This window comes from Aegilops tauschii, chromosome 3 (genome assembly GCF_002575655.3).
Source record: "Aegilops tauschii subsp. strangulata cultivar AL8/78 chromosome 3, Aet v6.0, whole genome shotgun sequence".
NCBI classification, from domain to species: Eukaryota; Viridiplantae; Streptophyta; class Magnoliopsida; order Poales; family Poaceae; genus Aegilops; species Aegilops tauschii.
Genome location: NC_053037.3, coordinates 616,766,392 through 616,837,768, shown reverse-complemented (window position 1 = coordinate 616,837,768; position 71,377 = coordinate 616,766,392). Strand labels below are relative to the sequence as shown.

The 71,377-nt window shown below is 45.9% G+C and overlaps 4 protein-coding genes, 2 long non-coding RNA genes and 1 other non-coding gene across 7 annotated transcripts; 3 read left to right on the top strand and 4 right to left on the bottom strand.

Annotated features, from left to right (window-relative positions):
• The first annotated feature begins 22,075 nt into the window (after positions 1–22,075).
• On the top strand, positions 22,076–22,698 carry LOC109783441 (uncharacterized). The gene is made up of 2 exons (XR_012205786.1): positions 22,076–22,265; positions 22,371–22,698. It is a non-coding gene; the product is annotated as an uncharacterized protein (transcript).
• A 4,890-nt stretch (positions 22,699–27,588) lies between these two features.
• On the bottom strand, positions 27,589–30,718 carry LOC120962115 (uncharacterized). The gene is made up of 6 exons (XR_005752943.3): positions 30,452–30,718; positions 29,340–29,498; positions 29,111–29,253; positions 28,791–29,001; positions 28,538–28,672; positions 27,589–28,203 (listed from the first exon to the last, which is right to left on the bottom strand). It is a non-coding gene; the product is annotated as an uncharacterized lncRNA (long non-coding RNA).
• Positions 30,719–30,737: 19 nt separating this feature from the next.
• LOC109783449 (DNA-directed RNA polymerase V subunit 1) lies at positions 30,738–34,771 on the top strand. The gene has a single exon (XM_073511355.1). It carries the CDS (start codon positions 31,322–31,324, stop codon positions 32,966–32,968), a length of 1,647 nt encoding a protein of 548 aa, XP_073367456.1. The 5' UTR covers positions 30,738–31,321; the 3' UTR covers positions 32,969–34,771.
• On the top strand, positions 33,963–36,839 carry LOC120962114 (uncharacterized). Its single transcript, XM_073495789.1, has 6 exons — positions 33,963–34,008; positions 34,128–34,402; positions 34,514–34,687; positions 34,778–36,006; positions 36,232–36,340; positions 36,430–36,839. The coding sequence occupies exons 1-6, from the start codon at positions 33,963–33,965 to the stop codon at positions 36,586–36,588; spliced, it is 1,992 nt and encodes a 663-aa protein (XP_073351890.1). The 3' UTR covers positions 36,589–36,839.
• A 270-nt stretch (positions 36,840–37,109) lies between these two features.
• LOC109783447 (protein MITOFERRINLIKE 1, chloroplastic) lies at positions 37,110–38,576 on the bottom strand. The gene has a single exon (XM_020342054.4). The coding sequence runs from the start codon at positions 38,425–38,427 to the stop codon at positions 37,306–37,308; it is 1,122 nt and encodes a 373-aa protein (XP_020197643.1). The 5' UTR covers positions 38,428–38,576; the 3' UTR covers positions 37,110–37,305.
• An 883-nt stretch (positions 38,577–39,459) lies between these two features.
• On the bottom strand, positions 39,460–44,647 carry LOC109783446 (PH, RCC1 and FYVE domains-containing protein 1). The gene is made up of 5 exons (XM_020342053.4): positions 44,276–44,647; positions 41,414–43,438; positions 41,181–41,327; positions 40,317–40,852; positions 39,460–39,969 (listed from the first exon to the last, which is right to left on the bottom strand). The coding sequence occupies exons 2-5, from the start codon at positions 43,334–43,336 to the stop codon at positions 39,840–39,842; spliced, it is 2,736 nt and encodes a 911-aa protein (XP_020197642.1). The 5' UTR covers positions 43,337–43,438; positions 44,276–44,647; the 3' UTR covers positions 39,460–39,839.
• Positions 44,648–54,645: 9,998 nt separating this feature from the next.
• On the bottom strand, positions 54,646–55,007 carry LOC141021101 (uncharacterized). The gene is made up of 2 exons (XR_012181109.1): positions 54,926–55,007; positions 54,646–54,838 (listed from the first exon to the last, which is right to left on the bottom strand). It is a non-coding gene; the product is annotated as an uncharacterized lncRNA (long non-coding RNA).
• Between the last annotated feature and the right edge of the window lie 16,370 nt (positions 55,008–71,377).

Here is a 71,377-nt window from a genome sequence, read left to right as displayed (position 1 = left end):
CAACAGCAGCACTAAAAGAACTGCCGCAGACACACACTGAACATGATGCGTCATACTCCATTAACATTCCTTGTTTGTTTATTTCCCAGGTGATGCGTCGTGTGGTTGTCACAGTGATCAATAGAAACTAATCAAGTCTATGAGTGCGTGCGCGCGTGTGTGTAGGTTGTTCATGGAGTGCAACCACCCTAATGAGATCCTAGGCCAGGCCACGAGATTAGCACAGAGGCACGGAAAATTATATTCTGGTTCTAGGATTTCCGTACCCATATGAAGGTATCGACTAAATCTCCCTGATTTCTCTAGGAAGATTCCATTCCTTTACATCACCCAGGAAATGATCGAAAGCCATACATAGAAAATTAGGACCTTTGAAGAAATCAAGGAGATTCCGTCCATAACTTCATCATGATATGACGGTTCTAGAACCAGCACTTGATTTGACGTGCTTCTAGGCCAAGCTCGCAAATATCACGCTGGATCTGATTTGCGAGGGCCCACTTCAGGAACACTCTGCACATATGATTTATTCTATCAATCACCATGAAGATCAGACATCACATCACATGAAAAATTAACAAAATAAGGAAGATCTTAATGAAGTTTGATTACAGCACATACCTTGCGCTTCTTAATCCGGTTCGGTGGGTGGCAGTGGTAGCGCTTCCGGCAATGCCGCTGCTGCTGAAGAGTGTTCAGTTTGTACACGAAGTGCCTCCAGTTTTTCTCGTAATACTCTTAAACTTTTATCACACCATATAGGGGGCATACGATGAACCCATGGCAAGTTTCAACCTTTTCTAAGCTCATTTGCATGTTATTTTGAAAGGAAGACCATTTTTCCCGTTTTATTCTCCAGAAAATCAATTAATGCATTAAAAATAGCAAACCGACTCAAAAGGTGGCCAAATTTGGGATGAGACTTTTAATGGTTTGTACTAAACATAGAAAACATTTGAACTTAAAAAATGTTAACATATTGAAATCGATGTGGAGGCCAAGGTTTTGGTTTGAAACGCTGATACTTCGTCGGACAGTGTTCAGTTTGTAGACGATGCCCATCAAGTTTTTACCATAACGCTCTCAAAAATTTTACCACACACTATAGGAGTCATACGATGAACCTGTGCCAAGTTTCATCTGTTTATGAGCTCGGTTGCATGTTATTTTGAACCGAAGAGCATTTTTTCCTTTTTAGTGGATAGAAAATCAATTAATGCTTTAAATAACAAACTAGCTGAAAAAGTGGCCAAATTTGAGCATGATAGGTACTAAGAAGTTACTTTAAACCTCACAATTAAATGGGAATAAAACTAGTGGTCGTAAGGGATCCAATACATCGTATGGCGCCGGACGTGGGGGAGCCAGGCCCCTCGTCTGGGTGAAGGAAGAGGACGTCCTCTCTGGCGACCAGGGGCGGCGCCAGCGTGGGGTCGTGTAGGGGCGGCCGCCCCGGGTAAATTTTGGGACCTAGGGTAGCTCCTCTACTACTTTGGCTAGTGGCCGCCATGGAAGATGAGACGAGTTCCCTGTAACCTGTGTGTTCGGTCGTGGGATCAGCCGAGGAGGAAGACGAGGAGCGAAATAACGATTCGCTTTTGAGATGGGCCAGCTAGTACGTCTTATAACTTGGTAGTAAAGGCCCAATTAAGCAGGAGCCCATTTTTATGTACAGCTTCAAGCCTTGACGTTCCCCAATTTCTCTAACTTCCCATCACGATCGACCGAGTAAACAAATCTGGGCATTAGGCCATCACGTCTTCCGCCGCCGGCTCGCCGCCTCACCGTGGTGCTGCCCAATCCGATAGATGGTGCCTGGTCGTCGCCTCGCCGTTCCCAATTTCTGGCAACATCGCCACTGGAATAGCCATGCGCCGCGCTTACAAGTACAAGCAAGCAGCCATGGAGGACACAAGCAGCAGGTTCTTCTGCTCTCCCCCAATCTTCTTTTCTTATCTTTTGTTGGAATAAGTGTCATATTATGCTAAAATTTATATTTTATTTTTTGTGCTTTTTTTTTTTGAACAATCTGTGCATGTTTTAGGTACCTGGACTTGAAGATTGGACATTTTGGGATGAAGAACGAAAGATTCAATCAGCGGGAACCCAAGTTAGGCCTTATAATTGTTTTGGTTCTTGTTTTTAATGCTTTTTTACCTAGTTCTTGAGATTGAAACTACTTTGAACAATTGTTTGTGTTGATTGTCTTATCTGTATGCATACTACTTGCTAAATTTATTGTGTTGATTGTCTTGTTTGATAACATCATGGATTCGGATTTTGTTTACTTTAAAAGTCTGCCCCGGGTAACTTCAAATCCTGGATCCGCCACAGTGGCGACCCAATCGACCCCCTCCCCCCTCGCCTGGGTGAACGACGATATCCTAGTCACGGCCCAGCCAAAGCCGGAGCCCAAGGAATCGATTCATGTCGTACTCCAGCTCACCGCCGTTGAAGCTCGCAACGAGGCGCGGATCATCCATGAGTATGGCCCGCACTCAGCAATGAGGAGGACCATCAGCAGCTCGCGGCTGCCACTAGTGAGCCCGATACCTACGGCTGGATGGAGGCTATCTCGTCTAGGGAGGAGGAGGAGAGGAGTAAGAGGAGGACGATCATGTGGTCGCCAATGTGGGGGACGACAACTAGAAGGCACTGGGCACCGAATAGTGTAGGTAGTCTAGGTAGAAATATTGCTCGAATGGCGGCATTGATTATTTTGAGAATGTTATTATGCAGAATTTGTACTCGCTAATCATAAGTAATGCCACGGATTTTTGGAAGTATTGGTTCAATTGTAGTTTCTATTTATTTATCGTGTTCAAGCATGCATTTGCTATGTCTAATTTGAGTATAAATTACCCTTGCAGTTTTGTGTGAGATAACAAAAAATCAAATAAAATAAAAAGGATATGAAGTCTGCATAAGTAGGATGATTCTGTGTTTGCGCATGTCTGTCGCGATCTCCGTATCCATGGCGAATGGGATGGCACATACGAGGAATCTGCTACAGCTGCTGATTCCGTCCAATCCGGTTGCCATCGAACGCACCGTGCAACTTCGCGGTGGCCGGAGACGAAAATGAGCTTGGCAAGGAAGGTTGCGGTGGTTTCCACACCAGCCCCCAGGACACGTCTCAGGTCCGTGCACGCGGCAAGACTAAGATGAATAGTCTGTTCTTCACCTCCCCCTCTTCTAGAGTCTACTAGACGACGAGTAGTAAGAGGCAGCGGTGAGTTGGGGCTCTGAGCTGGTGGACAGCGTCCATCGGCGTGCATGAACAGAAGGTCAACTTCCCCGCCGTGGTACTTGCCCCCCGTCTTGTGCTCTCCTGGTCTATGCCCGTTTGTGGTGTCGGTCTGAGTTGAGCTCCCTAGCGTGGCTATGTCTGGCAGATCGATGCCGATGGCCACTGGCATGTTGGCGTTCGAGCTCCATGATTGCAGTCCACATAGCGATGGTGGTGGGCTCTGGGTAGCCTTGCCGGTGAAGGAGCTACCTGTCGGTGGCTCGGCCTGGCTCTCTATCGTTGGTAGTGACGACTGACGACGCCCATGTCTCGATCTGGAGGCTTGTGCTCGTCATGGTTGTCCTGGTATATATCTCATGGCGACACAGATGAGCTGCCAAGCGAAAGCTTTGCGCTTTGGCACCGACAGCCGCGACACCTGAGGGTGCCTTATTTCTGTTGACAACGTCATTGTGGTTCTTCGCTCCATTACAGGGTTCCGGGTGAAGACTGAAGACCCAACTCCGTCTCAAACTCGACAGTAGCGACGCTTAGCGCCACCCCCCCCCCCCCCCCCCTCCCCCCTTGAGGATATTGTTGTGGAGCTTAGATGTCTTAGGGTGTGTTCTAGCGTAATTTTCGAGCCTACCTGAGTTATCTTCCGGTAATGTAGTCGTGTGCCTTTATGTTGATCGGTTATCCCGGGATCTACTTTGTAAAAGGGCATTCTCAGTTTCTCACCACTTTGTATTGTTCGGCCCTATACTGTGGTTTGTCATTTATCAATAAAACGGGACGAGGGTCTGTTTTGAGAGCGGAAAAGTGTGGCTACACCCGTGTGACGCCCCCGATTCAATCGTACACTAATCGTGCACGCAAACGTGTACGATCAAGATCAGGGACTCACGGGAAGATATCACAACACAACTCTAAAAACATAAATAAGTCATACAAGCATCATAATACAAACCAGGGGCCTCGAGGGCTCGAATACAAGTGCTCGATCATAGACGAGTCAGCGGAAGCAACAATATCTGAGTACAGACACAAGTAAACAAGTTGCCATAAGATGGCTAGCACAAACTGGGATACAGATCGAAAGAGGCGCATGCCTCCTGCCTGGGATCCTCCTAAACTACTCCTGGTCGTCGGCAGCGGCCTGCACGTAGTAATAGGCACCTCCGGTGTAGTAGGAGTCGTCGTCGACGGTGACGTATGGCTCCTGGGCTCCAACATCTGGTTGCGACAACCAAGTAGAAGGGAAAGGGGGAAAAGAGGGAGAAAAGCAACCGTGAGTACTCATCCAAACTACTCGCAAGCAAGGATCTACACTACATATGCATGGGTATATGTGTAAAGGGGCCATATCGGTGGATTGAACTGTAGAATGCCAGAATAAGAGGGGGATAGCTAGTCCTGTCGAAGACTACGCTTCTGGAAGCCTCCATCTTGCAGCATCGCATAGCATAATCCTACCCGGCGATCCTCCCCTCGCCGCCCTGTGTGAGAGCGATCACCGAGTTATATCTGGCACTTGGAAGGGTGTGTTTTATTAAGTATCTGGTTCTAGTTGTCATAAGGTCAAAGTGCAACTCTGGGTCGTCCTTTTACCGAGGGACACGGCTATTCGAATAGATAAACTTCCCTGCAGGGGTGCACCACATAACCCAACATGCTCGATCCCATTTGGCCGGACACACTTTCCTGGGTCATGCCCGGCCTCGGAAAATCAACACGTCGCAGCACCACCTAAGCACAACAGAGAGGTCAGCACGCCGGTCTAAATCCTATGGCGCAGGGGTCTGGGCCCATCGCCCATTGCACACCTGCACGTTGCGAGGGCGGCCGGAAGCAGAACTAGCCCCCTTAATACAAGAGCAGGCTTACGTTCCAATCCGGCGCGCGCCGCTCAGTCGCTGACGTCAAGAAGGCTTAGGCTGATACCACGACGTCGAGTGCCCATAACTATTCCCGCGTAGTTGGTTAGTGCGTATAGGCTAGTGGCCAGACTCAGATCAAATACCAAGAACTCGTTAAGCGTGTTATTTTTAAGTAAGCGCGAACGCCGACCAGGGCCAGGCCCACCTCTCACCTAGGTAGTCTCAACCTGCTCTGTCGCTCCGCCACAAAGATCCACCCAGAGGGCCGTCGGGACAAAGGTCCTTTCAGCCCCCAATCCGTGAATCACTCGCGGGTACTCCTCGAGCCGACCCGACTTTAGTCACCACATGTCTCATGTATAAAGTATATAGTATATACCCGTGATCACCTCCCGAGTGATCACAGCCCGATAGTATAGCACAGCAGACGGACAAGAAGATAGGGCCACTGATGGAATACTAGCATCCTATACTAAGCATGTAGGATTGCAGGTAACGGTAACAACAGTAGTAGCAAGGACAGGCTATGCATCAGGATAGGATTAACGGAAAGCAATAACATGCTACACTACTCTAATGCAAGCAGTAGAGAGAAGAATAGGCGATATCTGGTGATCAAGGGGGGGCTTGCCTGGTTGCTCTGGCAAGGAGGGGTCGTCAACACCGTAGTCGTACTGGGTAGCAGCGGTGTCGGTCTCGGTGTCTAGCGAGAGAAGCAAGGAAAGAAACAATGAATACAATGCAAACAGATGCATATCGATGCATGACACGACAAGTAATGGTGCTAGGAGTGCCCTAACGCAGTAGGAGGTGATACCGGCGAAGAGAGGAAACATCCGGGAAAGTATCCCCGGTGTTTGACGTTTTCGGGCAGATGAAACGGAGGCGGATTGTTGCATGTTCGTTATGCTAGGGACGTGCGGCGGACGAACGGATTGCGTATTCGGATTTGTCTCGAAATTCTGAGCGACCTTCATGTACAAAACATTTTCATCCGAGTTACAGATTATTTTATATTCATTTTTCAAAGTTTTATTAATATTCTGGAATTATTTATTATTCCACATTAAATTAGAAAAAGCTATGTGTACCCAAGTGTGTACCCAGCAAAGGCTTACAGGTGGGTCCAATGGGTAGTTGACTGTTTGACCAGTCAAAGTTTGACTGGTCAACAGGGTGTGGGGGACCCACATGTCATTGGAACAGATCTTTCTTTTTTAAAAATATTTTTATATTACACTAGGTTTAGTTTATCTTTCTTCTAGGGGGTTTTCTGCTAAAATGGGGTTAGGATAATTAACCATGGGGTTTTATTGCTAATGGGGGGGTTAGCCCAAGATCTAACAGGGCCGGCCTATCTAGCAGAGAGCCCACCGGCTGGGCTCGCAGAGACGGCGACCAGGAGCTGCGCAGCCGACGGCAGGCGTGCGTGGGCGTGGCACGAGAGCGGGCCTCCCGGGCGGGGCGGCCAGGATTCGGTGAGGGCAGCAGCGACAGGAAGCAGCAGCAGAAGGCTGGGCGGACAGCAGCAGTTCAGTAAGCAGCCGCAAGCAGCGCAGGAGAAGGAGCAGTGCCGCGGTGCGGCAACAGCGGCGGCAGCAGCAGAAGGGGCAGCAGGGGCGTGGCCAGGAGTGGTGGGGGAGCGAACGGGGCGGCCGGGAGGCGCGGGAGCGCGGCCACGGGTGGTGAGCGCGCCGGGAGCAGAGCTCCGACTATGGCGAACACGGACGAGCACGGGACCGGCGGTAAAACGATACAGATCGAAGGGATAAGCACGAGAATCGGTCGAGGGGCTCACCCCGGTGCTGGTGTTCGAGGTAGGGAGGTCGGGGAAGCTCGGGAGGCGGCGAATCCGACGACGAACGGTGGCGGCCGTGGCAGGGAAGACGGCTTGATCCACGCGTACGGTGCGGCTCCGGTTGAACTGATGCACGCGGATGACGGAGTCGACGACGAGGAAGTCCCTGGATGACCTCCCGCTCGCCGGGGAGGCCAGTGGCCGCAGGGACGGCGACGGCACGTTGACGACAGCTCAGACACGAGGTTCACACGAGAAGCGCGAGTGGGAGAGGGGAATTTCGGGGCTAGGGTTCCAGAGGGGTCGCGGGGTTCCTCTTGTCGGCGTCCAGGGGGGAGCTGGATGCTCAGCACGTGCAGATCCCCGGCCATGGACGTGCTCAGATCGTCCACGGGGTGTGCTGTGAACAGGAAGTGGGAGGAGGGTGGCTGGGCTGGGCCTCCCCAGCCACATGGGCCAAAGCGCCCAGCAGTTTAGGTCTTTCTCTTGTGTGTGTGTGTGTTTACTGTTTTTCTTTTTATACACTGCTTTGTATTTAGTTTTAGGTACTAAATGATTTTAACTAAATGTGCAAGTATCACATAAATTCCAGGCAACACCTTGGGCTAGTCCAACAAGTTCAAATATTTTTGAATTGTTTACATATTTATTTAAATTGAGATGGTCTAGTTAAAAGCTTTATGGGTCAGTTACAAATAGCTTAGGGGCATTTTATTATTCTGAAAAATGTTGATCCTTTCATCACAAATTGTTAGCGAATATTTGCAACCAAACCAACATTTTTATTTTGCCATTTGAAAACTTTAATTATTTGACTTTAAGTTAAATTTGAATTTGAATCGGGTTTGGATCAAAGTGAGGTTAACAACAGTAATCGTGGTGACGTGGCATTGTTGGTAGAGGGTTACTATAGCTTTAATTATTTGGGCGTTACAATTCTCCTCCACTACAAGAAATCTCGTCCCGAGATTTAAGAGGGGAAGTGAGGGGGAAGGGATTTGGTTACGATATTCTAACGGATCTTCTCGAAGAAGTTAATCCCTTTCGTTGATGTCTTCAATTCTGTATTCCAATGCATCATGATGAAGTTGTCTTCCTTTCTTGGGAACTCCACCGTACGTACGAAGGTCAAGGGGTAACTTCGGAAGAAAGGACCGCTACAATGTTGCTTATCTGGTAGTTACCATCAGGAAAGGTGGAAAGTAACTCTCGAATTGATACTTAACAAATTATCAAGAGAAAAGTAAGGAGGTGCAAAATGGAAGTTTCAAGCGCATAGGCAATCGTTTGTTGTCTGAAACGAAGTGTGAAAGGGGTTTAGAGCAATGGGAATAAGCATTGCGCCTGATACCAGAATAGATCACTAGGCAGGTGGCCCGTGAATTACATATGAAGTCAAGCGCGAGGAATAACTTTGACAACAGGGTGTACAGGAGAGTCAGGTTTCGATCCTGTGGAACTGTGGGTTATGGGCCCACCATGTGGATTAAAAGTAGGAGGAGCGGTGACATCTTGCACGGTCATGATACCAAGGCATGTCAGAGGGTAGCCTGTCAGTTATGTCAGCAACAACGTCGGTACCAAGGGCGAGGACGAAGTGTAACACCCACGATGCGGCTATATCTCCCACATGTCGAGGCACAACTTAGAGGCATAACCGCATTGTGGTTCTGTCACAAGAAGGGTCATCTTCACACAATCCCATGTAATGAACAAGAATGGGATAAAGAGTTGGCTTACAATCGCCACTTCACACAATACATAAATAAATTCATACATCATTCAAGATACACACATAGACCGACTACGGTCAAATCCAGATAAAAAGAAGATAACCCCAAATGCTAGATCCCTGATCGTCCCAACTGGGCTCCACTACTGATCAACAGGAAACAAAACATAGTAACGACCAAGGTCTTCGTCGAACTCCCGTTAGAGCTCGGTAGCATCACCTGCACTGGTATCATCGGCACCTGCAACTGTTTGGAAGTATCTGTGAGTCACGAGGACTCAGCAATCTCACACCCGCGAGATCAAGACTATTTAAGCTTATGAGTAGGAAAGGGTAAGGTGGAGCTGCAGCAAGCACTAGCATGTATGGTGGCTAACATACGCAAATAAGAGCGAGAAGAGGAGCAACGGAACGGTCGTCAACTAGTAATGATCAAGAAGTGATCCTGAACTCCTACTTACATCAAACATAACCCAAAAACCGTGTTCTCTTCCCGGACTCCGCCGAAAAGAGACCATCACGGCTAAACACGCGGTTGATGCGTTTTAATTAAGTCGAGTGTCAAGTTCTCTACAACCGGATATTAACAAATTCCCATCTGCCACATAACCGCGGGCACGGCTTTCGAAAGATAATACCCTGCAGGGGTGTCCCAACTTAGCCCATTATAAGCTCTCACGGTCAACGAAGGATAAACCTTCTCCCGGGAAGACCCGATCAGTCTCGGAATCCCGGTTTACAAGACATTTCGACAATGGTAAAACAAGACCAGCAAAGCCGCCCGATGTACCGACAATCCCGATAGGAGCTGCACATATCTCGTTCTCAGGGCACACCGGATTGTCCAAGCTTCCGATAGGCGAGCCCAGAGTTGCCCCTGGTGGCCACCGGTGACTGACAGGTTGGACCAACACTCAGAGGAGCACTGGCCCGGGGGTTTAAAATAAAGATGACCCTTGAGTCTGCAGAACCCAAGGTAAAAAGGCTTAGGTAGGCAAATGGTAAAACCAAGGTTGGGCCTTGCTGGAGGAGTTTTATTCAAAGCGAACTGTCAAGGGGGTCCCATAAATCACCCGACCGCGTAAGGAACGCAAAATCAAGGAACATAACACCGGTATGACGGAAACTAAGGCGGCAAGAGTGGAACAAAACACCAGACATAAGGCCGAGCCTTCCACCCTTTACCAAGTATATAGATGCATTAATTAAATAAGAGATATTGTGATATCCCAACATATCCATGTTCCAACATGGAACAAACTTCAACTTTACCTGCAACTAACAACGCTATAAGAGGGGCTGAGCAAAAGCGGTAACATAGCCAAACAACGGTTTGCTAGGAAAGGATGGTTAGAGGCTTGATATGGCAATATGGGAGGCATGATATAACAAGTGGTAGGTAGCGCAACAGAGCGATAGAGCGAACAACTAGCAAGCAAAGATAGAAGTGATTTCGAGGGTTTGGTCATCTTGCCTGAGATCACGCTAGGAAGAAGAACGAGTCCATAAAGAAGAAAAACGGACGTAGTCGAACGAATCCTCACAACTCCGGAACGAAACCGAAGCTAACGAGAGATGTAAACTGGAAAGAAGCAAACAACATGGTAAACAACCAACACATAAGCATGGCATGATGCACAATCAAGTATGATGCATGTCCAGTTTAATGACGCATGGCATGGCAAGGTGCACAAACAATACTACAAATTAAGTGAAGCTCAATATGCAACGAGTCGCATATTGAAGAAACACCACATCAATTATTTAGTTCTCTCTCGTTTATGTACCCAACAATTTTATATGTTGTTAAACATGGCAAGAGGTGAAGCATAAGTAAACTAACTAATTAAGCAAGTTAAATGAGGCCGGAAATAACAAACAACAATTTCGGAAAATCCTCATGTCCATATTTTAGATTTGGTACTGTTCTGCCCCAAACACAATTTTAATGTTGTTAAACAGCAAAATGAAGTGCACCATGTTAAACTAGGCATTTTTCCACCCCATTTACATATAAATTTTATTAAATTTGGAGCTACGGTTATTTAGTTATGAAATAAATCATTTTAACATGGCAATCGAGCAAATTTAAACAAACAGCATTTTAAACATTTGAAACAAGGATGAAAATGGCATAATGTGAAACTAGATAAAATTCTAAGCATTTTACATATATAAATCATTTTAATCCGATGCACGGTTAATTAGTTATTACATGCATGAACATGAGGGGTTTTTCTGCAAAACTGGAATACTCTGGATAATGGACAAAATCGCAGATCTGGGAAAAAACTACACGGGCCGAAACTGAACAGGAAGCCCAACAGAGGAAAAAAACAAGAGGAGGGGCGCTGGGGTGTGGCCTCACCCAGTGGGCCTTGGCCCGTTCGGAGTAGAGGCTGGAGGAGGCCGGATCTGGAGGGGAAGCAGGTTGGGCCTTGGCAGCGGCCAAGCTAGGCGCTGGACGAGCGTGCGGCTGCGGTCAACGGGGATGAGCGGGCGAGCTGCTGCTGATCGTTTCTGAAGAACAGAAGCAGCAGCAGGCGATGCAGAAGACGGCGGCAGGGGTCCTGGCGACGGGGTCGGCGGGAACCGGGCGGAACGGAGCGCGGGGAGGCGGAGTTTGGCGCGGATCCATGGCGACGAGGAGGGGCGCGGTCAACACGCTCGAGGCAGGACTTGGCGCTGGTCGTCGTCCTTGCGTGCTCGCATGATAGAAGCAGGGGACGAACGGGCTCCGTGGCTCCAGGAACATGGCGGGCCGGCGAGATCCGACGGGCCCCGGCCGAATCTGACGAGGAAGGGCGGCGACGGTTGACTCGGAGCAGAGCATGGGCGTCCATGGTGTCAGTTCCCTGTGAAGAGGAGCGAGAGAGGGATGAGATGAGGAAGAGGTGAGAGAAGGGGAGAAACGAGAAGAAGAGGAGGACAGGGAGAAGGAGTGCGCAGCCTGGTGGATGCTCGTCGGCGGAGGGACCTCCAGTGGTGCTGCTGCTTGCGGCGGCGCGCGGGAAGCAGCAGCAGGAGGGCGATGGGGGTCGGCGTGGAGTGGATCGAGGAGCTGCTCTGGTTGGCCGGGCGAGCAAATCGGGGAGGAGCAGTGGAGAGCGCTGGTTGGTGGGTGGAGGAAAACAAGGAGAAGGGGGATCCCGAGGTGGATCGAGACCGGGTGGCGGCGGCGAGGAGGAAGGATGGGACAGCTCTCCTAGAATTTAGGGTTGCCCCATTTATATATGCGGGTGGATTAGGTTAGGGGGTATTCGGTCCATCCGATCGTAATCGGGCGGTCGAGAATAAATTGTCTAGGGAGTCCAAAAAAAGAAAACGAAGATGTTTTAGGGATGTTTGAGGTTGATCCGGATCCATCGGTCATGACAGCCCACGGTCGGGTTCGGGGAAGTTTCGAACACGGGCGAGGGGTCGATGCACTGTGCAAAGAGGGGTTAGGCGAACGAGGTCAAGTGTGTGGTTGGACTGAGAATGGTCAAGGAAGACAAACGGTCTGACGACATGCCACGGAGACAAAGAGAAGTGGCAACTACGAACGACTACGAGTTTTATGAAAGACATGTGGATGCAATGTGTATGATGACATGAGAAATGCAACAAACAAATAAAACACACGACGGTCACGCAAAACATGGCAGGCGTCTGGAGCGTCGGTCTTGGGGCGTCACACGAAGAGAACCATTTTCCTGCTCGTTGAACGAGACGGACCAGTAGGCAATGTTCTCGTCCATCGGTGGTTACCGGAATGTCATCAACAGAAGTAATAGGGTCTTTCTGACAGAATTGTACACCGAGGTGTTTACAAAAGCAGGAGAATGTTACTACTTAGATCATATAGATCACAAGAAAGGTTAGACCAAACAATGGAAAGGAAGATATGATTATCAGATTTAAACAGAACAATGGAAAGGAAAATGTGCTTAAACACATATTTCAAGGGTATATCCTTCCCAAGGACAAGCGGAGCATGATATCCAGGACAGGATATAGTGTAGAAAACTCTTTAGGTAAGGGAAGAGAAATTTCATGACATTACCCATACAGCGGCGTTTAGATAATTGAGCAGGAACATTTAGCATTGGGCTTCAAATGTTCTTGTTGAAAATCGGAGTGCCACAGTCATGCTTCGAGATAGTATTGACATGGTCTTCAGGCAAAGGTCAAACTTTGGATACACAAAGGATCCACGAGGAACAACTCATAGAATAAGTCTTACCATTTTCTTATGGAAGAATGGCTAACCTTGCAAAAAAAGAGGAAGAACTATAACAATGGGTCATCCAGCCAGGTGTGTTAGGCATGACATCACCTTACCGGGCCATATAAAGACCAATGTTTATAACTCTTGGAAATATGTTCCAACCATCATATCTGACCGAAATTCAGATCTGATCGGTGTTAGGATACCTCAGACTCGGGATGCCTTAGAAGAAAAGGTGCAAAACAAATTGACGAGATGACATTATAAGATTCTCGGGAAATTGACTACGGAAGCGAGTTCCGAAACAAAAGCTCATCATTGAACCAATGAAGGGATAAGGTGGTAGCTGATGAACTCGACGACAATTCATCGAGACTTCCAAAAGATGGGTTTCCACAATTATGTGAACAAGGAGATAGCATTAGTCAGATCAAATAATATAATGATGTATGCTCGAGGAAAACATACACAGTTAAACATTGGTTAAAAGGTGCACCCGAAATATGGGCTTAAGTAGCTTGATCAATGTTGGAATGGTGGTTCGATAACCAATGGTCTAAGAATGAAATATCGACCATTAACTTCGAAGCAATAGGGCTGCTAGAAGTTTTGAAGTCGCACATCATAGTTCGATTGTCGATTTTCCGGTTAGAAATAACACGGGGACCAAGGAATGAACGGATATGGCAAAAGGTAGCACCTGTATCAGGAATTCGTAAGAGGTGGTGAAATTATCACGACATTCTTGACATAACGATGGTAATACTCCAAGGTATAGCATAACATAAGTCGGATAGCAAGGAACTCAAGGTACAACGCAAAACTAGAACAAGTTTTGTGTTGGGAGGGAAATCGAGAATGTTGTCGATGTTAACACAAATCATCGAGGGGGCAAGCATGGAATTTCTCATCCGGAACTCAATGTACGTCTCGGAAGAAGTTAAAATGTTGACGATGATCATGGCACATTTATTGAGAGGTTTCAAGAAGATGTAATCGATCGGCGACGACATCACACCAAGGGAATGGTGAAGCAAAAGGTTACTATAACCATAGATAAGATGCCATCTCAGAATTCGGAGTTGTCTCTCAAGACAAACAATATGATGTGGAAAGTTCGATGTAAGCATAGAGCACTGTCGGGATTGTGTCCCGAGGATGAAGGACATAGATAGAATGGTCAAGTAGTCAGCCTGACGATGATGATGTAGTCAATCAGTTGGGAATGACATGATTGAGTACAAACTCGTAAGCAATGAAGATTACTAAGAGTTTTCTGAATCGCAGTGCAGACTCGATTCACTATTCGGTGTTCTCGGTTGACGACAACCCAGAACTCGTGGAGTGACTATGACAGAGAAAGGTATTACTCCAGCACAAATTCATAAGATGTAGTGCAATGGCATGATATCCTCGAGATACCAGGAGGATAATACTCGAAGGCATATCAAATTAAAGGTTAAAGTGGGGTGTATTGATCTATAGAAGACAAGCACTTTAACTTGTCTGAGAAATGGAATCAAAGGAAGAAATTATGGTCGAAACCACAATCATAAATGATCAAACCACGGATACAAGATGAACTTCTAACAAGGGGGTAATTATTTTTACGAGCAGCTTCCATGATAAGTTCTGCATTGTGTCCATGGGCATGAACACAAAGTTCAAGGTCGACTCCCACTTCTCCAATGTATAACCTTTCAATCACTTCTCGTATTTCGAAAATGACGTTAGTTGTTGAAAGTTCTACCTGGCGCAATACCAGACAAGTATGACCTGTGAAATCTTTCGGGTTCACACAGATTAGGGAAGGCGTTGGTTCAACCCATCAGGGTATCTTAGGAACATATACCACAAACTTCGGAGCAAATAATACAAGCTTGAAAGTAGAGCATGGTTAACAAAGCAGAGGATACAATTTACCAAAGGCATTATACACCCATGTAAAGGCTCATAAGGTTATTGAATATGCAGGACACTGTCAGATAATAATCCAACAAGGATCTGGTGGTCCACAAGGGATCTGATGTGAGTATCGGTACTCAACCAGAAGAAGAAGAATGCAAGGAGATCCGAAGATAAAAGCAATTCACTAATTGAAAGCTCAATTGCAAAGGAATTATGAATTCCAAGTCGAGGGATCAGAAGCAATGCTCTGATTAAGAATGGATAAGTTGAATAGACTTAGGGGTACCTTCGACGACAACTTGATTGGTCGAGGACTAGCTCGTGTTCAAATGACATCTGAGACGCAAAAATGAATTCTAGGATTCGATTGATGATTGTGAACATTCGCATCTTATTGAATCAATGGACTCAAAAATGATAGTGACCAAGGATGCCACTAAGATTAGTATACTTATGGGATTAACCATAATGCAAGCAAGCAAGAATTTTAGGAACAACTGGCGGTTCAGGATTTTCGAAAGATCAATTAGTATTTCAAAAACTTTGGTGAAGCACATGAACAACTGGGGAGAAACAAATCATTGGTGTGTGTGAGGATTAATTTGTAGGTGTATTCAGGTGGCAAAGAACTGCACGGCAGTAGGCAGAAAGTATCTCGGGGTATCTTGTAATAACAAGATCAACTGGGAATAAAAGTAAGAACGATGGGTGTAAGTATTTATCCATAGGGATATTTCGGTGGTAGGGAATTGCAAAAGCAACGGGCACAAAGTCTCGAGAGAATATCGGAGAGTATCTTTGAAATCATCTGGTGCAGCCGACGATCATTTGGACTGAAGGGGCTCTCCGGGAGAAAGTATTTACGAGAACCTAGAGTCAAATTTAGTAAAATCGTTTAACCCGAATAGAAGAGAGATCAGAGTCCCAGAGTATAGACGAGGAATAAAAGATCCTAATACCACCCAATGGCGACGTGGGCCCGTAAGCCACATAGCCATGTTAGTAAAAGTTTAGCAATGACTAGACTCAACTTCGGCCAAGGAGTTGGAAAGGGGGATTCCTACAGCAGTCGGCTCTGATACCAACTTGTGACGCCCCCGATTCAATCGTACACTAATCGTGCACGCAAACGTGTACGATCAAGATCAGGGACTCATGGGAAGATATCACAACACAACTCTAAAAACATATATAAGTCATACAAGCATCATAATACAAACCAGGGGCCTCGAGGGCTCGAATACAAGTGCTCGATCATAGACGAGTCAGCGGAAGCAACAATATCTGAGTACAGACACAAGTAAACAAGTTGCCATAAGATGGCTACCACAAACTGGGATACAGATCGAAAGAGGCGCATGCCTCCTGCCTGGGATCCTCCTAAACTACTCCTGGTCGTCGGCAGCGGCCTGCACGTAGTAATAGGCACCTCCGGTGTAGTAGGAGTCGTCGTCGACGGTGGCGTATGGCTCCTGGGCTCCAGCATCTGGTTGCGACAACCAGGTAGAAGGGAAAGGGGGAAAAGAGGGAGAAAAGCAACCGTGAGTACTCATCCAAACTACTCGCAAGCAAGGATCTACACTACATATGCATGGGTATATGTGTAAAGGGGCCATATCGGTGGACTGAACTGCAGAATGCTAGAATAAGAGGGGGATAGCTAGTCCTGTCGAAGACTACGCTTCTGGAAGCCTCCATCTTGCAGCATGTAGAAGAGAGTAGATAGTAAGTTCACCAAGTAGCATCGCATAGCATAATCCTACCCGGCGATCCTCCCCTTGTCGCCCTGTGTGAGAGCGATCACCGGGTTATATCTGGCACTTGGAAGGGTGTGTTTTATTAAGTATCCGGTTCTAGTTGTCATAAGGTCAAGGTACAACTCCGGGTCGTCCTTTTACCGAGGGACACGGCTATTCGAATAAATAAACTTCCCTGCAGGGGTGCACCACATAACCCAACACGCTCGATCCCATTTGGCCGGACACACTTTCCTGGGTCATGCCCGGCCTCGGAAAATCAACACGTCGCAGCCCCACCTAAGCACAACAGAGAGGTCAGCACGCCGGTCTAAATCCTATGGCGCAGGGGTCTGGGCCCATCGCCCATTGCACACCTGCAAGTTGCGAGGGCGGCCGGAAGCATAACTAGCCCCCTTAATACAAGAGCAGGCTTACGTTCCAATCTGGCGCGCGTCGTTCAGTCGCTGACGTCAAGAAGGCTTCGGCTGATACCACGACGTCGAGTGCCCATAACTATTCCCGCATAGCTGGTTAGTGCGTATAGGCCAGTGGCCAGACTCAGATCAAATACCAAGAACTCGTTAAGCGTGTTATTTTTAAGTAACCGCGAACGCCGACCAGGGCTAGGCCCACCTCTCACCCAGGTAGTCTCAACCTGCCCTGTCGCTCCGCCACAAAGATCCACCCAGAGGGCCGTCGGGACAAAGGTCCTTTCAGCCCCCAATCCGTGAATCACTCGCGGGTACTCCTCGAACCGACCCGACTTTAGTCACCACATGTATCATGTATAAAGTATATAGTATATACCCGTGATCACCTCCCGAGTGATCACAGCCCGATAGTATAGCATAGCAAACGGACAAGAAGGTAGGGCCACTGATGGAATACTAGCATCCTATACTAAGCATGTAGGATTGCAGGTAAAGGTAACAACAGTAGTAGCAAGGACAGGCTATGCATCAGGATAGGATTAACGGAAAGCAATAACATGCTACATTACTCTAATGCAAGCAGTAGAGAGAAGAATAGGCGATATCTGGTGATCAAGGGGGGCTTGCCTGGTTGCTCTGGCAAGGAGGGGTCGTCAACACCGTAGTCGTACTGGGTAGCAGCGGTGTCGGTCTCGGTGTCTAGCGAGAGAAGCAAGGGAAGAAACAATGAATACAATGCAAACAGATGCATATCGATGCATGACACGACAAGTAATGGTGCTAGGAGTGCCCTAACGCAGTAGGAGGTGATACCGGCGAAGAGGGGAAACATCCGGGAAAGTATCCCCGGTGTTTGACGTTTTCGGGCAGATGAAACGGAGGCGGATTGTTGCATGTTCGTTATGCTAGGGATGTGCGGCGGACAAACGGATTGCGTATTCGGATTTGTCTCGAAATTCTGAGCGACCTTCATGTACAAAACATTTTCATCCGAGTTACAGATTATTTTATATTCATTTTTCAAAGTTTTATTAATATTCTGGAATTATTTATTATTCCACATTAAATTAGAAAAAGCTATGTGTACCCAAGTGTGTACCCAGCAAAGGCTTACAGGTGGGTCCAATGGGTAGTTGACTGTTTGACCAGTCAAAGTTTGACTGGTCAACAGGGTGTGGGGGACCCACATGTCATTGGAACAGATCTTTCTTTTTTAAAAATATTTCTATATTACATTAGGTTTAGTTTATCTTTCTTCTAGGGGGTTTTCTGCTAAAATGGGGTTAGGATAATTAACCAGGGGGTTTTATTGCTAATGGGGGGGTTAGCCCAAGATCTAACAGGGCCGGCCTATCTAGCAGAGAGCCCACCGGCTGGGCTCGCAGAGACGGCGACCAGGAGCTGCGCAGCCGACGGCAGGCGTGCGTGGGCGTGGCACGAGAGCGGGCCTCCCGGGCGGGGCGGCCAGGATTCGGTGAGGGCAGCAGCGACAGGAAGCAGCAGCAGAAGGCTGGGCGGACAGCAGCAGTTCAGTAAGCAGCCGCAAGCAGCGCAGGAGAAGGAGCAGTGCCGCGGTGCGGCAACAGCGGCGGCAACAGCAGAAGGGGCAGCAGGGGCGTGGCCAGGAGTGGTGGGGCGCGAACGGGGCGGTCGGGAGGCGCGGGAGCGCGGCCACGGGCGGTGAGCGCGCCGGGAGCAGAGCTCCGACTATGGCGAACACGGACGAGCACGGGAGCGGCGGTAAAACGATACAGATCGAAGGGATAAGCACGAGAATCGGTCGAGGGGCTCACCCTGGTGCTCGTGGACGAGGTAGGGAGGTCGGGGAAGCTCGAGAGGCGGCGAATCCGACGACGGACGGCAGCGGCCGTGGCAGGGAAGACGGCTCGATCCACGCGTACGGTGCGGCTCCAGTTGAACTGATGCACGCGGATGACAGAGTCGACGACGAGGAAGTCCCTGGACGACCTCTCGGTCGCCGGGGAGGCCAGTGGCCACAGGGACGGCGACGACGCGTTGACGACAGCTCAGACACGAGGTTCAGACGAGAAGCGCGAGTGGGAGAGGGGAATTTCGGGGCTAGGGTTCCAGAGGGGTCGCGGGGTTCCTCTTGTAGGCGTCCAGGGGGAGCTGGATGCTCAGCACGTGCAGATCCCCGGCCATGGACGTGCTCAGATCGTCCACGGGGTGTGCTGTGAAGAGGAAGTGGGAGGAGGGCGGCTGGGCTGGGCCTCCCCAGCCACATGGGCCAAAGCGCCCAGCTGTTTAGTTATTTCTCTTGTGTGTGTGTGTTTACTGTTTTTCTTTTTATACACTGCTTTGTATTTAGTTTTAGGTACTAAATGATTTTAAATAAATGTGCAAGTATCACATAAATTCCAGGAAACACCTTGGGCTAGTCCAACAAGTTCAAATATTTTTGAATAGTTTACATATTTATTTAAATTGAGATGGTCTAGTTAAAAGCTTTATGGGTCAGTTACAAATAGCTTAGGGGCATTTTATCATTCTGAAAAATGTTGATCCTTTCATCATAAATTGTTAGCGAATATTTGCAACCAAACCAACATTTTTATTTTGCCATTTGAAAACTTTAATTATTTGACTTTAAGTTAAATTTGAATTTGAATCGGGTTTGGATCAAAGTGAGGTTAACAACAGTAATCGTGGTGACGTGGCATTGTTGGTAGAGGGTTACTATAGCTTTAATTATCTGGGCGTTACAACCCGGGTGTACAATAGTTCAAAAAAGAACATATATCAAACGTGATCCAAAAAATCTGAAGTTTTGCGACATGAAACATGATAAAGTATTTTTAGGTTCTTGCAAAAATTTATCCACAAATAACTCTCAACAAAAAAATACACATGTACACAAAAGTGAATGAACTTTTCTTGAGCTTTCGAATGTTAATTTTGTGGATGGAATTTTGCAAAAACCTAAAACATTTTATCATGTTTGGTGTCACAAAATTTCTGAATTTTTGAATAACGTTTGATATGTGTTTATTCAACACCCATATCATGCATAGATGGCATGGGACCCACTTTCAATGGATGGCTTGCTTTATATATGTCTCTATGATCAGTGCACCCCACATGTCAGCACAAAGGGAAAATCAATTTTTAAAATATTTATTTATTTACGTGTAGATTTTATTTAAAACATTTAGTAAATACAGATTTTTTTTAATTTTTAGTATATATAAAAAAGTTATACCTCGTGGCTTATATTTGAATTATACAAAATTACGAATACAAACATTTTTATTAATATTCTCTTGTGATAAATTTCACTCATGGCGTAAAATAATAACTCCTATATAATTGAAGTAAAGTCGGGTAAATATTTATAAAAACAGTTGTAGTTCTTAATTTTGCATCACTATGATTAATTATAAATTATATAAAAAATTCTTACGCAACAAACTGAATCATAAAATATGCATATAGTTATTAAAGACTCCCTCCGTTCCAAAATAAGTGTCTTGAGCTTAGTACAAATTTGTACTAGAGCTAGTACAAAGTTAAGACACTTATTTTGGAACAGAGGGAGTATTTTTGTAATTAATATAATTTTTATTAATTATAATTTAGAAAATATTTGTACTATTATAAATTATAATAAAAAATACTACTTTTTATATGATTTTTTCAAAAACAATACATCAATACTTTTTAAAATTACTTGAACATTTTGCTAAATAATTTATTTTTGTATGTGTATAATATTTAAAACACACGAATGTTTGACCTTTATTTTTATTAGTATCATTATAGTTTACGTAATTTTTATAAATTCTAAAATAAATAAAAGAAAGAAAAAATGTGCAACATGGGCCGCACTAACTGCAGCCCATTTAAACCACACGGGCGCATTCCTTTACATTACATGTGTGGCGTGGTGGCTAGCGCAGCCGGTTTGATGGTGCGACGTTGCTAGTTCGAGGCGCCGGCGGTGATAATTTTTATCGTTTATTTTGGCTTTGCGCCGACATGTGAGCCCCACTGGTTATAGAGACATAAATAAAGGAAGCCATACGTTGGAAGTGGATCCCATGCTATGTGTGCAAGCTAATTACAATGCGGTGCTACGTCGGTGCACTATACTTCTATAGATGGGACCGTATTTGCACGTTTGTGTCAAGTTCTAGAACCAGTTTAACGTATTTTTTAAGTTCAGACACTAAAGTGGATATCGATGACAAGTTTAAGTATCACTAGTGATATTACCTCATATTAGACCTTATAAAACAAGATGGAGGGACTAGACAAGTTAAGCGAACTAGTGAGCTTATGACGCTCCTCTAGTCATCGACCATAATTTTGACTATTATAAATACTGTGACCAAATAAAGCGAGAATCATGGACATCTTTTTTGTTAATTTTGATAGTAAAAATTGTGGACTTTGGTGTATTTAAGTTCACCCCAGGGTGTTTCCTCGAAGAAAAGAATGGTGGAAAATTCAGCGGCTATAAGCCTATAAGTGCATTTTGCACATCGATTTTCCTTGGTGGCGAGACGACTCGGACCGAGACCCCCGGGTCGTCGTCGTGTTGCTGAGTTGAATGGTCTGCCGTCTGATGCATGTCTCTCTCTCTCTCTCGCCGCCGGTCGTGCACGCACGGCCAAGCTGTCACCACTCGACCTTGCAGCATCCTTGACTAACCCGTGAAATATATCCGAGCAATCACGTACGTACGGCATGAGTGACGAATTAAACATGCACTTGTCTCTATTAAGAAGTGTAAATAGCTTCACTTACGGACAGCACTTCACTAGCGGAACTAATAATACAAGTGCATGTTACGTACTCATTAAGCTTCGGTGGTGGCAAGTCGAGCCGAGATCCGGGTCGTCGTAGTCGTCGTCGTCTCGCGCGCTGAGGTGAGTCGTCGGCTCCCTCTCGCCGGTCGTACCACGGCCAAGATGGATAATCATTGCAATGCTAATCACTTGCGCGACCAGCAATCCTGTAGGTGGGCGTCGATTATCCATCTTCAAGACTTGAACGGGCCAAACGCACCAGAAAAGAGCTTCATCTGTCAAAAAGCAAGTGACCAATTAGCTGATCTTTTTCGACGACTGGCCTGGCCGGGCTCGACTTATGCACGTCTATAAATGAGTGCCCTGCCCAAGCAGCAGCAGGATCCAGAACACCTACTGCAAAGCCTCTCCAACTAGCCACAGCTGACCACACATAGTACATGCGTATAACTTGAGCCAGCCAGCCAAAGCAACGATTATGGCGTCCATGGCGAGAGCTGCCCGCCTCCTGCTGGTCGCGCTGCTGGTCGTCTCCGCGGCGGTCACCGGCTGCCATGGCTACAGCATCGGTTAGTATACCGTGGTACCTTCGTTCTTCTTGTTATAGTGACGATCTTCTGGATTCCGTTACCGGTTCTGAGTAAATTACTACCGTGGATGCGTTTCCTTTCCAGGTGGACCGGGGTTAATCCCCGAACCACGGAGCGGGCGTGGAAGACCCTATGATCCTTTATGCCGCGGACTGCGATGCCGGACGCTGCCGCCACGCGGCCGCGGTGGCGCACCCTACCCCTATGGCGGTCCTCCTCCCCCTCCCCCTCCCCCGGACAACGGAGGACAGCCTTGATGCTTGGCATGCATGCAAGAAAGCTACGACCTCTCACCGAACTGATACTAATACATGGAATAAGACTTAAGTTTGGTGTTTTCCCTGATACGGGTCATGTATACATGGAATAAGAAAGCTATTACATGGAATAAGACTTGAGAGTGGTTTTTCTAGCGGTACCGGTTTCTACCGGGTATGCACACACCACACAATCGTGGTTCGAGATTATGGTCAACATAGTGATTTGTACGTATTTCGATGGGCAGTACATAATCTCAACCCATGTGTACATCTGTACATGTACGAAACAGTAGTAATACCATGTGGGGCTCATGTGTGAGCCATGCTTCACCCATATCTCCGCTGGGCGCTGGCTGTCCTGTCCTGTGACCTAAATCGATATATGCGGCCGTCCTCTACGCTTGTGATTCAGATTTCTCTGTCGACCTGGTTACATTTGAACTACAAATCCGTCCGCGTACTACGAATTTTCAAATGGAAGTTCGGTCCTCTTCTTTTTTTCTCAAGGTAATCTCTCCTCGTAGATAGTATTGAATTTAATTGTTTTTATCTGCGGGGAACTTTTCCAGCTACAGATCTGTTCTGTATTGCTAGCAGAAATTGCGCGGAAGTTGTGTTCTTCCATTATGAAAGCGATTTGCTTTCAAATGTTCTACGATGTTTGGTCTGCCTATGTATTACATAAGTATGGTAAAGAAATTTAGCCATTGCTTGTTTACTGGAAAAACGCCGCATCGAATTTGTATATTACTCGGGTGTTCAAGCTCATCACTACTGTACTGATTATATGATCGTTACATTTACGGCTCCTTATAATGAACTATATTAGTACAACAGTTGCGAAGGTAAGTTGTTAAACTCTGATTTACTAAAATTTGTCAGTGTACCGCAATTGTAGTTTGTTCTTGCGTGCTATGGCTCTTAAGGGTAACAATTTCTATGGCTAACAATAATATTGGAGAATAATGGGCGCCCATGTATTATAATTTGTGATCTGCGATACGTATTCATAAATTCTAATTTGGCGTTCTTGTGAAAATTAATGTTCATGTTCACTTGTGTATACAAATGATGTCCGTGTAACTACATTGCATGATATAGAGTTCTTGCACTACTAATCAGTCTGCCTGAACGATATATTCGTTGTGATCGGAACAACTGAAGACTGTGGTCGTCGTGCATGCCCATACAAAAGGTGAAAAAGTTTACAAACACATGCTCAATATCTATGAACATGGGCTGGTGAAACAAACTGGTGCATACCCGTACGGCGGTCATCCTCCCCCTCCCCTGGACGACGGAGGACAGCCTTGATGCATGCAAGCTACGACCTCACCCAACTGATACTAGTCATATATTCTGGATCATGTGCTTTGGTTGGTGTCGATCGTACTTACATGGAATAAGACTTAAGTTTGGTGTTTTCCCTGATATGCCACGTCATGTATTTACTTCGAAGTTAGAACGGCATGCAATAAAACAGCTCCTGTTCCGGTAAGAGTTTAGAATAAAGATGCACAGTGAGTATTGCTTTGTGCTAAGCTAGATTAGCTTGCTATGTACGGCCCTACTTATTAGATTCAGAACCATCATTTTGCCCCTTAGTTTTTTTTTTGTGTAAGCCCCTTAGTTTAATTAGGAAGCAAATGCGGTTTTTTTTGCGTAAGCGCCCCTTAGTTTAATTAGGAAGCAAATGTGGTTCCAAGATGGACTCGGTCTCAGAAATGAAATTCAATTAGCTGTGCAGTTAGTGCTTTTATCTTTAACTAGTTGAGTGCCCGTGACTTGACAAGTCACGGAAGAAAAAATATATATGTAGTGATCAAACAATAGTTTCTAATTCCGAAATCTGTTTCGAGCATGACGCTATGCCGTTTCTACTGCTCTCCCACTGTTTTCCTCCATGGCAATTGTTGTGTTGTGTTACAGAGATGATGGATAGAGGTCTTTGCCTGACACATGATGATGCTAATTCCATCACACACTCCCTGGATGTGGGGAAAGCAAATAGTCCCAATAAGAAACGCACCATACTTAAGGTTGATGAAACCGTCAACCGGAGAATTCTCGATGGAGATGCAGTATTTGTCAACAGGACTTGCGCCTGCAGCCGCACTAGCATGACGACCGCCCACTCGGTGTAGTTTCCGTGCGGGTCAGCGGTGGAAGCTGCACCGTCGACGAGGTCTGCCGGACCACGCGCTCGACGATGTGAAGCTCGCCACTGCAGTTGCCGCTGCCGCTGGTGACCCGCGCCTTTGGTGGAGTCGCCGTTTCCTCGAGCATCTTCTTCGCCAACTCCGTCGCCTTGGCCGCCTCATCTCTGTTGCCTGTCATGATTGAAGTTAACCACCGTGTCTCAGATACCAATTGTTGAGAGTGGACAGAATACAAGACTCACAGCTGGAGATTGAGAAGAAGACTCACTCACAAATGCGCAAGATAGAAGAAGAGACACACGTTGGCACCACGCACGTATAGTGCCTTTTCCTGTATTTCTTCTCTCCACACAAATGAGCTGACTACATGTGTTTAAGTATCAGACCTACACATCACACACACGCAGGGGCGAATCCAGGGGGTGCCATAGTAAAATATTTAAACACATATTTAAATGCACCCCCGTACAAAATTGCAAAATATTTTTTACTATGCATATAACACTAAATATGTGTGAAGTTAATGCTATTTAGAACTATCTGTTGAGATTATGAAGATGTTTAGTGCAAACTTTGAATGGTGGCACCACCAAGGTTGAGATTGTAGGTCCGCCAATGCACACGCGCACTCACTAACCCCACTTCGTTGCATGCTGACACGCCCGCCAAGCCAGCTGCTTGATCCGATTATTCCTGCACGTACACCTTGAGTCAAATCCAAGTTTGCAACAGACATGAGCTTGCGTACAACGGCATACTTGACGCACGTCTCAACAGACATGAGGTTTTATAAAGCGTAATATATCTAATACTGCGGTTTTTTGCGTTATTTGAAAAAGGAGTCATGGCCTTTTTTTCTGTAAACTAAGAGATGCTCGCGACTTCTTCCAGCCGTCATCATCCGCCATTGCCCTGTCTTCTCTGCAGCCTACCTGGGAAGAAAGTACGTGCTCTTGTACATTGACTACTCTACCATTCCTACGACTGACTTCCACTTGACAACTCCGATCGTTGATCTCTTTAATCTGTTCACTATTGTGCCAATGCAACAAGGGGCAGCGTGTAGATTAGATTGGGGAGTAGATTGATTGATCCTGACTTCCTGAGACAGTTGTACGCAACATAGTATGGACTTTTGGAGGGGCCGAATGAGAATATTTTCTTCCATCTAAGTCCTCTAAAAAAATCCCTTCAATGATTTGCATTGGGCTAGGGGGAGGGGGCCATGGCCCCCTCAGCTATACACATAGCTCTGCATCCGATGATCAGCATACAGGCCTAAAACACTACAACGCGGGATGGAAACACACGCATATGACGGGGCTTAGATCATCGAGTAGATCGATCAATCATTGGAGCAGTCATACACCGATCGATTCTATGTGGCCAGAGATACAAGAGAAAAATGGTACCTGCTGAGATGAGTAGAAGCATCTACGCAAGGCTACCTGCGGCGGCCGTTAGCATGCATAAGCTCAGGTCGAGTGCAGCTGAATTTGGTTCTAGACTATGCAAGCAATGTAATAATCCGTCAAACCAGGGAAAAGTGAGAAAAACTGCATCTGCCAAACACCTTCATAGTTTTGCTAAAATTGAGAAAAAACATGGTTTCTAAAACTGAAGTACACATTGCCCGCGCATTGGAATACCGAGGATTTCGGTTACTATAGTCTTGGAAAAACTTTGTTGCCAAACTAGGCCTTAAGCATATCTTAATGGAAGGAACTTGTTTTGCATCAAAGCACAACATGTTTTACCGTTCATCCCAAGTGCATATGCATCCGGAGCGGAAGGAGACTATCTTATGTGAGGGTTGAGGCTTTTTATGGTCAAATCCAATTTTGCATGTACCGGCTTCCTTACCCCGCAAAAATAAAATAAAATATCAGTGTTATGAAGTTTGACTGAAGACCATACCTCTGTGGTGCACCATAAAGTTTTATAAAGTTAGATTCATCATGAAATCTATTTTCGTGTTATACTTGTTTCATGCTGTAGATGTTGATAATTTTTAATATACATTTGGTCAACTTTTATAAAGTTTGACCGGAGACAACCCCTAATACGTGGACCCCAAAAAAAGGAGAAAGTACGAGCGAAACCCAAGTATGTATGACCCTGCCGTGAAATGCATAGGTAGTGTATTCACAAGTCAGAACGCATAATGATAAAACTGCTTCCGTTCAAGATTACCAGTACGTACTAGTAAAGATGTAAAGGGAGTGAACGCATTGTACATGTTATATATGTATGCATGTATGTATGTATGTATGTATGTATGTATGTACGTATATGAAGTTAGCTTATTATACTTTTGTTGGTGATTCGTGGTGTTATGGAAAATGTGGTTCTTCCAGACTTAGGTTTTAGCTTGCACTCCCTCCATTAAGAACCCATTTAAGTTTTTCAGAAGCATCTCAGGCGCGACTGCTCACTGTTCCTCTAATTCGACTATGTCCCCGACCTCTCCGACATTGTTATGGGTGAAAATCCGAAGCAGCTAAGAAGAAGGCTGAGGAAAACGATGCTGTCGTGTCGCCACTGCGGCCTTGTCCTGTCCTATTGGTGTGTAGTATGATCTAATCATCCACTATTTGCCGATTCATTCATGTGCTAGGCGTGCTTGTTGTTCTCATAGATGTTCTAGTTCTATACTTCGTATGTGTTTACATGTTTAGATATTTACGATTTATTTATGGGTTAAATCAGTCAGAAAAAATGCTAATTTATCAACATATGTTGATCCACGTATGTGAACTGCATTTTTTCAAAAGAGAAGAAGAGAAATAGCCCACTTGTTGAAATGAGAAGAAGAATCGAGATCACTGAGAACCAGATAAACAGATGGAAGAAACTAGAAGAGAAACAGACAGCACTTTTGGGTTTCTTTTTTTGAAGGGGCACCTTTTCTTTTCTTTTTTTAATTAGGAGACATACACTTAACGCGTGCTACTGCAGTTGGGTGCTGGCCAGTGAGTGAAAGATGGCTAGCTCTCAACCCAGCTCCCTCACAACCCAGCTCCCTCGCTCCCTCACTCTCACTCAACTCTCTTCCAATCGATCCATCCATCGGTGCAGCTCGCCCAGAGCACCGGCGATGGAGACGGCGATGGAGGCCGGCGACGACCCTACGTTCGTCGCGGAGGGCACCGTCACCAGCATCAGCCTCGCCGTCGCCTCCAACCAGGAGATCGTAATCGCCAAGCATTTCTTCTCCTCTTTCATTCCAACCAACCAATCATGGCCTCCTCTTCATCTTCTCCTCCCCCTCCTTCTTCATAGCAAAGCAGCAGGTGATTAACCAACGACATTGATGGTCGCATGCATTGCAGGTGAAGGCGCAGCCGATGAAGGAGGAGTTCCCGGTGACGCACCCGAGCCAGCTGGCCGGGAACCCGGCGCTGGGCCTGCCGCTGCAGCTCGGCCACTGCGACTCCTGCGGCGCCACCGACCTCGCCAAGTGTGAAGGTGACTCACTGGCTCCTCTCTGTTTTATACCTGCTACAAAATCAACCCGGCCAGTAGCTTCCTTGGTTAGCCCATCAATTAATCCATGCACGGGGAAAAAGAATGGAAGCATCAGTATACGTCTGCAAACATGCGGCTAAAATTTTCGACAGTTTAGCATGTGTCAAGTTAGAAACCAAATCCAAGTTTGACAAAACTAAACTAGCTGTTTACAGGAGCATAGGTAATTGAATTGGGTGTGATAGGGTAAGCTGCAGCTGTTTCACACTTCAGCATATTGCCTGAGACTTTCAAGTCAAAAGAAGATCTGCTTTTTCATAGGTTTTTATGAACAAAATAAACAGAAATCTGGGTCATGACTCACCTGATTTTCTAGGTTCCTACGAACAGTGGTGTGCCCCTTTGATTTAGCGATGAATAGTGCCACTTCACGTCTACAAACATCCAGATAAAACTTCTTGGTGGGCTAGCTAGTTGCCTAGTTCAGTGTGTGAAAATCCTGCACAGGTAGTGTGGAACCGAACTTGAGATTATTTTTCAGGTTCCTGAAACTAGATAAAACCAAACTGAACGATATTCAACTAAAGTTCAGTTTATTCGAGTACAAGTATAGTTACCTAGGCAAGATCACTCTGTTGAAACACAAATAGTTTGATATGATAACAGCTGATCTGACTACTCACTTGAGTGTTATACATTGTCAGAGTATTCTTGGCAAAATCAGTTCTGCATCAGCATTTGTCTCAACTGATAGGATAGGTATCTCTTGTTCCTATGCTTTTGGCAATACTCAAAAAACTCGGCTGAAATAACAGCATCTCATTCCACCTGCAAAATATTCAGCTAGACAGTTTACTGGAAGATAGAAAATTTAGTTGCCTCGGTTAGATCACTTTCTAGGAACATAATAAACTGTTGGATATGATAATGGTCACACCTGGCCGTTCAGTTTACTGTTGTGCACTGTCAGAGACATTGTTGGTAAAAATAAATGCCGCAGCATTTACCTCCACTGATATATAGTGTGTTCCTGAGCTGAGCTGTCAAAGAGATTGTTGTAATGACAGCGATTCTGCCCACCTGGAAATTTGGCATGCACATCCATGTTAGGTTCTGCAATCTTTGATCTAAGATTCTGAATCAGCCCATATATGTGCATACTGCACCTTCATTTATTTTTTTCTGACAAAACTCTTCTTCTCATGGCTGGCTGAAGGTCATTTCGGGTTCATCAAGCTGCCCGTGTCTGTCTACCACCCAAGCCATATCGCCGAGCTGACGAAGATACTCAACATGATCTGCTTCAGCTGCCTCCAGTTCAAGAACTGCAAGGTACATGCAGAAATTAAACCCTCCCTAGGCATATACTTTGATCGGTGATTTAGTGGCTAGAATTAACATGGAAGTTCTGTACTTTGCAACAGAATCAGAAAAGTGTGGAAAAGGAGAGCAACTTCACCTCATGTTCATACTGTCAGGTAATTAAGTGATAACTGACGAAGGAGATCAAACTTTTCAACTCTCCTTTAAGTTGCATTAATAGGGTCGGGTTGGTATGCATAACATGCACATTCATATGTAGCTCACTCTAATGTCCGAGAAAATCTCAAGGTAGCCGAATCTATTGCTAGATAGATCGTAACTGAATCGTTGACGATGAAAAAAAAACAAAAAGTTGCTGGTGCAGAGATAGCGTTAGGCAGCTAAATACAAAACAAGTGCAAGTAGTTCAGCTTAAACACTACAGCAGTCAGAGAAGATGATGAGCTGGAATTTGGAAGTGACACTAGCATAACTTGGATCTTCCCAGAAAGATGTATGATCCAATTCAAAAGCAACAGGTGCAGAGTTTAAAATGCATGCAGCAACTACAATATCAATTATCTCCAAAGGAAGCAGATGCCATGCTTTATTTAACACACATTGTGCAGTAGCCTAGACGTCTGTTATGGCTAAATTCCACCACATTACCCAACCCTCAAACAGTACAAATCTCCACTCAAATTTCAAATTTAAATTAAGACTATTAGTTAAGTTATTGGTGGCTAGTGTTAGTTTCTGGTTTTAGTTTCTGAGGAGCATGCCATATGTACAGTACAAGCACCAATTAATTATGTCTTGCCATGGTTCAAATTTTTTTAATTGGAGTATTTTTTCCCTTAATCCCTCTAACTAACCAGCCACTATTATTTCCTTTTTCAAATTCTGCATTCCTCTTCTTCCAGGATCTCCCACCAATACATGTTGCAAAAGTCAAGAAATCCAATGGAGCCCTTACCTTGGAGCTGAGAGTGCCATCCAGGAAAGAACTGGAAGAGGGATTTTGGAGCTTCCTCGATCAATTTGGCTTTCACACGAAGGGCAGCTCCCACTGCCGTCGTTTATTCGCAGAAGAGGTACTAGTACTAGACAGAGACTTGTTGCTCTCATAGCAAAAGCCACCCTGCAAGGGAGGAGGATGTAGAACAAAAGTCTCAGAGCTTAGTTGCTCTGCTTTGCATTAGAAATGGTTATGACAAGACAAATGAATACTTCAAGATTTAATAGGTGCTAGAGATACTCACATTTTGTTCTTCTGTTTCTTAGGTTCAGAAAATAATGGAGAAGATCTCAGAAAAAACAAGAAGGCAGATTGCTGCTAAGGGATATATTCTTCAGGATGGATTTGTGATGAGCAATCTCCCTGTTCCACCAAACTGCCTCCGCGCTTACAATGTTTTAGATGAAACACTCATGTGCTCTCCGGTAAGTACCTTTTGAGACTCATCACTCATGTACTTTTGGTTGCATCAGAATTTCCTTCGTTTCACCCTCACTCCTGACTTTTTTCTCCCTTCTTTAGGATGCCTCCACAAACCTGCTGAGGAAAATCGTACTCAACGTACATAGCATCAACAACTCAAGGGTTGGCCCCCCAACCTTCAAAGAACATGAGGTGGAAGCAGATGATCTTCAGGTTGCCATTGCTGACTACATCAAGCATGCAGGAACAGCAAGGGTATGTAGATAATATGTAAATGAAGTGCATACTATCTACTTGATCAAAACTGTGTGTTCATATCTGGTGTCATCTGTCATGTATCTTTCATAGGGTCCTCAAGGTATCACCTTTAAAAGTCTGCCTGCAACAAAACAATGGCAGCAAAAGATGAAGTCACTCTGCATCAGCAAGAGCTCAAGCTTCTCATGCCGTGGTGTGATCACAGGTGACCCATACATTCCTATGAATGTGGTAGGAGTGCCTGATGAAGTAGCAAGGCGAATGTCAGTACAAGAGCGTGTGACAGACTACAACATTGCTCAGCTGCAAGGCATGATGGATAGAGGTCTTTGCCTGACACATGAAGATGCTAATTCTATCACGCACTCCTTGGATGTGGGGAAAGCAAATAAGAAACGGACCATACTGAAGGTCGGTGAAACGGTCAACCGGAGAATTCTGGATGGAGATGCGGTATTTGTCAACAGGCCACCAAGCACCGACAAGCACTCAGTCCAAGCAATGTATGTCCGTGTACATACTGATCACACCATCAAGATCAACCCACTCATATGTGGACCACTTGGGGCAGATTTCGATGGCGACTGTGTCCACATTTTCTTCCCAAGGTCGGTGTCAGCAAGGGCTGAAGCTATAGAGCTCTTCACGGTGGAGAAGCAGCTGGTCAGCTCTCACAATGCAAAGCTGAATTTTCAGCTCAAGAATGATTGCTTACTAGCTTTAAAGAAAATGTCTGCTAGAAAGTATTCCAGAAGGGAGGCCAATGAACTTTTAAATGCAATGTTCACGGCAGGGTTGATTCCCAAGAAGCGACTATCAGGTCGACCAGAGTGGAGTTTCGCTCAGATTCTAGAGACGGTACTACCACAGGAAAACAAAATATTAATCAGAGACTTGGTTGCTGGCACTATTACCATCTCATCAGTTCTGTCCACGAAGAATCCAAGGGAGGCCATAGAATTTCTGAATCTTCTGCAGCCCCTACTAATGGAATCATTATTTACCGATGGTTTCAGCGTAAGCCTGAGAGACTTCAATGTCCAGAATCCAATACCACAGACAATTCAGCATCAGACACTTGATCTTGACAAGTTACGGAAACCAATTGTGGACTTCATTACTTCTTCTGACATTCGCTTCTTGGTTGACCAAAAGAGAGATTCAGCCATGACCAAAGTAGTGGAGCAGATTGGTTTCTTGGGACATCAGCTGCAGCGCAACGGAAGATTATATTCTGGCAGCTTGGTAGAGGATTGCGTATCCAAGTCACTAAGCAAGTGTGGCAGCAGCACCAATGGTTGCCATCCTTTGGAGGCACATGGTTTTGTCAGGAACTCACTTTGCAATGGACTGAACCCATATGAGGACCTACTCCATTCAATATCTGCAAGGGAGAAGACAATACGCGCATCTAAAGGACTTGTGGAGCCGGGCGTTCTCTTCAAGAATATGATGGCAATGCTCCGGGATGTTGTAGCATGCTATGATGGAACCATAAGAAACTCATGTGGAAATTCAGTTGTCAAGTTTGACTCGAGAAACTCATCGAGTTCTGTGACACCAGGAGATCCCGTTGGTATCTTGGCAGCCACTGCAGTTACAAATGCTGCATACAAGGCAGTGTTAGACCCAAATCAGAATAACATGGCCTCATGGGACTCGATGAAGGTGAGAGGCGCATTTGTTCAGTTCCATCTAAGACTTAGTTCATATGTTCTGACTTCTGGTTGTTGCATTTACAGGAAGTACTACTTACAAGAGCTAGCTCTAGGAATGAAAATGACCAAAAAATAATTTTGTATCTAAATAAATGCTCTTGTGGGGATAATTTTTGCATGGAAAGAGCATCACTCGCAGTTCAAGCCTGCTTAAAGAGGACCAAAGTAGAAGACTGTGCTACTGAGTTCTCAATCCAGTATGTACCGTTCATACTTCCATAATTATTTATCATACTACAATGTTCCTTCTGCCCCAAGTTACATACTATTTTTCCAAACTATGCACTTTAGTATTAGTTTCACATGAGTGAATCATCAAACATGAACAAGACTAGCAATTTGTTGTTGCTTGACATCATATTGAACTTGGAATCTTAGATCAGTCCAGTTCAGCGTATACTCTGCTAGGCTCACGATCATTGTCTTGTTTCAGTTATCAACAACAAAATATTCAAGCAACACATTGTCTTGTTGGCCACATTCACCTTGACAAGGTATTTTTCCTTTTCTCCTACTTTTCAAATAGTATAATTGTTTTTCAGCATATCATCAAGACTATATGTTGAAGAAATCATTTTGTGCCCTCACAGAAGCAACTGGATGAAATGAACATAAGTATGCAAGGTATTCTTCAGAAATGCCAGAAAGAAATATATAGATGCGGAAAGAAGAAGGGGCAGGTGAATCAACTTATGAAGAGAGTTGTGATCTCAAGGTGCTACGACCTTTTATTGTTTTAACCTTGAAATAGCACATGAGGCTTCTTCTGAAAGAATATTCCAATGGTTGGATTTAATTTTTAGATCCGCTAAGATTTGAGTTATTTATTTGGTAACTTAAGTTGAATAATGTCCTTCATTGGGATTTAGGCATGCTACATTGAGAAAATCAAGCATGAGCTTTAAATGGTCTATTCTCTAATTTCTGAACATAATCTGACATTTCTTCTTTGCAGCGAATATATGTGCTACCAGGATGCAGATGACGAAGAACAGGTCTCCTGTTTGCAGTTTTTCCTAACTAAAAGTGTCACCACACAATCTGAATCTTCTGCGCGAGTTGTCCAGTTGATGGCCAATACCATTTCTCCTATACTCCTGGACACAATCATAAAAGGTAAACCAAAAGTTCAGTCATACTAGGTATCATGCATATAGAAAATCCAGATGAATATGTTGATAGTGCTTATGCAATTCTGCTTACTAAACAGATGTTCTCTTGCATTTTTCTCCCAGGTGATCCACGAGTTCAGGAGGTGAACATAATATGGGCTGAACCACAAGACACGTGTTGGGTCCAGAACTCCGGTACAGAACAGAAGGGCGAACTGGCGTTGGTAATCACAATGGATAAAGACTCAACTGGGGAGAGTGGTGATGTCTGGGGAACAGCAATGGATGCATGCATCCCTGTGATGGATCTGATCGACACTACCAGGTCTGTGCCCTACAGCATCCAACGAGTTCGGGAAGGGTTTGGAATTTCCTCTGCCTTTGGTCGAGTCACACAGGTCCAGCTAGTTCTTGCCTTTTTACCTTTATTATGATGAATTTAGTAGCTTCTATTAAAGCATTACTCATGTTCTACTTTCTTCTTTTTATGCTTTCGACCATCCTTCCAGCACCTTTCCAAGGCAGTTGGAATGGTTACAAAATCAGTTCTCGAAGAACACCTGACAACTGTTGCAAGCAGCATGACCTGCACAGGTAACTTGCATGGCTTCAACAGCTATGGTTACAAGGCCACATTCAAGGCCCTCAAGATTCAGGCACCCTTCATGAAGGCTACACGCGCTGTAAGTTCTCCATTTCATTTTGTTTTGAACCCCCCATTTTGTTGAGCAGGTGTTGACATTGATTAAAACACCGAGAAAAACATGTTGCAGAGGCCATTGCAATGCTTCGAGGAGGGTGCAGAGAAGGTCTATTCTGATCAGTTGGATAGCGTTGTGTCTACCTGTTCTTGGGGCAATCCTGCACCAATTGGGACTGGTTCAGCCTTCAAAATCCACTGGAATGATGGGAACACGGTACAACGAACATTTCACCTGCCTATGTTCTCTCATGTGTGCAGCATGCAATTATTTTCTCCCTTCTCCTCTGAACCTCTTGGTCTTTTACAGTCAGCAGGCAATGAGAACCTTGGAGGGTATGGTTTATATGAATTCCTCACAGAGGTAGAAACAACAAGAGCCACTGAAGATAATATGATTGTTCCATACGGTTCCTGCTTGTATGATGTTGACAACCTTCAAGAAGATGAAATCAAAGAGGATGAAGTCTTATGTTTGGGAGGAAACAGTCCAATCTCTTGGACAGACAGGCCAAAATCAAATCTCCTACTGCATGATCTTCAAGGTTGGAGGGCTGAACAAGGGCACCAAAAAGTGCCAGTTGCAAACTGGCAACATGGTAAACATGTCGCCACAAAGTCAAGTGGCACTAGTGGATGGAACCAGAGCAGTTCTACCACAAAAGTTTATCAGAGAAGGCAGCGTAATAGTAATTGGGGCTCAGATGCAACACAGCAAGATGGTAACCCGTGTTGGAACAAAGCATATGTGGCAGGCCCAAGCAACTTTGCCATAACAGGGCCATCAAGTGGTACTAGTGGATGGAACCAGAGCAGTTCTACCACGAAAGTTTATCAGAGAAGACAACTTGATAGTAATTGGAGCTCAGATGCAACACAACAAGATGGTAACGCAAGTTGGAAGAAAGCAAATGTGGCAGGCCAGGGCAACTTTGCCATTACAGGGCCATCTAGCTCTGGCGGATGGAGTAGAAAGACCAATAATCTTGGTAGGGGTCGACGTGGTGGTAGAGGTGCAATCTGGAAATCAGAGGGATCACACCGTGGAGGTAACAGTAGGTGGAAAACCCAAAGAGCCAATACCACAAGCGCCCCGAACTTCCACAATTCAGGACCATCCAACTATGGAGGACGGAACATCAAGACTGGCAGAGGACCAGCATGGAGATCAAATGGACCAAACCGGGGAGGTAGCAATAGTGAACAAAGAGGGAGTTCAAATTTTACACTAGCGGAACAGCAGATACATGCACAAGTTGATCCAATCATGAAAGAAGTAAAGAGGATCATCCGTGAATCAAGGTATAATATCTAGCCCATTGCAACTCTAAAAAGACACAAAGTACTGAAAAGTAGCTACACTTCTTCAAGTAAATGATGATATGACTGTTTGATTTAAGTTTGAACATCACAAAGTCCAAGTAACTGCAATGATTGAAAAGTGCACCTTCTCTTGTAGACCCCAAGTGGCTTCTTCTCTATGTTCGTAATCCTTACTCGCAGTCCATCTATTCCCGTATTTTGCAGGGATGGCATCAAGCTTTCTGGAGATGATGAGAGGTTCATTGTTGAAAATATTCTCATGTACCACCCAGAGAAGGAAAAGAAGATGGCAGGGAATAACAATTACATAATGGTAAGCAGCATACCTTTCAGTCTTCCGATGCATCACAAGAACCAAAACCCGAAATGGAAACTTGATGAAATTTCTTCCCCTGCTTGCAGGTTGCTAAGCATCAAAAGTTCCATAGCTCCAGGTGCTTGTACGTCGCATCCTCAGATGGCCCTCCTACAGATTTCTCCTACAAGAAGTGCCTAGAGAACATGATCAGGATTCACTACCCACATGAAGCAAGTTCATTCTGCAGAAAGTACTTCCAGTGATGAACCATAGCATGTCCATTCGCGTCGAACTGTGTGTGCTTGCAGTAGTGCTATGTCTAACCCCCTGAAATGACCTCATCTGGCATACACGATTTATGTGGACTCTGATGTCCATAAACTTGTATAATTCGGTGTGCTTGAAATTATTCTACGACTGTGATGCTATTTCTGAACATTAGGAAACAAAACCTGGCATACATGAATTTCTGTGGTCTCAGTGTCCACAAACTTATATATGTTATGCTTGAGAACATTTTATAACTGTGATATTTTTTCTGAGCAGTAGCACTAGTCAAAAACACCATGAATGCTTTGAGTTAGTGGCGAACACCAAAAGTTAAGGTTTGTGAGCTTTCATTGTAATCACACACACGCTTCACATACACGTAACAGAGAGAGAGAGAGAGAGAGAGAGAGAGAGAGAGAGAGACAGACAGACAGACAGAGATGGAACGTTACTGAAAACACCGACCTGAAAATGTATGTTGCAAATAAGTAACCACTAATCAAAACAAATGAGAGATTCACAACTGTTTCATATTATTACTTGTTGTATCCTTGAAACAACTCTATAACTGAATTTAAATGACACTAAAGCAAATACATCTGGCTGGTACATCATCTGCATAATATCATAGCTAGGTAGCTACAAGAAAAGTGCACACTACCCAGAACAAGCGATTACCTTCCTGAAAGAAGGAAAGGAATCATACACACTCAGGCAGCGGCAACTCCGGTCTTGGTCTCGGCAGCGGCCTTCCTCTCGCACGATTCAAGGTATGACTTGAGGATCATGAGCCTGGCCGTCTCGAAGGCGCAGTAGCCAATCGCAGCGAAGCAGGCGCTGTGCAGGACCCTCGGTCCGATCCCCCGGGACAGGCCCATCAGGCCTTCCTCCGCGATGACCTCCTGCATGGTGCCCACCACGGTGCGGCTCCCCTGGGCGGCGCCCACCCTGGTCATCAGCCGCGTCTTGACGACGTCGAGCGGGGTGGTGAGCCCCGCGGATATCGCGCCGGCGAGCGCGCCGCAGAGCACGCTCTCCCCCGGCGTCAGGTTGGCGGCGCTGCTCTTGCTGAGGGCGAAGGCCTTGAGGTACTCGAAGGAGGAGTAGCTGAGCACCCCGGCGGGGAGGTTGCGGAGCAGGGTGGCGGCGTACCCCGCGTAGAGGCCGAAGAAGCCGTCGTTCTGGAGGATCTGGAGCAGCACCTGCCAGGAGCGGCCCGTGGCGGCGCCCGACTGGAGGCGCTGCGTGATGAGCTCCTTGGGCACCATGATGGCGGAGGAGGAGATGTTGCCGCTGGCGCCGGCGAGCGGGGGCACGAGGAAGGGCGGCAGGTGCGGGCGCAGCAGCGACTTGGCGAGCTCGCAGGTGCCGAAGTAGATGGCGGAGGAGGTGGCGGAGCCGAGGATGACGGCGGAGAGGCCGCGGTAGAGGCCGAGCGGCCCGTCGGCGCGCAGGATGTCGGCGAACACCTGCCAGGAGCCCCGCGAGGCGGCGCCGGCCTGCAGACGGGTCTTGACGGCGTCGAGCGGCAGCAGCGCCGCGTAGGTGAAGGCCCCCGCCGCCGCCCCCGCGCACGCCCCGATGGCCGCCCGCTCCAGCGGCGTCGGCGCCTGCGGCTGGGACGGCGCCGGAGCGGAGGGGGCGGGGGCGGGGATGGAGAGCGTGGAGGAGGAGAAGACCGGGGCGCGGCCGTGGGGGGAGGCGGCGGCGGGCGAGTGGTGGAGGAGGAGCGAGGTGAGGTCGGAGAAGAGCGAGGGGAAGTCCTGCGAGCGGCCGCCAGCGCCCGGGAGCGCGAGGGACAGCGGCTCCCGCGGGTGCCTCGACGGCGGCATCTCGCCGGTGGCGGCGCCGGCGCCGGCGCCGCCGCGGGGGATTCGGTGGAGGCGGGCGGGGGGATCTGGAGCGGGGAGGAGTGAGATTCGGGAGGATAATGCTGCGCGTGGTATCTTGAGTATTAACCAGATGCCTTTTATTTAAGGTAATTTGATAAATGCCACTCGAATTCTGGCGATTTCGAGAAATTTCATTGCGATTTTCAAACTTTGAAAAATGTAATTTTCAGTGGCATTTTTCAAAGACTATAGTGCCGTTTTTTAAAGTTTGCAAAAATTGCAGTGCCGTTTTTCAAAGTTTGGAAATTGCAGCGGCGTTTCTCGAAATTGTCAGAATTTGAATGCCATTTATCCAATTAACCCTTTACTTATTTCGGGAATTTGAAGTTCAAATCTAAACCCTCCATTTGAAAAATGACGTGCTTGCGTCCGGATTCAAATTGTCTGTTTGAAAATTCGGCAGTACCCTTTCACATTATTGTTTGTTTGTGAACACAGTCGTCAAACGTTGACAATGACGGAAATCAGACAGATATATGTGTTTCAACGGAAATCGGACAAATATCTGCGACAATTACAATTAACCATTCAGAATGCAAAAATTTATTCATGATAGTGATACCATGATATCAACTCCTAATAATGGTCGAGTAACCCACGGATAATTATGAAGTTATTTTTACTCCTCTATCGCCGTAAAATTTGAAAGTCAAATCTCTGTATAAGCAAAATAAAGCGTTAACGAAAGATGCCAAATTAAAAAAAAAACAGGATGCATTATTCGCTGAAAGGTTGTCTCTTCTATTTATCTTCGTATAAGCATTTTGTTCTTTATTAAATTCACAGATGATCCCCCATTGCCTGATAACCAATCCTTTGCACGTGGATTCATGGCCATCTAAGCCATCTTATATTTAGAAACAGAGGTAGCAGATACTCCTCTGTTCGAAAAAGCTTGTCCCTTAAATGGATACTCCTCCTTTTTGCACCACAATATGCATCAACATGGAATCACAATTGCATCAGACAATATTGCACCACAACACAATCATCATCATCATCATCATCATGTATATTAGCTCTGCTCGACGCCACGTCAGCACGCACAAACAGACGGATGCAACGGAGAAACTCCCGCAGACGATGACCGAAGAATTTCTGCGGATTTTACAACACGAATTGGCTACAGAATTGGGGAAAGAGGAGTGATTCCAGGCTCTGATGAACACATCCTCTTTCCCACACTAATAATTGTCACCTCTATATTTACATTACATCAGGGCAGCACTACAAAGCCCCTGTATGCCTCTGCCTGCCTGCCTCGACGGAAACAAGACAACGATTCATCGGCAATACCTGGAAGCTCATGTGATCTCCGATGGATGCCGGGGCAGAGCAGGTCGGTCCTCAGGTCACCGGGCTGACCGGGTCGACGCGGCCGACGACACTCGCTCGGAGCTCCTCACGCCATACCGCTCGTAGACCTTGTCATGGTTCTCGTTCCACCAGCTCTCCGCTTGATGCTCGCCGAACCGTCTTCGGCTGGATATTAGGAATTCAAGAAAAGGAGGTGAGGAACAGCCAAAATTAAGGAAACGTGGGCATAAAAAATCAAGTAACATCTTGTGGTTCTCAATGAGATCCTGCCACGAGCTTTGTGCTATTAGCAGAGTAGGTTGGCAGCAACTGCGGTGCTGATTAACCGGCCGAGTTAGTTGTGTAACACAAAACACTCGACACATGTGGTGATTAGACAGCTGAATCAGGAACAAACAAACAGCCTTCTATTCTCAGAGTGAATTGTTATAGCCTACCATGTCATACTATTTATTAATGAATGAAACAAGACAGGGCATGACAGTATTTACGAGAGAAAAATATCAAATTACCTGAAGCGTACCCTCTTCAGATCCCGAGTCCCGTCAAGAAGCGTCGTCAGTGTTATGTATACACCTTGTTCATACTGTTCAATCCATTCGGCCTTAACTTCGGTACTGGACAGTGACAACGTACCTCGAGATCTGTAACCATCCTCGCCGTTTTGGAGGGACATAGTATCCATGCTAGCACTATCAGCCGCTCTGCGGCTCGAGGCGAACAAGTCATCACTACTGCTGTGTGCTCTTCGATTCGAAAGTGCACCGTCATGGGGGCTTGAAACCCTGTGTCTGTGAGCACTCACTTCATTGTTTTCATTAACACCCGGCGATCTCTGCTGACCTGAGATTCCATTTGGGTGCAAGGATCGTCCCGTGTGCAGGCTAGGCATGTTTAATGCATTGATAGACTCATTCCGTGACTGGTGAACTGAATCCAAATCCATGCTAGAGTAAATGGAAGCATGAGACTCGATTCCGTTTGGAAACTGTGACTGCTTTGCATCGTTGCCATCATCTGGAGGCAGTCTTTCAGCCATGTCCTTGAGCTACAAAAGCCATGGAAAAAGGCAGATTCAATAATAAGTAGAGAACAGATTTCAGTAACAGAGCCAATGGAAGTAGTACTAACTATACAAAAGTTTATATTGTATCACTAGTTTTTAAGATTAAATGGTATAATCTGGCAACACTAAAACAATTGTTCTTGTTAAAAATATGTCTTCTCTTTCAATGTCGAACCTCCACCACAGCACCATTAACATGTTTATCTCTTGTCAACCTTAACAACCGAAAAATTTATAAACATGGAATACTGCAGTTACATAACAGTTAAGTACTGAATCATGTGTTTTTAAGGAGCTCAGGCAATATTACCTGTGCTGTTAGGGCTTTTATGACTTCCTTTGCAGCTTTGGACTTCGCAGACTCCTCTGCAACCAGCGTCATGGCCTCTTGTACTTTCTTGGCAGACTTCTGTAGCTCAAGTTCTTGAACCTCACACCGGTGCCTCAGACTATCGACCTAACAAGACGCATAAATTAGGTTTCTGTTAACTAACACACCAAAAAACCAAGCCTACATACTGACATATGAATAAAATGAGATACCTGTCCGCGTAGTCTTTCAACTTCCTGATTTAACATCTCATTCTTTTTCGTAAGATTATCAGTAGCACTTTTCGCAATAGAAAGGCCATGAGTTGTCGGAACTGGTGTGGTAGAACGTGGTGGACTAGGCTTACGAGAGAAAGGGGAGACAGCCCTGGAAGTATTTACCGATCGAACTGCTGGTGTGCGAGTTGGTCTTGGAACTGGTCTGCTCAGATCAGGCCCACCAGATAAAGCAATATCCCTCAACTGAAGAAGTGAACTCATTTGAGGAGACCGAAGAAATGAAAGAGCGTCTGTTTTCTTCCCTTGTTTTGCTGCCTTGCTATCCAAACTTCTAATCATATCCAAATTACTAGGGATAATTGCTTTAGCTAATTTAGTACTATCAGAATTGCTTTCACCTGAGTAGCGAGGCACGGTATCTTTCCTCTTATTGATTGCACTGGAGTCAATGGCATTGTTCAGTTTCAGAAAACAAGAATCACAAACACGGTAAGGCTTTCCAGGATTGGGAGCCAACGCTGCCCTCAACACCTTTCGCGAAGTGCACGCATTGCAATGGACATGTCCGCAATTATGGCAATTATGCCTCTTCCGGGTAAACCCAAATGGTTGCCTACATGAGGTGCATTGTGACTGCTCCGCTCCTGGCATCAACTTATGTTGGCATATGGCCGCTGTGAAGTTCGCACCACAGGAAATGTGCCGAACACCTCTGTCTCGTAAGGCTTCAACCAGCGTAGGTATTTTCCTGTCGTCTATATCTCCATGGCCCAACCTTCCATTGGCTCCTTTTCCCCATGTAAACACCTCACTCTTAACTGTTAAAACTGCAACATGGTAGGAACCACAAGCAACTTGAACAACCTGTTCACCCATAATCTCTTCGACTAAACATGGGAGCTTACCATCTGAGCGATGATTTCCAAGCTGGCCATAAACAGTATTACCCATGCTCCAAACCTGTCCAGATGTTGTCAGACCCACAGTAAGGCCATGACCGCATGCTATCCTGTGAAAATCGTAATCAATGAGTGAAGCCACACATGTCGGCTTAACTCTTGGTTCCTTGTCACCATGACCAAGTCGATGTTTGTCACCATCTCCCCATGTGAAGAGCTTTCCAGAAGATAAACTTGAACTCGACTGGGTCACTATAACTTCTACAACAGCTGCAGTGTGCCATACACCACAGGCGACAGCAATTGTTCTCAGCCCCGATAAAGACTCGACCTCCCTCGGACATGAAATACTTTCTCGGTTTCCATGGCCTAAAACTCCAAAAGTACCATCACCAAAGGTAAATAACTGACCGATTGTTGTGATCAAGGCTGTATGCCAGGTTCCACAAGAAACATAAGCAACTTGCAGACCGTCCAGTGCTCCTGAAATCCTTTTAGGAATCCAGTGGCTTATGTCAGTACCATGGCCCAAAAGCCCAATATTGTGCGTTCCATCTCCCCAGGTATACAGTTCCCCAGCTGTTGTCACAGCACAGGTATGGAACTCCCCACAAGCAACGAAATCCACGTTGGAAACCGCTAATGAATTGACTAGGTTTGGGCGAGCATAATCTTCTCGTGATCCATGGCCAAGGCGTCCTCCAGACTCTTCACCCCATGTGAATACTTCCCCGTTCTTCGTGACCAAAGCAGCATGCTTGACCCCGCAATCTACATGATACACATCAAGAACTAAATGGGACTCCAAGGGCTTCGGTAGCAGGACATCCTGCCTCACAGCCGACCTGATTACCGCATCAGAGCCAGCTCTTGCAGTGCTTTCACAGATAACTTCACCCCACACATACACGTCGCCTGAAGATTCGTAGTCATCTTGTGCGGAACCGTGGCTCGATGTGCTGGGGGCACTTGAGGTGCTTACTCTGATGACATCTGAAGCAGCCACCTTGGTGGGCATTTGTCACATCCGAAATCCGGTCCCAAATGAAGTCTGGTTCTAAGGACAGTACCGACAAATGCAGACTCCTGATAAGATAAGATTGGCCAAACGTTGAACGACCTGCACGCACATTTTAACAGAAGTGAGGTGACAAAAATCTCATTGTATAGGATCAAATATACAATGAAGTAAACACGAACAGAATTATAGGAAGAAAGAGTAGCCAAAAATTCGGATGCTACGGCGACAATGGGCAGGGTCATGGGGAGCAAAACAAACGGCACCAAACAACGGCAGGTTTATTGTGAAGGTGATGCAGGTTACAGGTACAGAGTTATCCCACCATGAGAGCAGGACCTAGGTTTGCAGTGCCAGGTATAGCCCGCAAACCAAGAATCGTAATGTCGTGCGTCACATCTAGTTGCTTGTGATCTAACATGTGCAGCCCTATGAATATGAAGCCATGCAATCGGCTGGTTCAGGTTCTTGCTTCCTGCTAAAAGTGTAGAAATGTACACTCATAAGCTGATAGGATGAGTCGAAATGCATGGAGTGGCATAGTCGCATCACAGATTCACAACTCAACCCCGTCCACCCTACAGAAATCCACTAGCCTCTACCCAAACTGAATCAACAGGGCATGAGCAATACGCATAAATCAAGCTCCCCTGAGAGCCGCCATGACCGGCCTGCCTGCATCTCCAATTTTCAGCGAGGGGCACACCGCGTTCCCGTCAAGAACTAGTCAATCCCCACCAACCCAACCAGCGCCGCCGCAACTACTCCCCCGCCGCGTTCCGCGGAGGAAACCACCGGCTTCCGTCCATCCCACGGCGCGAGAAACCGCCGCAGGAGGAGCCCCCCCCCCCCCCCCCCCCCTGCTCCAGGCAAGCCATTTCGGCGCCCGACACGGCCCCCCGGGCACGCCAGAGAGAAAGCTGAGATTTTTCGCCGTACCTGACGGGGCGCGGGAACCGGGACCGCCGCGGAACCCTAGAGACCTCGCTCCTCCTCCTCCTCTTCCGAGATCCGGGCGAACTGGGGGCGAGGACGGCGCGGCCGGGTCGCGGACGGCGGGGGCAGGACGGGCGGGCGTCCGGGCACCGGGGGCCCCGGCCTTGCTTCTCGAGGAGGGGCAGGCGGCGGTGGACCGGCGGGCGGCGGCCGGAGGAAGGGGAGGGGGAGGAGGGGAGACCGGAGGCGGCTGCGCGGCGGCGGCTTCTCTCTCTCGCTGGTCTTGCACGCACGCGAGGAACGGGGCCGCTTTGCTTCTGGCGTTGCCTTGCTCTGCTTGCCTTTTTTTCGTTTCCTTCCCCTTTTTCTCTCCATTTTGTTAATGCACCGTTACTTGACTTGGACAAACATAGAAGCGAGTTGAAGACACGCCGCCGTCATCGCCCCTCCCTCCCTCGCATAATCGCCGTTACATAACCTATAAGCTAAAAAAAATACACCGGCGCTTTAGTGAGATTGCGTAATTATTCCGGAAAAAAACATGGGTGACAGTTAGAATTATGCTCAGGAGTGCACAAGGTGATCACGGTTTTGACAAAATCTGAACTATCAAGAACTGGCAGAGTCGATATTCTTTAGGCCTTTATTTAAACATCGATGACGCCGACGGCGGCGGTGATGGAAACTGGTTCGAAGAAGAAAAAAACATGAAGTACCGACCAAACTTAAAGAAAAGTCATATCTTTCTGAGAAAAGAAACAATGTCTTTTCTTTACCAAGTGGCGATTTTTGGACCTCATCCTCGAGTATCCAACAACTGATGTACCTTTCATTGCGGGCCTCGACGCCTAACGTTTGTTGGTATGTCATGATGTATGCCTACAATTCTTGAAATTCTAGATGAGCATCTTTGTGTAGTCCCATATTGATAGATTGCAACGAAAATAATTATCGGGCAACATGGTCTAAACCAAGGGACTACAAAATCAATTTCATGTAATTTAGGACAAGCATATCACTTTAGACGACTGACATGTGGTTGAATGGTCAGGACAATGATTGTATCATAAGCTGCAAGGGGCCATACCTCGGGCTTTGACGTACGTGTGTCTCGTTAAGGCCGGTTTCTTTTTTTTCAACGGGAAAATGACAATCATGTCGGTCGCTCTATACATTTGATGATTTCATCCATCTTAAGACTCTGCAACATCTATCTTGGGCACACCCGGCATGAGCATCACGTCATGGTGGTGTATGTCTATATCGTATTCCTTTCTTGCCAAGCTATAGTGCACCTTAGTAAAACTCGTGCTGAAAAGGATACACTGACAGTTTTGAATTAACCGTGACGGGTAAAATGCACCACCTCCGGTTCGAATTATAAGATGTTTCAACTTTTTCCTGAACCGAATTTATATAGACGTGTTTTAGTGTGTTTGTTCACTCATTTCAGTCTGTGTGTAATATATAATGAAATATTGAAAACTTATTATAATTGAAACAGAGGTGATAGTATGTAATGTCAAGTGACTTGTTCCCTGCAAAGAAAAAGCACGTGACTTGTTCACTGGCTGGAGATTTGTCGTCTCCGACCGAGCCAAACCCCCGAAGAAGAAAACGTCGTGAAATGATTGCCTTTACGTGGGGCTGCTTCAGCTCAGGCCCGCAGTCAGTCTCATGTACGTTGGGGGCCCATCTGCAGGCGGCGGAACCGTGCAGTTCACAGTAGCTCTCGGGGTATTAGAGCAACTCTAGCAGATCCCGCAAAACACGTAGACCCGTAAAATTCCGGCGAGTATGCGGGCTCGGCCCAATTTTCCGACCAGAACAAAGCCCGTATACTTGTCCGGCCTGCAAAAAATTTGCCGCGGCCCGCAAACCGCACGCCCCGACGGCTATATCTACGGTTCCGCGGCTCGTTTTGCGGGTCGAAACCCTATCCCCCGCCGCCGCCGAGCCACGCGATTCCCCACCCCCTCCTCCACATTTCCCGCCGGCGGCGACCACCTCCCCGCCTCCAGCCGTCATGTGGGGCGACCCGGAGCGCGAGCGGCGCGTCCGGTCGGACGGCGCGAGGAAGCGCGGGGCCCTGAAGTGGACCAACCGCGGCCTGTCGCCGCCGGCAAGCTTCCGCCTCCGCGAGACGGAGGAGTACGACCGTCGGCGCGCGTCCTTCTCCTCCGTGAGATCTATGTACGCCGGGAGCTCCTCCTCCTCCGGCGCGGGCCTTCTCCCCATGAAGAGGGAGTGGTCGGAGGACGAGAAGGAGCCGGACGAGTTCGACTTCGTCTCCGTCAAGGAGGAGGCCGAGGAGCCCGCTCCGCTCGCCGAGCGGAGCGTGCGCGAGGAGGCGGAGCGCCGACGCCACGCCGAGGAGCTCGAAGACCTCCAGTGGCGGCGGGCAGTCGCCGCCAAGGAGAAGGACGAGGAGTGGCGCCGCATCCGCGAGGAGCAGAGGGGCGAAGTACGTCGACCTCTGCAGCTCCGGCGAGGAGGATTGAGCGTCCTTCTCCTCCACGGCGTCGTTCATTGCCGCGACCTCGCCGCCGTCAGATCTGACCCCCTCTAGTACTAGTATTAACGTAGTATGTAGTATGAACTATGTTTGTAGTGTGTTGATCATGTAAAATCTATGTAGTATGTGATGAACTACTCGCATCAACGAGGCTCAATTTCTCCCGTGAAAGTTTTAGATATGGTTTCTGTTCATACAATGAAAGTGTTTTTTTTCAAATTATGCAGTTTTAGATACGGTTTCTGTTCGGTCGCGCTAGTTTTCGACCCGCAAACGCAATCTTCGTGAAACCGCAAACGCGTTTTGCGGGTCAAGTTTTTGCGGAGTTTGCTAGAGTTGCTCTTACACAACTAAATTACTACGTACGATTCTCAAAAAGAAAAACTACGTACTAGTCGTCCTTTCAAAAAAAGAAATTCACCACTCCCTCAGATCCATATTATTGATGTATCTAGCACTAAAATATATTTAGATACATCACTTTCAGCGATAAATAATACTACTTGTGCATTACTATCATTGTGAGACCCGTTGGATGAAAAGAAGGGGGAAAACGGACACGAGATGGCAGTTGGATGCAGTTGAGAGACATTTCGTCTTTGCTAATCGGGTGGCATTTTTTTTCCAGTATCAGCCGTTGAGCATCCAACAGCGTACTGCCGTAGCTTTCGTGGTGGGGCTCTAAATGTGTATTTCTATACATAATTCACGATTTTCTTGAACAAATAATGAATAGTTTGTCACGTGACTCGTTCTCTTGTAGGGCGAGCTAATCTTGTCGCCCCTGAGACCGAGCCAAAACTGACGCCCAGGAAGAAAACGTCTGCTTGCGCTGCATGCTGTCAGCCAGAGGCCAGAGTGATCAAACGCACAGCTAAATTACACGGTCGGTTGTCATTATTACTACTGTTATTATAAACTTTCACTTTTATTTATTTATTGTTAAGTGGAGTTTCAGTGATTCTCGTACTACCTCGCAAAAAAAAAGGTGCTCCTCGTACTAGTAGATAGTAGATTATACTACTAGTACTAAGATTAAGAGCACTGAGCGAGCAGACACGATCATCAGGAGCTCCTTTTTATCACTCGATGCGAGTAATCAGACGCGCCCTGTTCCCTCGTTCACAGGCAGCAGATCCCTCACGATCATTGCAAAATTTCAAGCCTCACGTTTCCCTCAAAAAGTATATAAATCAAGGCTCATCTTTAATTAAAATAAATAATTTGTGCACGCCTGTTAAATCAGCCCTTTCTTTCCCTCAACGCTTAGCTACCTTCTTTTTTCTGGATTAGTTTGCATTGCTTATTGCTTACCATATATGTCGCGTGATAACACTTAGCTATCTCTTGCATTCCATTTCAACATCAAAAATTTAATTTGCAGTGAAAAACAAACCGACTTTGCAAGGAGAAAAAGAACTATCGCACATGCCTCACTAGTAGAAAACAGGGCTTTGGTCTAGGCAGGGCAATCCCATTAATCCCAGTTCACTCAAGAACCGGGACCAATGGGGGGCATAGGTCCCGGTTCATGAGGCCAGGGCGCGGGCCGGGCCTTGGGGGCCATTGGTCCCGGTTCCAGACACAAACCGGGACCAATGGGCCTTGCTCCTGGCCCACCACCTTTAGTCCCGGTTGGTGTCTGGAATCGGGACCAAAGGTTTGTTTTTTTACCCACTAATATATTCTACAATAGCAAAAAGAATCAACTCAAAAGCTTTAATAAAACTCTAATAGGAAAAGAATTAACTAAAAAGAATCAATAAAAAATAAAATTTATGCAACTTAAATTATATAAAATTTATGCAACTAAAAAGAATCATTTGTAATGCTTTTCAATTTTATGGTCATTTAGCTCAAAAATATGAGTGAATGTCTGAAAATATGAGTGAATCATTTGAAGAAAACGTCGGGCTGCTTCAGCTCAGGCCCGCAGTCAGTCTCATGTACGTTAGGGGCCCATCTGCAGGCAGCAGAAGAGTGCAGTTCATAGTATTATTACACTCAGCTGTCAGGGTGATACACAACTAAATTACTACAGTAGTTGTGCATTATTACCATTGTGAGACTTGGTCGACGAAAAGAGGGGGGGGGGGGGGGGGGGGGGGGGGACGGACACGAGGTTCCAGTTGGATGCAGTTGAGACTTGAGAGACATTTCGTCTTTGCTAATCAGGTGGCATTTTTTTTTTCCAGTATCAGGCACCGAGTATCCAACAGCGTAGCGTACTGGTGTAGCTTTCGTGATGGGGCTCGATGACTAACATTCTTGCGCGTGAAATATGTATTTCTATATGTTTTTTTTTTTAGAAAAATGTATTTGTATGTGAGCCATGATTTTTTTTTGAGCAAACAAATAATTTATCACGTGACCCGTTCTGTTCTCTTGTAGCCTGAGCTTTTTTTAAGGCGTCTCTGGCTGGGGCAAAACTCGCAGCCACCGAAGAAAACGTCATTACTCTTGACATCCAGGCCTTTCCGCGGGGCCGCCATCCGGCCCGCGTCCAGTCTCACGTGAGTCGGGGCCCACCCGCCAGCAGATTAGAGCAACTCCAACGCGGTGATCCAAATGAACACGCGTTTTATTCGTTTTTTTATACATTTCGGTTGGCGAGCGAGCAGCTTTGTTCGCTTTTGCGTTTGGGTCGGTCGGTGTGTCCAACGGGTGGCCGATGCATTTTCCCGTGTTAAAAAAAATATCAAAAACACATGGCTGAAATAAAACATAATTATACATTAAAAGGCCGGTCAACCGCTGACCAAAGTCTACTTAAGCATTAAAATTAGACATAGAAAAAAAATCGGCCCCACGCGCTGCCCTAGGCCTGGCCTTTGCTGTCGTCATCGCCGGTGAGGTCGATGAAGGCTGGCGGCGAGCTCACCCATGGGAATGCGCTCTCCCACGTCGCCAGCGCCACCTGCTCCGTCGTCTGCTCCGGTGGCGGCATTGCTGCGCGGTGGGCGCGCTCCTCCTCCTGCTCGCGCCGCTCCTCCGCTAGCCAGTGTTGCTTCCAGCGCTCGAGGTGGGCCGCTTCCTCCTCCGTTGTCGCGTCCATGTGGACGGGAGGCGTGCTCACCCACTCGCGGAGGCCGCCGATCCACCAGTAGGTCTCCTCGGGCCAAGATGGCGGCGGGTGGCGAGCGCTTGCGCGTGGGCTCGGGCTTGGGCTCAGCCTTGGGCTCGATGACAAGCGGCGGCGACGGCGGTGGGTGACAGAGCGAGGCGTAGACCGAGTCCCCCGCTGCCGACAGGGCGAGGGCCTCCTCCAGGCCGTCCCAATGCACATCCTCATCGCACTGGCTCTCCTCCATGGCGCGTTGCGTCACCGTCGGCAGAGCGGCCTGGTAGGTCGCCTCCTCCTCCTCCGGCGGGGCCTCAGGCGGCGGGGGCACAAAGTCGGGGTTCAGCTGCACGCCGACACGGGGGATGACGTCGTGCTCCATTACGAACCAGTACTCCCAGTTGGGGGAGTCCGACACGTAGGCAGCGTGACGCCGCTGCTCCAGCATAAGGAGGGCACGGCGACGGCACACCTCCTCTGCATGCGCCCGCGGCACTGCCGGCACGAGGATTCAATGCAGATCCAGATGCCAACCGTGCGGCAGGTTGACATTCGGATACGACAGCGGCTGGCGGTACTGCCAGTGCCACCGCACTTGGTGCACCAGAATGTACAGCTGCTCTCGCGACCCGCCGCGTGGAGGAGCCGACAACGGCGACGAAGGAGGTGCGCGGGAAGAGCTGGAGCCGGGGGTGAGCTTCCACTTACCCTTCCTGAAGAACCCCATGGCTAGGAGGGTGGCTAGGGTTTTGGTGTCGCCGGCGCGGGAGCGAACTTAGCCACATGTGGTCGGAGCCCCCGCACGCTCGCATAAAAAAGGACGACCATCGACAGCTTCCACCCACTGCCAAGCAGGCCCGAGGTAGGTGGCGCGTTTAATACGACCGAGATGGTGGTTGGACGGCTGACAGGTGGGGTCGTGGCAGACGCCGATCGGACATGCGGCGCGTTTCATTTCATGTCCGTGTGGACGCAAACCAGACGTAAATTTGGCCCTGAAATGTGTCTAGACTGACACCGGACAGACGCTTTTTGGGCTTGGGTCCGCGCTTTGATCCGCTCGACCTAAACAGACACATGCGAACAGTTTGGGTCGGCTGGTTAGAGTTGCTCTTACGCTCGAGCCTCGAGTGCAGCGACTGATTGCTTGTGCTCCATGCTGTCGGAGAGAGTGATAAAACGCATAGTTAATAATAATTCTCGTATGAAGGGAGTGATAAAACGCATAGTGTCAAAAACGTTCTTATATGATGTAGAGAATAATATTTCCCTAAAAAGAATTATGCGGGGAAGTGCTCCTCGTACTAGTAGATAGACTATAATGATCAAGAGCACTGAGCGAGCAGACACGATCATCACGAGCGCCTCTGATCGCTCGAAACGAGTAATCAAACGCGCCGTGTTCCCCCGCTCACAGGCAGTACGATCCTTCACGATCATTGCCACAAAATTTCATGGTTCACCTTTCCCTAAAAAATAAATCAAGGCTCATCTTTTCATCAAAAAAACCATGCACACTTGTTAAACCAGTCAACTTTTTCCCTCAACACTCGCACTCTATTTGATCAAAAAAATTGTGTACTCATAAGATCTTTCAGATCAGTGATCTAAAAGGGCTTATATTACTTTATGGAGACGCTCCCTTTGTAAACAAATATAAGATGTTTTAACAAAAACTACCGCACGTGTCTGCTTATAACAAAAACAAAGCTCCCTCAAAAAGAACAAAAAAGAACAAAGCTTTCGGCAAAAACAACTAGTGTTTGGTTTGTTTTTGTTTTGCCAGGAGTGATGGCTGAACAAGACAACGGAGCTCACATCCATGCATGATTGGGGAACACGGCATGGCAGACCAAATAGTATAGGCAGCTAGGCTTGGTGGTTGACCAGTGTCTAGATAGATGATGACCGGCAAGATTTCTGCAACAGAGCCTGTTTTTGACACTGAAAGAAAAAAAATGGTGTATTTTTTCTCATTTTTCATTGGAAGAAACATTCTCACAAAAGGTACCGCCGATCTGTCATGAAATGTGTTTCTATGTATTCCATCAAATTATAGACAATGTTGGAAGAAATGCGTGTATTTGACGAGTAGGACGTGATGTCACGTGACTTGTTCTTTATTACTAGCAAGATGCCTGTGCATTGCACGGAACATCAAGATGCATTTTTTTTACAAAACATCTGTTGTGATTGACTCATGCAGGAATAATCCCATGTGTAAAAACTAATGAAATCTCGAGAATTTCATCGAAAAATTGGTATCTCGAGAATTTCATCGAAAAAATGATATCTCGAGAAAGATGATAGATAAGGTGAGGATGCGTGGGGCGCGGTGGTGATTGGTGGTAGCGGCCACCATGGCAGATTGTTCCAGAGGCTTCCTTTTTTAATTACTCAACAATGAAGTTGTGGGAGATAAGGATGAACGAGAGAGGTGCGGGTATCCTTTTGCAAAATTGCCATAGTTTGCTTTCTATCTGTCAGATATAGATCGAACGGTTTGTATTGCAAGATGACAGGCACACCATCATCACCAACTCAGTTTTTTATAAGAGCAAGTAGAGATAGCTTAGCTCGAGCTAGTTTCTGGCTTTCACTGTACCTTTGCACCACGTGAATGTAATAAATTAGCCCATGCATTGGCTGTTTTGGGGGTCTATAAATCCCGCTGCTATACAGCGATGGCTGAGGACTTGCCTGACGATGTAAACGTTCGAAGCCGGAGCGCTGAGCCAGTGTGATGTGATGTATGGAATCGTTGTGTTCCATTTTAAGAAAAAAGGTATTGTGGCAATGATAATCATTGCACACGAAATGATAATCACTTGGGCGACCAGCAATCCTGCAGCTGATTTGGGGCACACGAAATCCTCCTCATGCCATTTTGCCCAACAAGCTTTCCAGGTTGGCTATTCTCCTGAAACAGGCTCTGTATATATGGTTTTCTTACTGAAAAAAAGAGAAAGGTCGCACCTGATTGTTCATGCAATTCCTGGCAGCACACAACCATTGCTTTTGGCTGTGATAATTAATGGCACCTAACCTTTCGGTTGCACCTTAATCAACCATCCACAAGAAAGAATGAAGAATTGAAAAAGTAATCATCTTACGTTTGTTTGGTGAGTTTGATGTAGACAACAGAGACGAAACAAGATTGCACCGCACACATCAGCCCATTATCATCACCATCGTCGTAGTAAAATAAAGCTTTCGGCAAAAGGAATTAAGCTCAAATTGCAAATAAACAATTACTAGATTGTAACAGGGGTGCTATTTGGTACCAGTATTTTATTTTCTTTTATTTGCATTTATAGGCCTTGGCCTTGGGAATCAATCCTATGGCTTCTGCAACCTTGAGCTTCTTCCTCGCGTACTGCGCATATGTCTTTGGCAAAGCGCGCTGAAATAGGAAATAATGAGATACAATACTACACACTAAACATGCAGGGGGGAAACAATATTGCCTACCAATATCTACACAACATACCTTGAATCTAACTTCTTGCGAAATCAACTCTTGGGCTATCCAATCCGGGACCTATAGACACAAAGGAGCGACATCAGACATGAGGATATATATAGTCTTTGAGAACGGTCTTTTAGGACCCGGGTGTCCCGACACCCTTCTATCGGTACCGTCCATGCAAAACAGGGACCTAGGGATCTATGCCATGCACTACAATACTACTCCCTCCGTTCCTAAATATTTGTCTTTCTAGAGATTTCAACAAATGACTACATACGGAGCAAATTGAGTGAATCTACACTCTAAAATATGTCTATATACATCCGTATGTGGTAGTCTATTTGAAATCTCTAAAAAGACAAATATTTAGGAACGGAGGGAGTATTTGGTTTAGATGCTTATTGAACAGTAACAAAGGGAGCTAGGGCACTGTAACGTATTAGACAGATTCTACAACGCTGTCAGTTTTGCGTTCCCCGATTGGATATGTCGGCCGGTGATTCATACAAGCAATGGGATGGCACCCTGCTCTCCGTTTGACGGAGATTGGTAATTACTGAATCCACTGTTCAGAGTCACGCGTGCCACCAAAAATGTTTCGGTTTCTGGTCCCACCATAACCCATCACGGTCAAATACAGCCATATATATTATTGAAAAGTAACATGTTAGGCCGCTGTGAGCTCTCACGAATATTGCAGCACAAAACCAACCATGCAGTACAAGCCTGCTGCACGTCATGAACAGTGACCGTTCTGCCATGCATGTCGCCATGCATCACCCATCCTACTAGACTGACAAAGCTGGCTTCTGACCGTGCCCTACTCCCGTACATACTTTCCCTGCTGCAGTCTCTGCAAATTGCCTGCCTAATTAGCCTAACACAGCAAATGGCCTGCTGCTACAGTCTCCATATCACGAATCTTGGCATTGCTGTACGGGTCGGATAAGAGGGTGCCGGGACCCCCGGGTGCTGTCGCACCTTTTCGTATAGTCTTTATAACAGATTCCAATTGATGCAAGACCACACCACCACACTACACATACTTACTTCCTTACTAATGCCCTCTGTGCACCGGTGGAACTGCAAGGGAAAACGATTAAAGCATTTGCTTCGTAAAAGATACTAATTAGCCAATGAAAACACATACATAACGCCTATGAACCATAAAAAAACCTACTTGTCGCTCCAGTTGCAAAAAGCCTCCAGGTCGCTGCAGCTCGGCCTTCAAAGTGTGTTGGCGCGATGGAACCAAATTCTCATTGCAAACTTCCTGCAGAGCATCTCTGAAACACATCTACAAGTTGTCCAAGGAAACAGAAAACAACATCAACATTCACCAAGCATAAATAGGGAAATAGCATTGAGAAACCCGATCAATAAAAAACACTGTTATAGTTCTGAAAAAGGCTGATGTACAATGCTGACCTGCTGGCCAGTAACCCGCGTCCAAATCTCAAAATAGGCATGGTCAAGACCTTTCACAGACACGACATAAAAGCGAGTCCTCCATATATACTCCTAAATTTAATCAAAAGATTGCAATTATCAGATACAACCATGACTAGAGCTGACAATCTAAATGAGCAAGGGACAAAGGAATCGTACCATGAAACCATAATATGCTAGACTGAAATCAATGTTGGGGAACTCTGCAGCAATCCTAATTGCTTGGTATAAACCCTTACGACAGATTTGATCCCACTAAATAGTAGAACAGGAAAGTTAATGTGATGCTACAACGCGTATGTAGAGATTAGTTGCCATTCCATGGTTTTGAGAGGTCATATAGGCCTACCTCCGGAGTATCTTCGTTAAGCACATGATTTTCAAGCCACTGTTAAGAACAGAAGGTTGTTAGTCCAATTTATTTTTTACAGAACAGAGTTTTAAACTTGGACTAGCAGATTGTTGCAGCATGCATACCTTAATTTCCTTGACCATCTTTTCCCAGTATTGCACATAATCTCTATCAACTTCAGGGTTGTTATAAAACGCTATGTATTGACTCAAGCTTTCATACTCACTCCAAGTCTGCACCAGAAAAGAAGAAAAGCAACATATTACAGCTGTCCTGAGAAAAATGCAACACTATATTAAACTCTATTTCTATTTAATCGAAAAGCCGTGTATCACAACTCTTGGCGAAGAAGGTATAATTCTTGTCCTTCTGTTCTACGGTGCACATATTATGGGATTTTCCACAATCTATTGCAACTTTGCAAGCACAAATATTTTCAACTATGCTTCATCTCCACAAGATGTGATGTTCATAGTTTTATTTTTTGTTCGCATAGAACCTCATGTTCATACAACTCGGAGGGTGCTCACTCAAAACCGTGCTAAAAGAAGTAGAAATTGCAGTCATGATTGCGTTACTGGCTGCATGAGCACAGATTAATTCCATATGCATCACTGAACCGAAAGTGTACTTACAGAGTTAGGAAGGACTAGCCGCTGGTAATCGCTCAAGGACGCAAGTAAACAGAGGTCGGAGTCGAAATACCAGCCAAAGGCACCATCATCCAGGTAAGGGGATAAGTCTTTATCCCCCAAGGCAAGCTCAATAGGGTACTTGAGTTCCAATGTTGCGTCGTCTAGCTCATCGATATGCTTTCCTTTCAACAACTACACAGATGGAAAGATGAGTAAGTACATAAGATGGTCTTTAACTATGTGTATATGATTGATCGCGATAGACAGATAGGTGCCAGCATTGACGTTCTTGATTCAGTCCAGTTACATAAGAGGGTATATAACTAACCAGGCAAGCTTTGATGCGATCACGAACATACTTGGCATGGAGCCAGTTGAACTGCTCTTGATTCAGTCTAGTGTCTGTATCAATTTCAGCACTGCTGCGAGCCTTCAGCTCTTCGGAGTACTTGACGAATTCCTCCTCGGCGATATCATCGCCGGAGTCCTCTCCAGAATCTCCATCTCGTCCCTGGACATCTGGTCCGCTAAGCAACATGTTGGCTTGATATTCTACAAGAGCTGCCCGCAGCTCGTCATCGTAGAAAGTAGTACGAACAAGGGCTTCGACAGTTTCATCAGAAGGGAGATTTGGGCCGCCGTCGTCGTCGGCACCGGCTGGTAGCTGCAGTTCGGCGAGGCGCGAGGCGAGGATCTCATGGTACCTCGACTGGTAAGCCCGCCCGGTGCCCGGGGGCTCGTCGAGGGATCCGGACGGCGACGCGCACGTGCCGTGGTCGCCGGAACTCGTTTCGCTGTCACTGCTGCTGCTTCCGTCCGACGATTCGAAGGGGAGCCCTGGCAGCGACGCGGCGTCGTCGCCGCGGCGCCGGCGGGAGGCCCCTGCGCGACGGCCGCCGCGCCTCTTGTGCTGCAGCGGCATCTGATCGACGGTCGCCTGGTCGGTTCGTGGGCCCCGCGTGTGATTGGGCGGCCGGGGCTAGGTTTTGTCCTGAGAAGGCCACTGGTGCACGGGCGCTGTTACCCAAAGTTTTTGAGTCCTTTTACAGTACTACATCAAGTCAATTTGGACCGGGCCCAGATAAATCAATAATGTCACGCACGTACACATGACACATCGATTCGTGCCTCAGTTTTTTTGACGGGAAAAACTTTCAATCTATTCATCTTTAATCATGATAGTACAATGAACACTAGAAAATAATAAAAATTACATCCAGATCCGTAGACCACCTAGTGACGACTACAAGCACTGAAGCGAGCCGAAGGCGGACCGCTGTCATCGCCCCTCCCTCGCCGGAGCCGGGCAAACCTTGCTGTAGTAGACAATCAGGAAGTCGTCGTGCTAAGGCCCCGTAGAACCAACGCATCAGAACAGCAACCGCCGCGGATGAAGAGTGTAGATCAAAAAGATCCAACCTGAAAACACACGAACGAAGACGAACAACGAACAGATCCGAGCAAATCCACCAAAGACAGATCCGCCAGAGACACAACTCCACATGCCCACCAACGATGCAAGACGCATCACCGAAACGGGGGCTAGGCGGGGAGACCTTTATTCCATTTTCAGGGAGCCGTCACCGTCTCGCCTTCCTGAGTAGGACACAAACCCTAGCAAAGCTCGAAAAAAGATATAGAAACGGAGCCCTCCCACCTGCAAGGGCCGAGATCCACTCCGCCTCCATGGCCATAGGGCCACCGGAGACGGGATGGACCGGCGCCGGCGCCGGTGAAAGGCAGAAAGGTAGGGTTTTTGGAGGCGGCGGCTAGGTGTGCGTCCTACTTTCCCCACGTACACAGGACACATCGATGTAGGAAAGCTAACCCCGCTCGCAAGCTGGCCGCCGGCCGGATACACAATCATGTCACGCACGTATCACCTTCGCCACATCCCTCCCGCGGGGCAGCTCTAGAAGCCTGAGGGAGGGACGGTGAACTGGGCCGCAGATGCACCAGCTTCTCCCAGCCATGGCGTTGGGCAGCGCAGCGTCCCACGAGCAAGGCGGGTCGATGAAGGCGGCGTCGAGCCGCGACAACCACCAGTCAAGCGCCAACGCCGACGTGTGAGCAGCATTTCGTCCACCAGCTTGCCGTTCTCGCCCACCTGGCTACAGAGGCCCGTCCGTCCGAGAATACTAGCCACGTGAATGATCTCCTCCTGCTGAATCGTGAGTGGATGCAACGGCTTGTGTGTATACAACTTGATGAACACGACATGCAACGTGCTTGGCGGCAGGGCGGAAGGAGAGCCGAGGACCCGTAGGAGCGCATGCGGCAATGCAGTGTGGGCTAGCGACGACCGCAAAATGGGAGGAGGCGAGGTCCTGGGGCAGCCTAATAGGAAATTACCAAGCTGCCCTCAATCTAATTTCAGAGTTGAATCATATTAACTGTTGGATCAGCTCAATACTACACCTTAAATTTGGTAGTATGATGTACCGTAAAAAATCTCAAGTTTTTTGAGCAAATGGCAACCAAATTTTGTGCAAATCGGCTGGAGATTCAAAATATGTAAAATTAAAAATTGCAAAGGCCACTGGCAATCTTCCTTACAACACAACTCCAAAAGAAAATAGAAATTATAATTGGCTTCTGGAAAAGCCCATGCCACCTTCCTCCTCATGCCCAAATCGGTCATTGCCCGGGGCATGGGAGTCCTTTGGATGCTACTCGGTCATATCGGCATCCGCTTGCCGATTCTTCAGTCGCTAGCATGAACTTACGGCGATGGTGGTTTGGACTCTGATGTCGTTTTTCCCCCTTGGCTCGCTTTCAAAGATGAGCGTTGGACCCCATATCGCTTGGCAAGGCGGTGTCTGCCACACCAAGCAGCATGCCCTCTGCGCGACCAGAGAGAGGAGAGCATCGAGCACATCTCCTTGGCTTGTGTGTTTGCCCACTCTGTCTGGCGAGAGGTTTTGTCGATAAGGAGGCAGGTGGACTGGACGCCAACTACCAACGATTTGTTGCTCCCTTGGTGAACATCCGACGGGACTCCAGAAGAATTTCAATACCCTCGAGATCTTGGTCTTCTGGGATATGGATGCATCGGAACGCCATTGTCTTCAATAACGCTTCTCCATCGAGGGTGGCAGTTCTTAGCTGAATACTTGAGGAAGGCAAAGGTCACATGGCAGCATGGGGCTCTTGCGTGGAGATTTACCATCTTTCTTTGCAGAGTTGTATAGGCGGGGACGTAGCAAGTGTTCGGCTAAGAACTGTGTTTGGGCCTCGGGCAAGAGTGTAAAATCGTGGATGGGTTTATTTACCCTCTCTCCTATTAATATAGGAACTAGCACATATGCCTAATTCTCAAAAGAAAATAATAGCACATACTTCCTCCATTCTGTATTACTTATCGCAGAAATGGATATATCTAGACGTCTTTTTAGTTCTAGATACATCTATTTCTATCCACTTTTACGACAAGTAATTTAGGATAGAGCGAGTATATGTCCTAATGTCCGTGCATTGCAACGAGTGAAAAAACTAATGTGCATTTAAATTTAGGAAGAATTGTAGTGCAATTACAACGCAGTTGCTTCACTACTAAAAGAAATGGTAATTTTTTTAGAACAAAGAAATGGTAGTTGCTTTGTCAAACAAAACACTCACCAGTGCGATATAATCGTGCTTGTATAGAGGTTAATAGCAGCCAACCAAGAAAGACGTGACTGCGCGCAGCATGCAAGAATCAATGCATGTGACCAGAGTTAATTGCAGAAAATCATCACATTTGTAACTAGGTTTACAGAAAAAATATCTACTTCCTAATTATTTGCAAAAGTCACTGTGTGTTTGGTATACCTTTTTTCAGAAAACACTAATCGGCTAATTTGTGTCGTTTGTGTTGGGGAACGTAGTAATTTCAAAAAAAATCTACGCACACGCAAGATCATGGTGATGCATAGCAACGAGAGGGGAGAGTGTCGTCCATGTACCCTTGTAGACCGTAAGCGGAAGCGTTATGACAACGCGGTTGATGTAGTCGTATGCCTTCACGATCGACTGATCCTAATACCGAACGTACGGCACCTCCGCGATCTGCACACGTTTAGCTCGGTGACGTCCCGCGAACTCACGAACCAGTAGAGCTTCGAGGGAGAGTTCCGTCAGCACGACGGCGTGATGACGGTGATGATGAAGTTACCGACGCAGGGCTTCGCCTAAGCACCGCTACGATATGACCGAGGTGGATTATGGTGGAGGGGGGCATCGCACACGGCTAAAAGATCAATGATCAACTTGTGTGTCTATGGGGTGCCCCCTCCCCCGTATATAAAAGAGTGGAGGAGGGGGAGGGCCGGCCCTCTACTATGGCACGCCCTGGGGAGTCCTACTCCCACCGGGAGTAGGATCCCCCCCATTCCAAGTAGTAGGAGTAGGAGAGAAGGAAGGGGAAGAGAGAAGAGAAGGAAGGAGGGGGCCCCGCCCCTCCCCCTAGTCCAATTCGGACTAGGCCTTGGGGAGGCGCGCGGCCTGCCCTAGGCAGCCCCTCTCTCTCTCTCTCCTAAAGCCCAATAAGGCCCATATACTCTCCGGCGAATTCCCGTAACTCTCCAGTACTCCGATAAATACCCGAACCACTCATAACCTTTCCGATGTCCGAATATAGCCTTCCAATATATCGATCTTTACGTCTCGAACATTTCGAGACTCCTCGTCATGTCCCTGATCTCATCCCAGACTCCGAACAACCTTCAGTACATCAAAACACATAAACTCATAATACCGATCGTCACCGAACGTTAAGCGTGCGGACTAAGGATGGCAATTTTACCCACAGGTATGGGTACCCGCGGGTACCGTACCCGCATGGGCAGGGTATGGGCACACTTTTATACCCATGGGTAGTACCCATACCCTACCTATTTAAGTCATGGGTAGGGTACGGGTATAGACTTATACCCGCGGGTATACCCATACCCTGCCCGTTTGTGAACTAATGTTAAGTTGTCGTCAATTGGTCATTAATTTGTCATGTGACTCGTGTGCTCCTATTGGCTTAAGAGTATGTTGTGATTTCTAAATTTTGATATTGGTCATTTACTCATCTACATGTTATTGAGCTGAGATAATTTTTTTTGTCAAATGTGCTCTCAATGAGCATAAAATTGTGAACAACTTGTGTACTATTTGTTCTACCCGCTAGGTACCCAATGGGTACGGGTACCCGTCGGGTATGGGTATGGGTAAAGTTTCATACCCATGGGTACGGGTATGGGTAGAACTTTGTACCCACTAACTATACGGGTACGGGTATGGTATTGCTCTACCCTGACCATACCCTACCCATTGCCATCCTTAGTGCGGACCGTACGGGTTCGAGAACTATGTAGACATGACCGAGACTCATCTCCGGTCAATAACCAACAGCAGAACCTGGATGCTCATATTGGCTCCTACATATTCTACGAAGATCTTTATCGGTCAAACCGCATAACAACATACGTTGTTCCCTTTGTCATCGGTATGTTACTTGCGCGAGATTCGATCATCGGTATCTCAATACCTAGTTCAATCTCGTTACCGGCAAGTCTCTTTACTCGTTCCGTAATGCATCATCCCGCGACTAACTCATTAGTTACATTGCTTGCAAGGCCTACAGTGATGTGCATTACCGAGACCGGCCAGAGATACCTCTCCGATACTCTGAGTAACAAATCCTAATCTCGAAATACGCCAACCGAACAAGTACCTTCGGAGACACCTGTAGAGCACCTTTATAATCACCCAGTTACGTTGTGACGTTTGGTAGCACACAAGGTGTTCCTCCGGTAAACGGGAGTTGCATAATCTCATAGTCATAGGAACATTTATAAGTCATGAAGAAAGCAATAGTAACATACTAAACGATCAAGTGCTAAGCTAACGGATTGGGTCAAGTCAATCACATCATTCTCTAATGATGCGATCCCGTTAATCAAATGACAAGTCATGTCTATGGCTAGGAAACTTAACCATCTTTGATTCAATGAGCTAGTCAAGTAGAGGCATACTAGCGACACTCTGTTTGTCTATGAATTCACACATGTACTAAGTTTCTGGTTAATACAATTCTAGCATGAATAATAAACATTTATCATGATATAAGGAAATATAAATAACAACTTTATTATTGCCTCTAGGGCATATTTCCTTCAGTCTCCCACTTGCACTAGAGTCAATAATCTAGTTCACATCGCCATGTGATTTAACACCAATAGTTCACATCACCATGTGATTAATATCCATAGTTCACATCGCCATGTGGCCAACACTCAAAGGGTTTACTAGAGTCAGTAATCTAGTTCACATCGCCATGTGATTAACACCCAAAGAGTACTAAGGTGTGATCATGTTTTGCTTGTGAGAGAAGTTTAGTCAACGAGTCTGCCAAATTCAGATCCGTATGTATTTTGCAAATTTCTATGTCTACAATGCTCTGCATGGAGCTACTTTAGCTAATTGCTCCCACTTTTAATATGTATCCAGATTGAGACTTAGAGTCATCTGGATAAGTGTCAAATCTTGCATCGACGTAACCCTTTACGACGAGCCTTTTGTCACCTCCATAATCGAGAAACATATCCTTATGCCACTAAGGATAATTTTGACCGATGTTCAGTGATCTACTCCTAGATCACTATTGTACTCCCTTGCCAAACTCAGTGTAGGGTATACAATAGATCTGGTGCACAACATGGCATATTTTATAGAACCTATGGCTGAGGCATAGGGAATGATTTTCATTCTCATTCTATCTTCTGCCGTGGTCGGGCTTTGAGTCTTACTCAATTTCACACCTTGTAACACAGACAAGAACTCTTTCTTTGACTGTTCCATTTTGAACTACTTCAAAATCTTGTCAAGGTATGTACTCATTGAAAAAACTTATCAAGCGTCTTGATCTATCTCTATAGATCTTGATGCTCAATATGTAAGCAACTTCATCGAGGTATTTCTTTGAAAAACTCCTTTCAAATACTCCTTTATGCTTTCCAGAAAATTGTACATTATTTCCGATTAACAATATGTCATTCACATATATTTATCAGAAATGTTGTAGTGCTCCCACTCACTTTCTTGTAAATACAGGCTTCACCGCAAGTCTGTATAAAACTATATGCTTTGATCAACTCATCAAAGCGTATATTCCAACTCCGAGATGCTTGCACCAGTCCATAGACGGATCGCTGGAGCTTGCACATTTTGTTAGCACCTTTAGGATTGACAAACCTTCTGGTTGCATCATATACAACTCTTCTTTAAGAAATCCATTAAGGAATGTAGTTTTGACATCCATTTGCCAGATTTCATAAAATGTGGCAATTTGCTAACATGATTCGGACAGACTTAAGCATCGCTACGAGTGAGAAAATCTCATCGTAGTCAACACCTTGAACTTTGTCAAAACCTTTTTCGACAAGTCTAGCTTTGTAGATAGTAACACTACTATCAGCGTCCGTCTTCCTCTTAAAGATCCATTTATTTTCTATGGCTTTCCGATCATCGGGCAAGTCAACCAAAGTCCACACTTTGTTCTCATACATGGATCCCATCTCAAATTTCATGGCCTCAAGCCATTTCGCGGAATCTAGGCTCATCATCGCTTCCTCATAGTTCGTAGGTTCGTTATGGTCAAGTAACATGACCTTCAGAACTGGATTACCGTACCACTCTGGTGCAGATGTCACGATGGTTGACCTACGAGGTTCGGTAGTAACTTGATCTGAAGTTACATGATCATCATCATTAGCTTCCTCACTAATTGGTGTAGGAGTCACAGGAACAGATTTCTGTGATGAACTATTTTCCAGTAAGGGAGCAGGTACAGTTACCTCATCAAGTTCTACTTTTCTCCCACTCACTTCTTTCGAGAGAAACTCCTTCTCTAGAAAGGATCCATTCTTAGCAACGAATGTCTTGCCTTCGGATCTGTGATAGAAGGTGTACCCAACTGTCTTCTTTGGGTATCCTATGAAGACACATTTCTCCGATTTGGGTTTGAGCTTATCAGGATTAAACTTTTTCACATAAGCATCGCAACCCCAAAGTTTAAGAAACAACAACTTTGGTTTCTTGCCAAACCACAGTTCATATGGTGTCGTCTCAACGGATTTAGATGGTGCCCTATTTAACGTGAATGCAGCTGTCTCTAATGCATAACCCCAAAACGATAGTGGTAAATCAGTAAGAGACATCATAAATTGCACTATATCTAATAAAGTACGGTTACAATGTTCGGACACACCATTACGCTGTGGTGTTCCAGGTGGCGTGAGTTGCAAAACTATTCCGTATTGTTTCAAATGAAGACCAAACTCGTAACTCAAATATTCTCCTCCACGATCAGATCGTAGAAACTTTATTTTCTTATTACGATGATTTTCCACTTCACTCTGAAATTATATGAATTTTCCAAATGTTTCAGACTTATGTTTCATCAAATAGATATACCCATATCTGCTCAAATCATTTGTGAAGGTCAGAAAATAACGATACCCGCCGTGAGCCTCAACACTCATCGGATCGCATACATCAGTATGTATTATTTTCAATAAGTCAGTTGCTCGCTCCATTGTTCCGGAGAACGGAGTCTTAGTCATCTTGCCCATAAGGCATGTTTCGCAAGCATCAAGTGATTCATAATCAAGTGATTCCAAAATCCCATTAGCATGGAGTTTCTTCATGCGCTTTACACCAATATGACCTAAACGGCAGTGCCACAAATAAGTTGCACTATCATTATTAACTTTGCAACTTTTGGCTTCAATATTATGAATATGTGTATCACTACGATCGAGATCCAACAAACCATTTTCATTGGGTGTATGACCATAGAAGGTTTTATTCATGTAAACAGAACAATAATTATTCTCTAACTTAAATGAATAATCGTATTGCAATAAACATGATCAAATCATATTCATGCTCAACGCAAACACCAAATAACACTTATTTAGGTTCAACACTAATCCTGAAAGTATAGGGAGTGTGCGATGATAATCATATCAATCTTGGAACTACTTCCAACACACATCGTCACCTCGCCCTTAACTAGTTTCTGTTCATTCTGCAACTCCCGTTTCAAGTTACTACCTCCGTTTCAGTTTACAAGTCCTGCGCGTATACCTAGATTGCCAATTTTATCACCCTAATATAAACTATATAACATAAAAATTATATCTTTTGAAAGTAGAAACTCCGAAGTTTATGTTGGTAATATTTTTTCTAATATATGACTTGTATTAGGTTGGTCAAATTGATGACCTAGGGGTACGCGCACGCCCTGTAAACTGGGAGAGAGGTAGTACTACTCTTAGCAACTGAACCAATATCAAATACCGAGGGGTTGCTATAAACACTAGTAAAGTACACATCAATAACATGTATATCCAATATACTTTTGTTTACTTTGCCATCCTTCTTATCCGCCAAGTATCTAGGGCAGTTCCACTTCCAGTGACCATTTTCTTTGCAGTAGAAGCACTCAGTTTCAGGCTTGGGTCTAGCTTTGGGCTTCTTCACGGGAGCAGCAACTTGTTTGCCGTTCTTTTTGAAGTTCCCCTTCTTCCCTTTGCCCTTTTCTTGAAACTAGTGGTCTTGTCAACCATCAACACTTGATGCTTTTCTTGATTTCTACCTTCGTCGATTTCAGCATCACGAAGAGCTTGGGAATCGTTTCCGTTATCCCTTGCATATTATAGTTCATCATGAAGTTCTAGTAACTTGGTGATAGTGACTAGAGAACTCTGCCAATCACTATCTTATGTGGAAGATTAACTCCCACTTGATACAAGTGATTGTAGTACTCGGACATTCTGAGCACATGCTCACTAGCTGAGCTATTCTCCTCCATCTTGTAGGCAAAGTACTTGTCAAAGGTCTCATACCTTTCGACATGGGCATGAGTCTGAAATACTAATTTCAACTCTTGGAACATCTCATATGCTCCGTGGCGTTTCAAAAACATCTTTGAAGCTCCAATTCTAAGCCGTAAAGCATGGTGCACTAAACTATCAAGTAGTCATCATATCGAGCTTGCCAAACGTTCATAACGTCTGCATTTGCTCCTGCAATCGGTCTGTCACCTAGCGGTGCATCAAGGCCATAATTCTTCTGTGCAGCAATGAGGATAATCCTCAGATCACTGATCCAATCCGCATCATTTCTACTAACATCTTTCAACTTAGTTTTCTCTAGGAACATATCAAAAATAAAACAGGGGAGCTAAACATGAGCTATTGATCTACAACATAGATATGCTAATACTACCAGGACTAAGTTCATGATAAATTAAAGTTCAATTAATCAAATTACTTAAGAACTCCCACTTAGATAGACATCCCTCTACTCATCTAAGTGATCACGTGATCCATATCAACTAAACCATTTCCGATCATCACGTGAGATGCAATAGTTTTCAATGGTGAACATCACTATGTTGATCATATCTACTATATGATTCACGCTCGACCTTTCGGTCTCAGTGTTCCGAGGCCATATCTGCATATGCTAGGCTTGTCAAGTTTAACCCGAGTATTCTGCGTGTGCAAAACTGGCTTGCACCCGTTGTATGTGAACGTAGAGCTTATCACACCCGATCATCACGTGATGTCTTAGCACGAAGAACTGTCGCAACGGTGCATACTCAGGGAGAACACTTGTACCTTGAAATTTAGTGAGAGATCATCTTATAATGCTACCGTCGAACTAAGCAAAATAAGATGCATAAAGGATAAACATCACATGCAATCAATATAAGTGATATGATATGGCCATCATCATCTTGTGCCTTTGATCTCCATCTCCAAAGCACTGTCATGATCACCATCGTCATCGGCGCGACACCTTGATCTCCATCGTAGCATCGTTGTCGTCTCGCCAACTATTGCTTCTACGACTATCGCTATCGCTTAGTGATAAAGTAAAGCAATTACATGGCGATTGCATTTCATGTTGGGGAACGTAGTAATTTCAAAAAAATTCCTACGCACACATAGGATCATGGTGATGCATAGCAACGAGAGGGAAAAGTGTGTCCACGTACCCTCGTAGACCGAAAGCGGAAGCGTTAGAACAACGCGGTTGATGTAGTCGTACGTCTTCACGATCCGACTGATCCAAGTACCGAACGTACGGCACCTCCGAGTTCAGCACACGTTCAGCTCGATGACGTCCCGCGAACTCCGATCCAGCAGAGCTTCACGGGAGAGTTCCGTCGGCACGATGATGTGATGACGATGATGATGTTGCTACCGACGCAGGGCTTCGCCTAAGCACCGCTACGATATGATCGAGGTGGAATCTGGTGGAGGGGGGCACCACACACGGCTAAAAGATCAAGAGATCAATTGTTGTGTCTCGAGGTGCCCCCTGCCCCCGTATATAAAGGATGGAGGAGGGGAGGCCGGCCAGCCCCTAGGGCGCGCCAGAAGTGTGGAGTCCTACTAGGACTCCCTAGTCCTAGTAGGATTCCTCCTCCCACATGGAATAGGAAAAAGGGAAGGGAAAAGGAGAAGGAAGGAAGGGGGGGGGGGGCATTTCCTATTTAGCGCCACAGGCACCAGTTAACGTGCATTTTGTTAACTGGCGCCTGTGGCGTCCGTAAATGGGCCGGCCCATCTAGGCGCCGGTTGACGATTTTGTTTTAAAAAATTCTGTGAACCTTTTTGAGATTGATGAACTTTTTTGAATATTGATGAAATTTTTCGAAATTTAATAAACGTTTGTCTTGAAGATGTATGAACTTTTTTTGATTTATGAACTTTTTTTAAGTTCCATGAACTTTTTGAAAAAATACATGAACTTTTCTCAAATTTAATGAACTTTTGCTGAATTGGATGAACTTTTTTTCAAATTGATGAACTTTTTCAAAATTTATGATCCTTTTTTAAAGATATGAACGTATTTTTTCAAATGGATGAACTTTTTTTCTTTAAATCTGTAAACATTTCTCCATTTCATATTTTTAGTTTGGTAAAAAAGTTAAAAAACCTTGGGGCAGCATGCTAGTGGGCCGGCCCATGCTAGCAGCGTTGCAGGTGCCGGATCATTAACGGGCGCCTGCAGCGCTGTATAGGAGCTCCCGGAAGGGGGCGCCCCCCTTCCCTAGTCCAATTCGGACCAGACCATGGGGAGGGGTGCGGCCACCTTTTGAGGCCTTTCTCTCCTTTCCCGTATGGCCCATTAAGGCCCAATACGTATTCCCGTAACTCTCCGGTACTCCGAAAAATACCCGAATCACTCGGAACCTTTCCGATGTCCGAATATAGTCGTCCAATATGTCGATCTTTACGTCTCGACCATTTCGAGACTCCTCGTCGTGTCCCCGATCTCATCCGGGAGTCCGAACTACCTTCGGTACATCAAAACACAAAAACTCATAATACAAACGTCACCGAACTTTAAGCGTGCGTACCCTACGGGTTCGAGAACTATGTAGACATGACCGAGACATGTCTCCGGTCAATAACCAATAGCGGAACCTGGATGCTCATATTGGCTCCTACATATTCTACGAAGATCTTTATCGGTCAAACCGCATAACAACATACGTTGTTCCCTTTGTCATCGGTAGGTTCGATCGTCGGTATCTCAATACCTAGTTCAATCTCGTTACCGGCAAGTCTCTTTACTCGTTCCGTAATACATCATCCCGCAACTAACTCATTAGTTACAATGCTTGCAAGGCTTATAGTGATGTGCATTACCGAGTGGGCCCAGAGATACCTCTCCGACAATCCGAGTAACAAATCCTAATCTCGAAATACGCCAACCCAACAAGTACCTTCGGAGACACCTGTAGAGCACCTTTATAATCACCCAGTTACGTTGTGATGTTTGGTAGCACACAAAGTGTTCCTCCGGTAAACGGGAGGTGCATAATCTCATAGTCATAGGAACATGTATAAGTCATGAAAAAAGCAATAGCAACATACTAAACGATCAAGTGCTAAGCTAACGGAATGGGTCAAGTCAATCACATCATTCTCCTAATGATGCGATCCCGTTAATCAAATGACAACTCATGTCTATGGCTAGGAAACATAACCATCTTTGATCAACGAGCTAGTCTAGTAGAGGCATACTAGTGACACTCTGTTTGTCTATGTATTTACACATGTATCATGTTTCCGGTTAATACAATTCTAGCATGAATAATAAACATTTATCATGATATAAGGAAATAAATAATAACTTTATTATAGCCTCTAGGGCATATTTCCTTCAGTCTCCCACTTGCACTAGAGTCAATAATCTAGTTCACATCGCCATTTGATTTAACACCAATAGTTCACATCACTATGTGATTAACACACATAGTTCACATCGTCATGTGACCAACACTCAAAGGATTTACTAGAGTCAGTTATCTAGTTCACATCGCTATGTGATTAACACCCAAGGAGTACTAGGGTGTGATCATGTTTAGCTTGGGAGAGAAGTTTAGTCGACGGGTCTGCCACATTCAGATCCGTATGTATTTTGCAAATTTCTATGTCAACAATGCTCTGCACGGAGCTACTTGAGCTAATTACTCCCACTTTTAATATGTATCCAGATTGAGACTTAGAGTCATCTGGATCAGTTTCAAAACTTGCATTGACGTAACCCTTTACGACGAACCTTTTGTCACCTCCATAATCGAGAAACATATCCTTATTCCACTAAGGATAATTTTGACCGTTGTCCAGTGATCTACTCCTAGATCACTATTGTACTCCCTTGCTAAACTCAGTGTAGGGTATACAATAGATCTGGTACACAGCATGGCATACTTTATAGAACCTATGGCTGAGGCATAGGGAATGACTTTCATTCTCTTTCTATCTTCTACCGTGGGCTTTGAGTCTTACTCAATTTCACACGTTGTAACACAGGCAAGAACTCTTTCTTTGACTGTTCCATTTTGAACTACTTCAAAATCTTGTCAAGGTATGTACTCATTGAAAAAACTTATCAAGCGTCTTGATCTATCTCTATAGATCTTGATGCTCAATATGTAAGCAGCTTCACCGAGGTCTTTATTTGAAAGACTCCTTTCAATTACTCCTTTATGCTTTCCAGAAAATTCTACATTATTTTTGATCAACAATATGTCATTCATATATGTTTATCAGAAATGATGTAGTGCTCCCACTCACTTTCTTGTAAATACATGCTTCTCCAAAAGTCTGTATAAAACCATATGCTTTGATCACACTATCAAAGCGTTTATTCCAACTCCGAGAGGCTTGCACCAGTCCATAAATGGATCGCTGGAGCTTGCACACTTTGTTAGCACCCTTTGGATCGATAAAACCTTCAGGTTGCATCATATACAACTCTTCTTTCCAGAAATCCATTCAGGAATGCAGTCTTTACATCCATTTGCCAAATTTCATAATCATAAATGCGGCAATTGCTAACATGATTCAGACGGACTTAAGCATCGCTATGGGTGAGAAGGTCTCATCGTAGTCAATTCCTTGAACTTGTCAAAAACCTTTCACAACAAGTCGAGCTTTGTAGACAGTAACATTACCGTCAGCGTCTGTTTTCTTCTTGAAGATCCATTTATTTTTGATGGCTTGCCGATCATCGGGCAAGTCAACCAAAGTCCACACTTTGTTCTCGTACATGGATCCCATCTCAGATTTCATGGCCTCAAGACATTTTGCGGTATCTGGGCTCATCATCGCTTCCTCATAGTTCGTAGGTTCGTCATGGTCTAGTAACATGACCTCCAGAACAGGATTACTGTACCACTCTGTGGTGCGGATCTTACCCTGGTTGACCTACGAGGTTCGGTAGTAACTTGATCTGAAGCTTCATGATCATCATCATTAGCTTCCTCACTAATTGCTGTAGGTGTCACAGGAACCGGTTTCTATGATGAACTACTTTCCAATAAGGGAGCAGCTACAGTTACCTCATCAAGTTCTAATTTCCTCCCACTCACTTCTTTCGAGAGAAACTCCTTCTCTAGAAAGGATCCATTCTTAGCAACGAATGTCTTGCCTTCGGATCTGTGATAGAAGGTGTACCCAACTGTCTCCTTTGGGTATCCTATGAAGACACATTTCTCCGATTTGGGTTTGAGCTTATCAGGATGAAACTTTTTCACATAAGCATCGTATCCCCAAACTTTAAGAAACGACAGCTTAGGTTTCTTGCTAAACCATAGCTCATACGGTGTCGTCTCAACGGATTAGACGGTGCCCTATTTAATGTGAATGCAGCTGTCTCTAATGCATAACCCCAGAACAATAGTGGTAAATCGGTAAGAGACATCATAGATTGCACTATATCCAATAAAGTACGGTTATGACGTTCGGACACACCATTATGCTGTGGTGTTCCAGGTGGCATGAGTATGTGAAACTATTCCACATTGTTTTAATTGAAGGACAAACTTGTAACTCAAATATTCGTCTCCGCGATCAAATCGCAGAAAAACTTTTATTTTCTTGTTACAATGATTCTCCACTTCACTCTGAAATTCTTTGAACTTTTCAACTGTTTCAGTTTCATTAAGTAGATATACCCATATCTGCTCAAATCATCTGTGAAGGTCAGGAAATAACGATACCCGCCGCGAGCCTCAACACTCATCGGACCGCATACATCGGTATGTATTATTTCCAATAAGTCAGT

What these genes read in the sequence shown, in the direction of transcription:
- LOC109783449 (XM_073511355.1), top strand. Translation starts at nt 31,322, where the DNA reads ATGAAGTCACTCTGCATCAGCAAGAGCTCAAGCTTCTCATGCCGTGGT.
- LOC120962114 (XM_073495789.1), top strand. Translation starts at nt 33,963, where the DNA reads ATGGCCAATACCATTTCTCCTATACTCCTGGACACAATCATAAAAG. An exon ending in CCTGGACACAATCATAAAAG is followed by an intron (nt 34,009 to 34,127) that starts GTAAACCAAAAG and finishes TTTTTCTCCCAG; the next exon opens with GTGATCCACGAGTTCAGGAG. An exon ending in GGAATAACAATTACATAATG is followed by an intron (nt 36,341 to 36,429) that starts GTAAGCAGCATA and finishes CCCTGCTTGCAG; the next exon opens with GTTGCTAAGCATCAAAAGTT.
- LOC109783447 (XM_020342054.4), bottom strand. Translation starts at nt 38,427, where the DNA reads ATGCCGCCGTCGAGGCACCCGCGGGAGCCGCTGTCCCTCGCGCTCCCG.
- LOC109783446 (XM_020342053.4), bottom strand. Translation starts at nt 43,336, where the DNA reads ATGCCCACCAAGGTGGCTGCTTCAGATGTCATCAGAGTAAGCACCTCA. An exon ending in TTGAAAGACTACGCGGACAG is followed by an intron (nt 41,328 to 41,413) that starts GTATCTCATTTT and finishes GCGTCTTGTTAG; the next exon opens with GTCGATAGTCTGAGGCACCG. An exon ending in CTGAAGAGGGTACGCTTCAG is followed by an intron (nt 39,970 to 40,316) that starts GTAATTTGATAT and finishes CCTAATATCCAG; the next exon opens with CCGAAGACGGTTCGGCGAGC.